The sequence below is a fragment of the Carlito syrichta genome, unplaced genomic scaffold, assembly GCF_000164805.1.
Source record: "Carlito syrichta isolate Samal-C Ts95f unplaced genomic scaffold, Tarsius_syrichta-2.0.1 Scaffold167470, whole genome shotgun sequence".
Classification (NCBI taxonomy): domain Eukaryota; kingdom Metazoa; phylum Chordata; class Mammalia; order Primates; family Tarsiidae; genus Carlito; species Carlito syrichta.
In genome coordinates, this window is record NW_007111566.1 from 433,082 (window position 1) to 484,348 (window position 51,267).

At 41.3% G+C, this 51,267-nt stretch overlaps 1 protein-coding gene across 3 annotated transcripts; it reads left to right on the forward strand.

The window, feature by feature from the left end:
* The first annotated feature begins 11,116 nt into the window (after nt 1-11,116).
* CASP7 (caspase 7) lies at nt 11,117-42,642 on the forward strand. Of its 3 annotated transcripts, none has more exons than XM_008051144.2 (6): nt 11,117-11,228; nt 35,628-35,764; nt 36,236-36,364; nt 38,225-38,400; nt 38,777-38,906; nt 41,717-42,642. In XM_008051144.2, exons 1-6 carry the CDS (start codon nt 11,119-11,121, stop codon nt 41,944-41,946), a joined length of 912 nt encoding a protein of 303 aa, XP_008049335.1. In that variant the 5' UTR covers nt 11,117-11,118; the 3' UTR covers nt 41,947-42,642. The 3 variants fall into 3 exon arrangements, with proteins under 3 accessions (XP_008049335.1, XP_008049338.1, XP_008049336.1); XM_008051147.2 differs by having other exon boundaries at nt 38,225-38,313; nt 38,700-38,906; nt 41,717-41,980; XM_008051145.2 differs by lacking the exon at nt 11,117-11,228 and adding an exon at nt 23,180-23,275 and having other exon boundaries at nt 41,717-42,238.
* Nucleotides 42,643-51,267: the final 8,625 nt, after the last annotated feature.

Consider the following 51,267-nt stretch of genomic DNA (forward strand, 5'->3'; position numbering starts at 1 on the left):
AGGCGCGCGCTACCACGCCCGGCTAATTTTTTGATTTTATTGTAGAGACGAGGTCTCACCCAGTTGCCCAGGCTGGTCTCAAACCCACGGACTCAGGCAATCCACTCACCGGAGCCTCCCAAAGTGCTGGGATTACAGGCTGAGCCACCGAGCCCGGCTATGTTTGACTTTCTTAGGAGCCATTTTACTTAGGGTCTTCCCTTAAAAAAAAAAAAAACCAACACTTTCTTGACATATAATTAACATGTGAAAAGATGTTCATATTTAATACATACATCTCAAGTTCGGGGATAAGTACATGACATCATCACCACCATCCATCACCTCCTAAAGTTTCTTCCTGCCTTTTTCTTGATTTTGTGTGTGGTAAGAGCAATCACCATGAGATCTATTCTTTCAGCAAATTTTAAATATGCCATACAGTATTGTTAGCTAAAGGCACTATGCTATATAGTAGATTTCCAGAACTTGCTCACCTTACATCACTGAAACTTTGTACCGTTTTACTATCACTTCCCCTTTTTTTTCTCCCCATTCTCTGGCAACTACCATTCTATTCTCTACTTCTATGAATTTGCCTACACATATAAGTGAGACCATGCAGTAATTGTTTTTCTGTTTCTGGCTTATCTCACATAACACAATACCCTCTAGGACCATCCATCTTGTTACAGATGGCAGTATTTTCTTCTTTTTTTATGGTAGAATAATATTTCATTGTACGTACATGCCACATTTTCTTTTCTTTTCTTTTTTAGTGTACATTTTCTTTATCTGTTAATGGACATTTAGATTGTTTCCATATTTTGGATGTTATGAATAATGCTACAAGTGAACAAGAGAGTGCAGATATCTCTTTGAGATTCTGATTTCAGGTCCTTTATTATATACCCAGAAGTGGGATTACTGGATCACATGGTAATTCTGTTTTTAGTTTTTTGAGAAACCTCCATACTGTTATCTATAATGACTGTACCGGTTTATATTCCACCAACAGTGTACAAAGGTCCTCTTGTCTCCACATCCTTGCTGTCTTTATTTTTCTGATAATAGTTATCCTATCCATTGTGAGATGATATCTTATTGTGGTTTGATTTGCATTTCCTTGATAATTAGTGATACTGAGCATTTTTTCATTAACCTGTTGGTCATTTGTATGTCTTTATATAAGTATCTACTCAGGTCCTGTGCCCATTTTTAAAAACTGGGTCATTTGTTTTTTCCTATTCCATTGTGCTAGTTCCTTGTGTATTTTGGATATTAACCACTTATCAGGTACATGGTTTGTAAATATTTTCTACCATTCCATAGGTTGCTTTATCATGTTGCTGATTGTTTCCTTTGCTGTGCAGAGCCTTTTGGCTTGTGACCCTGCATGTTTATTTTTGCTTTTGTTGCCTGCATATTTAGTGTCATGTCCAAAAACTCAGAGCCATGACCAAAATCAAGGAGCTTTTTCACTATGTTTTCTTCTAGGAGTTTTAAAGTTTGAGGTCTTACCTTTAGGTCTTTAATTCATTTTGAGTTGATTTTTGTGTATTGTGGAAGAGTCCACATTATCTAGCACAATGGAATAGCAAAAAACAAATAACCTAGTTAAAAAAAAAAAGAGCAAAGGACCTGAGTAGATTATTTATATCCAGTTTTCCCAGTGCCATTTATTGAAGAGACTGTCCTTTTCATATATATATATATATATATGTATATATATATATGTATATGTATATATATGTATACATATATATATGTATATTTGGCACCCTTGTCAAAAATGAGTTTCCTGTAAATGTGTGAGTTTATTTCTAGGCTCTCTATTCTGTTCCATTGGCCAGTATGTCTTTTTTTATGCCTGTATTTGATTACTGTACTTTGTAATATAATTTGAAATTAGAAAGTGTGATCCCTCCAGCTTTGTTTTTGCTCAAAATTGCTTTGGTTATTTGGGGTCTTTTGTAGTTACATATGAACTTTAGGATTTTTTTTCAATTTCTGTGAAAAATGACATTGGAATTTAAATAGGGATTACATTAAACCTGTAGGTCACTTTGGGTAGTATGAAAATTTTAACAATATTCTTCCAGTTCATGAAATATCTTTCTATTTATTTTGATACTTTAATTTCATTGATGTTTTCTAGCTTTTAATGTATAGATCTTTTACCTCCTTGGTTAAATTCATAAATAAGTATTTTATTCTTTTTGATGCTATTGAAAATAAGATTGTTTTCTTGATTTCTTTTTCAGATAGTTTGCTGTTAGTGTATAGAAATGCAACTGAATTTTTGTTGTTTGTCAATTTTTGTATACTACAAATTTGCTGAATTCATCTATTAGTTCTAAAGGCTTTTTTGGTGGATTCTTTAAAGTTTTCTGAATATAAGAACATGTTATCTGCAAACAGATAATTTTACTTCTTCCTTTCTGATATGGATGCCCTTTATTTCTTTGTCTTGTCTAATTGCTCTGGCTAGAATTTTCAGAACTATATTGAGTAGATGTGGTGAATGTGGGCATCTTTGTCTTGTTCCTGATTTTAGAGGTACAATTTCAACTTTTCACCTCTGAATATATTTAGCTACGGGCCTGTCATATATGGCCTTCATTATGTTGAGGTACATTTCTTCTCTACCTAATTTGATGAAAGTTTTTTTTTTAAATCATAAAAGGCTGTTGAATTTTGTTGAATGCTTTTTCTGAATTTATTGAGATGATACGATATTTATTCCTCACTCTGTAAGTGTGATGTACCCCATTTACTGAGTTTCATATGTTGAACCTGCCTTGTATCCCAGGGATAAATCCCACTCAATCATGGTGTAAGGTTCATGTGCTATTGAATTCGATTTGCTATATTTTGTGGAGAATTTTTACATGTATGTTCCTCAGAAATATAGGCCTGTAGTTTTCTTTTCTTGTAGTGTCCTTGTCTAGCTTTGGTATCAGGGTAATGCTGGCCTTGTGAGTTTGGAAGTAGTGCCACCTCTTCAATGTTTTGGAAGAGTCTGAGGATTCAATGTTTTGGAAGAGTCTGAGGATTGACACTGATTGGTTTTTAAATGTTTGATAGGATTCACCAGTGAAGCCATCTGGTCTTGGACTTCATAGGGAGGTTTTTGGTTACTGATTCAGTCTCCTTACTCATTATTGGTCTGTTCATATTTCTTATTTTTTTCTGGTTTGTTATTGATAGGTTGTATGTTCCTAGGAATGTATCCATTTCTTCTAGGTTTTCCAGTTTGTTGGCATATAATTGTTCATAACAGTCTCTTATAATCTTTTGTACTTCTCTGGTATCAGTTATAATGTTCCCTCTTTAATCTAGAATTTTATTTCTTAAAGTCTTCTCCCTGTTTTCTTTGTCTAGCTAAAGAGTTGTCTATTTTATTTATCTTTTCAAAACACTAACTCTTAATTTCACCAACCTTTTCTATTAGTCTTTCTTTTATTTATTTCTCTTCTATTCTTTATTGTTTTCTTACTTCTACTAAATTTGGGCTTGTCTGTTCTCCTTTTTAAATTCCTTGATGTGTAAATTTAGGTTATTAATTTAAGATCTTTCTGTTTTATTAGTGTAGGTATTTAATCACTAAATTTTCCTCTTAGGACTTCTTTTGCTGCATCCCATGTTTTGATATTTTGTGTTTCCATTTTCATTTTTCCTAAACATATTTTGATTTCCCTTTTGAGCTCTTCTTTGACCCACTGGTTTTTCTGGGGTGTTTCTTAACTTTCACTTATTTGTGAATTCTCTAATTTCCCTCTTGTTATGGATTTCTAGTTTCATACCATTGTGGTCAAAAAACATCTTTGATATGTTTCCGTTCTTTTTAAATTTTTTTAAGACTTATTTTGTGGCCTAACATATGATCTATCCTGGAGAATGTTCCATGTGTACTTGAGAAGAATGTATACATATTCTGCTGCTTTTAGATGGAATACTCTGTATATGTATGTTAGGTTCATTTGGACTGTAGTGTTGTTCAAGTCTGCTATTTCCTACTTGGTTTTCTGTATGGTTGATATAGCCATTGTTGAACGTGGTGTGTTGAAGTTTCCTGCTGTTATTTATAGCTGTCTATTTCTTTCAGTCCTGCTTTGTTTTATACACTAAGATGCTCTAATGTTGGTGCAGATATATTTATAATTGTTGTATCTTCTTGATGAATGACCCTCTTATCATTATATAATGACTTTCTTTGTCTCTTGAGACAGGTTTTGACTTAAAATCTATTTTGTCTGATATAAGTGTAGACACCTCTTTCCTCTTTTAGTTACCATTTGAATGAATTACCTTTTTCTATATCTTTACTTTCAGCTTATGTGTGTCCTTAAATTTAGGGAACATTCAGTTAGATCTTATATTTTAATTCCTTCACGGTATGTATTTTTATTGGAGAATTTAATCCATTTGCATTTAAAGTAATTATTGATAGGTAAAGACTTTCTATTGCCATTTTGTAATTATTTTCTGTCTTATACTTTCCCTGTTTCGTTCTTCTTTTCTTGCTGCCTTCCTTTGTGCTTTAATTATTTTTGTAGTGGTATGATTTGTTTCTTTTCTCTATATTTTTTATATATCTACTACAGTTTTTTATTTGTGATTGTCAAGGCTTACATAAAATGTTTGATAGTTATAACAGTTTATTTTAAGTGGCTAATAACTGTCTAGTCCATACCACAAACTGGGTAGCTTATAAACAAAATAAATATATTGATCACAGTTTTGGAGTTAGGAAAGTCCAAGACCAGGGTGCCGACAGACTCGTATCTGGTGAAAGTTTGTTTCCTGGTTCATAGATGACATCTTTCCATTGTGTCCTCACATGAGGGATGGGGCAAGTTAGCTCTCTGGGTTATCTTTTGTTTTTTTTTTTTTGAGTTGGAGTCTCACTCTGTTGCCCAGACTGGAGTGCAGTGGCCGCTCCCGGCCACCGCAGCCTCGACTTGCCGGGCTCTGGCGATCCTTCCGCCTCAGCTTTCCGAGTAGCTGGAATTACAGGCACGCGCTACCACGCTCGGCTGATTTTTGATTTGTTGTAGAGATGAGGTCTCGCTGCCTAGGCGGGTCTCGAACCCACGGGCTCAGGCAATCCATTCACCTCAGCCTCCCAAAGGCGCGGGATTACAGGCTGAGCCACCTAGCCCGGCTTGGGTTATCTTTTATAAGGGCACTATTTTCATTTATGAGGGCTTTGTCCTTGTGACCTAGTCATATCCTAAAGGCTCCACCTCCTACTACCGTCACATTTGTGGTTAGGTTTTAACATATGAATTTTGATAGGATACAAACATTCAGACCATAGCAACAACTTAACTTCTATCACATACAAAAACTCTGCATTTTTATTCCCTCCTTTTATATTGCATATTATTGATGTCAGTTCACATCTTTTTTATCTATGTATCCATTAGCAACTATTATGGCTATAGTTATTGAAGCTATAGTTATTTTTAATGCCTTTATCCTTTAACTTTAGTAGTTAAAAAATGATTTATGCACCATCAATACAGATGATCTTCAACCTATGATGAGGTTATATCCTGATGAACCCACTGTAAGTTGAAAATATCTTAAGTCAAAAATTCATTTAATATACCTAATCTACCAAACATCACAACTTAGCCTAGCCTACCTTAAACACGTTCAGAATACTTATACATTATCCTACAGTTGGACAAAATCTTCTAACACAAAGCCTATTTTATAATAGACTGTCAATTGTAACACGTAATTTGTTGAATACTATACTGAAAGTGAAAAACAGAATGATTATACAGGTACTTGCAATACAGCTTCTACTTAATATATATTGCTTTTACATAATCATAAAGTTGAAAAAATAAATCAATCCATTGTAAGCCATTCTCTATAAAGTATTCAAGTATTCTGAATTTGACTATATATACTTACCATTACCATGAGTTTTATACCTTCATATGTTTTCATGTTGCCAATTATCATCCTTTCATTTCAATATTTCTTGTAAGGCTGGCCTAGTAGTGACGAACCCTCTTAGCTTTTGTGTATCTGGGGATGTGTTTATCTTGTATTCATTGCTGAAGGACACATTTGATGGGTATAATGTTTTTGACTGGCAGTTTCTTTCATCACTTTCAATATATTAACCCACTCTCCAGGCCTGCAAGTTTTCTGGTAAGACATCCACAGATTGTCTTTTTTTTTTTTTGAGTTGGAGTCTCACTCCATCACCCAGGCTGGAGTGTAGTGGCATGCTTATGGCCACTACAGCCTTGACCTGCTGGGCTCAGGCAGTCCTTCCACTTCAGCCTTCCAAGTAGACATGTGCCACAACACCCAGCTAATTTTTTAATTTATTGTAGAGACGAGGTCTCGCCAAGTTGCCCAGGCTTGTCTCGAATCCCTGGGCTCAGGCAATCCTCTCGGCTCCACCTCCCAAAGTGCTGGGATTACAGTCATGAGCACCATACCCAGCCCCACAGATAGTCTTATGGACAATTTTTTGTATGTGATGAGTTACTTTTCTTTTGCTGCTTTCAAAATTTTCTCCTTGTCTTTTGCTTGTAACAGTTTGATTATGTGTCTCAGTGAAGACCTTTTTTTTTGAGTCGGAGTCTCACTCTGTTGCCCAGACTGGAGTGCAGCGGCCGCTCCCGGCCACCGCAGCCTCGACCTGCTGGGCTCTGGCGATCCTTCCATCTCAGCCTTCCAAGTAGCTGGAACTACAGGCGCGCGCTACCATGCTCGGCTGATTTTTTTATTTATTGTGGAGATGCAGTCTCGCCAAGTTGCCCAGGTGGGTCTCGAACCCGCAGGCTCAGGCAATCCACTCACCTCAGCCTCCTAAAGGCACAGGATTACAGGCTGAGCCACCGAGCCCGGCTATGATTTCTTTAAATAAGTTTTCTACTCCTTTCTTTTTCTCTGTTCCTTCTAGAACCCACATACTACCTATATGAGTTTGTTTGATTATAAGTCTTACAGGCTTTTTTCATTCTTTTTTCTTTTTGTTCCTCTGACTGGGTAATTTCAAATGATATGTTTTCAAGTTCACTGATTCTTTTACTTGATGAAGTCTGCTGCTGGAACTTTTTTTTTGAATTTTTCAGATCAGACATTGTATTCTTCAGCTCCAAAATTCCTGTTTGGTTTTTTTTTTATGGTTTTGGTCTCTTTGTTAAGTTTCTCATTTGGTTTATGTATTATTTTCCTGATTCCTTTAGTTGTCTACCTGTTCTTTTTTGCTGACTGAGCTTCAAGACAATTATTTTGAATTCTTTGTCAAGTAATTCATAGATCTCCATTTCTTTGGAGTTAGCCACTGGAGATTTATTTTGTCCCTTTGGTAGTGTCATATTTCCTTGATTGTTTAAGGTCCTTAAAACCTTGCATTGTGTCTTCATATTTGAGGAAGCAGCCACCTGTTCCAGTCTTTATTGACTGGCTTCAGGAGAGAAAGAGCTTCTCCAGTGTGCCTAGCTAGAGATTCTGAGGATCTCTCAGACCTTTTTTTTATGAATACACCCTCTCTGTACTTCTTGTTTTTTCTCTGGGGAGAAGTCTTAAGAATTGTGTTCCTTCTTTCAATCCAGTAAAGCCAGGCCTGGTGATAAGAGCCTCTTGCTTATTTTCCCTAGGGCAGTGCTCTGAAGTGTTCAAGGTTATCTGCCTTCTCTCAATCCAAGAGTCAAGCCAACTGCTAAGATCTGCACATGCTAACCATCTGTGAGTGTGTGCATGTTGTCAAGCACTAAAGTGCACGTTGGCTGGTTGGAGGGGTCCACAGGCCAGTTGTCCTGTGGATTATGGGAGTGACTCATAATGAAGACTGTGAGTTAGCAGGATCTGCAGTCAACTTTTGAGAACTACAAACTGGTTGCTATGCACGCTTGCTATAAGATGATTCACCCATGCTGGTCTCTTCAGTGTTCTCAAGGAGAAGAGACAAAAGTCGGTCTCCTAGCCAGTATTGTATCAGGCTGGGGAAGCCAGGTGCTCACTTCACTCTCACTTTCCTTGTGGGAGAATTGCAAACTGTGGTGGCCCCTCTTAGCACCAAGCTGTGCCACCTTAGAAGAGGATAAGGTGAAACTGCTCTTCTTACACCCTTCAGTGCATTCAGTCTTGGATTTTTTTTTTTTTTTGCTCCTCTTGTGCACTGGAACCTCTCATTAGACTCCTTTGCTCCCACAAAGATATTCTTGTCCATGAATAGTTGCCAAAATCAGTGTTTCTACGGAAGGATGAGAACTGAAACCTCATATTCTGCTGTTCTGCTGATGTCTCTTTTGTCTCTCTTTTATAAAATAGTAGTTAAATTGTTTTATCATTGTACATCCTAAATTTAGCCTTGAAGATTACTTTAACAACTCCTGGTCTTCATGTAGACCAGCCCAGGCTGCTATGCCTATGGTGCAGCCTGTTCTCTGTCATTTCAATAAAACTTACTTTAAAAAAAAAAATTTGCTTTAGCAAATGGCCTGAGGCTTAACACAACATGTCAAAGTTAGTGTTTTTTTCAGGTGGATTTTGTAAAATGTTGACCTGTTAATTTTGAAAATAAGTTATGTGTGAATAACGATCTATATTGAAAGGTAAGTCTGTATAAAGGAGATAAAAACTATTGAGTATTTTCTGCATGCCTGGCCATTCGCTTATCTGCTCTGTGGTTTCTCCTTATTTTTTGAGAAATATTTTGGGTCCTAATCTGAAAAATCTGTCTCCCAACCAGAAACACATTAGTGGCAATGGTAGGGAGGCTTCTGATGTGTTGAGAAACAAGGTGGCCACCTGACTTCTCATGGTCATTGTAGAGGTCTAGTCATAGAACTGTCTCTCCCCCAGTTCCCTCCTTACTGTCCAGCTCACCCTCAGGTAGGCTGGAAGGTGACACTAATGCCACTTGGAGCTCAAAGCCACCAGGGCATTGCTTTACCTCTTTGGATATCTCCCTCTGAGCTGAATTCCTTCTCCTCCTCACCTCCAAAAATCATTACTTGTACTCTAGGGCACAACATGTTTTGTAAAATAGATACCTTCTTGTTTTTCAGCCAAGTGAAAACATCCTTGGATGAGTCCTAACAGGAATACAGAACAGTACTTGACAACTGTGTGCAGTGCAGTTGCTTGGTTGAAGCCTGGAGAGCTTTCCCTTTGTTGCTGAAAGCCCCCCCTTTGCAGGGAAGGAAATAGGACTTGATTTAGGAGAAATGATTCTACTACTGGCTCTGCCTAGGACAAGATACGTCACCTTTAGCTAACTATTTTCCCTTGGGGTGTTTGTTTCTTCCAACCTTTCATTCAATTAAATATTTATTTAGCACATTTTTTGTGTGCCAGCTGTCTCTTCCATGATGAATTTACATTATCCTATGAGAGCAAGTAATTAGCAAAGAGCAAATAAACCAGCCAAATACAAAGAACTCGGTGGCTCAGCCTGTAATCCTGCGCTTTTGGGAGGCTGAGGTGAGTGGATTGCCCGAGTCTGCGGGTTCGAGACCCACCTGGGCAGGCGAGACCTCATCTCTACAATAAATCAAAAAATTAGCCGGGTGTGGTAGCGGCGCCTGTAGTTCCAGCTACTTGGAAGGCTGAGGCGGAAGGATCGCCGGAGCCCAGCAGGTCGAGGCTGCGGTGGCCGGGGGCGGCCACTGCACTCCAGTCTGGGCGACAGAGTGAGACTCCAACTCAAAAAAAAATAAAATAAAAAAAAATCACCTGACTCTGCTTATACAGAGAAAACAGCGATGGACAATATATAAATCAGTGGACATGGCTGTGTTCCAATAAAATTTTATTTACAAAAACATGAGGTGGCAAATATAATATGTATATCCTCATACACACATTATCTATCTGTTCGCTTGTTTTTGGAAACTGTGTCATATAAAGATTGTAAGAAAACTTTCTTTTCCTTTGGCAGGGAGTAGAACACTGAAGCAGAGTGTTATGACATAACCAAGGATCGTTTGGTCATTCAGTGATAGAACCAGTAAAACAGAGAAATCTGTTCACGTTGCTTCCTCTAACCCATTTGCTTGAGGGAAATGAAAGCAGTGCCTTGTCTGAGGTACAAAAGTAATTGTTAGATGCAAATACATTTATAGTAAGGTAGCCACCAGAGTGAGGGTTTCATGTAATTTGCTTTTATATTATGTAATTTTATAACAGTTAAAGTAATATGATCAACCACTATCTTCATTGCATGAGGTTCATTTTTAATATCACTGTCTTACTAAATGAAGCAGATACTTTAAAAATGGAAACTAGGTAAGAAAGAGTTTTACAACCAGAATTGGTTTTAATCTGTGCTTTTTAATGCAATAATTTTTCATTGAAATTCTGCTTTTTATAGGGCTGTGACTTTTGCTATGTCACAGAAAGACAATGGCCTTTATAGCTTAACAATGGCCTTTATAGCTTAAATTTAAATAAGTTGGTATTTGAAATAGATAGCACTTTCACTTTGGAAAGTTAATAATATGGTAAAATAATTATGTTGCTTGTATGAATTACATAAAGTTTTTAAAGAAACAAAACAAAAACAGGTAGTGGGCCATAGTGTGTTGACTCTTATACTAAATCAGAAAGGACCTTAAAATCCAAGGAGATGGGTTTACATTTGAACTTTTAGTTAACAGGACTCTCTTGACAATGATTCTTGAGTAGGGACATAATTCGATAGAAGTCTATTTTGGGTTTAACCATGTACAGTTTTCTGAAACCGGAAGAGAGCCTAATCCTTCAGATTATTGCTGTTTTTGAATTGTTACGAGTATCTTGTGACCTGCCAGGGATTTAGCGGGAGTTTTTTGTTGTTACAAACCTTGGCAGACCTTCCACAGTTTCTTGCACACAGTGAACATTTAACAAAGTCATGCATGCTGGATTAGAAAGCAGCTCTCTAAAGGCAAGAATGCTGTTTTATTCGCAGCCATATATTCAGTCTCTGGAATGATGCCTGACATATAGTTGTCACTCAAGTTTCTGAATGCTTTGATGGTGCAATAACTCTGGAGTTTGCGTATACAACTGTTCACTCTTAGGCTTCATTAAAATCTATGTCATTTAATGAGTGTTATTTGAAAATAATACAAGGCCAGTGATGCCAATTTTCTGGTTTGTTTTTTCTCCTTTCAGATGGCAGACGATCAGAGCTGTGTTGGGGAACAGGGAGCTGGGGATTCAGCAAACAAAGATACAGTGGATGCTAAGCCAGACCGGTCTTCGTTTGTGCCATCACTCTTCAGGTCAGTTTCCTCCTTGCTGCATTCATCAGAGACCCCAGGCACTTTAGCTTGCTGGGCCTCTGCCGTCTCCACCAGTGGGGTGGCGTACACTCAGGGAAGGAGGTGCGTGCTGTGTGTGGGAGGTTTGCATAGGATCTTGCCAGCTGTATGTGACAACACTCGGGTCCTCTTGTGTGCCATCTTATCTCTGGGGCAAGCCCAGGAATGGGGAGAACCATGTGGGGCTCTCCTGCTCAGCGGCTGTGTGTTGGGTGGCAGCTCCCAGGAATGAGGGACTGGTTTCATCAGAGGTAATTTGCAGGCAACTTCAGAGCAGAGTCTGAGCTGCTGCCACCAGTGAGACCACACTTAACTAAAATGTAGAATCCAGGGACTGAGGGACAGGAGGTTTTAGGGTGACACCCTCCTACCCTTCCAGAGCACTCCATTAGTGGGAGTGGGATACATACTCTTCTCACCTTTTTCTTTCTTGAGTTCACTTTTAAAATTCTAAATTTTACATTTAATAATAATAGTAGCTTCATTGACAAAACTCTTATATGCCTGCTCGGTATTACTGCATTTAGTCCACATAATAGTGGGAATCAGTTTGAATTATTTATCACATCTAACAGGTAGGGAAACGGAGGCACTAAGAGGCTTAATAGCTTGTCTTTCTGCTGACAGTTAATAAATGGTAGGGCTGAGATGAGATGCCAGACAGGACCAGCACCACTCATTTAAATGTTGTGCTGTGTGCTTCCCTTTTAAAATTAGGCCTGTAGAGACGTGGAGGAACCCAGTACCTCCCTTAACCTTGACCGTAGATGGGCAGTGAGTGGAGCCTCCGGGAAAGAGGAAGGAGGCTGCATGGGTCAGAAGCATCAGACATCTTTGGATTATTCCTAAGGGAGAGACCGTGAGAGAGACAAAGGCTGAGGTTAGGGAGTGCTCCCAGGCAGTGCTCAGGAGGGGAAGAGCTGGTGAGGAGGGTCAGCCTGGCTCCCTGCAATACTGCAGAAAGATCCTTGGATCATACGTCCCAGACAGAACTCAGGAAAGTGGGAGAACCCCAACACCAAGGACCTGAATTCTATTGTTAGCCATTTAGGGTCAAGAATATTCAGTGAAGTGACCAGAATACATAGCTCCAAACTCCTGGAAACTTCCCAAAGTCATTATAAATTTGTCCAGGGTTGAGCCACTCCCCAGGGAAAGCTCCTTCCAGCAATAGCCTTCAAAAATTTTTGCATACTTATCTTCAAAATAATGTTATGAAACTATGCATTCCCTTGTATATTTTAAGGTGACATATACATTTTTTTGTGTCGAGGTAGTTGCAAAGGATACAATAATATTTTACTTGTATCAACTTTTTTTGAGTGTTTGAGTTAAATAAGTTGCCTCTAAATGAAAGAGAAACAGGAATTACTTAATACTCATTTCATGAGTCTTAGTAAAGCCTTTTGGTGTATTTCCCAGAAATTAAGAAAATGAATGGTATGTTGTAAATGTTGACATTTAAAAATAATTTCTTTAAATTTATCCATTGGAATCTAAATCCATAGTGATTTTATAACCACCTTTATTCCTTAAAAAAAATATGAATAACTCTCCTTTAACAGCTAGAATTTTTATGTCTTTTTTCCCCTGAAAACTTTTTTTTTTGAGTTGGAGTCTCACTCTGTCACCCAGACTGGAGTGCAGTGGCTGCTCCTGGCCACCGCAGCCTCGACCTGCTGGGCTCCGGCGATCCTTCCGCCTCAGCCTTCCCCCCTGAAAACTTTTAAACATTTTCTTTACCCTTGCATTTTATTCTGAGGTAATAGATTTTGTTGCTTGAAAATTTTAAATTAACCACACCATCATTTATCTCTGTAACATATACATGTATGCAGATGTTTATCTGTATAAATTTTAAGACATTTTTCAGGTATCATGAGTATTAAAATAAATTTCTCCTAGACTAAGTTACTGTTTCAGCTATTATTAATTCTCAGTTGATCTTAAAGTGTTAATGAGCATTAGTATTAAATTATTACTCATCAAAATAGTGTTAAATAAAAATTGCATTGAAATTGCAAGTTATGACAGTTAAAATTGTTGCAGTTGCTTTAAGAAAGTTTCTAAATAAATGGACAAATAATACTTATTATTGGAATAAGAGTTTAGTATCACCTATTTTTCCTATTTTTCATTTTTAGAGGTATAAACACTGAAAAATTATGAATAAATGGGATGGTAGGAATTTTATTACAGTGATATCTTTTAGTTCTTTGAATTCCTTCTGAGTTCTGTGCCAAAAAATAGCAACTTGAGTAAGTACTTCTTTAATAGTGTTGAAAGTAAACAATTGGAGATTATCTAACTTACAAAAGGAATTGTTTTTTAGCCCTTAGAGATATCTATTTTTTTGGTTTCTGGAGTGTACACCAAAAAGCTTGTACCAAAACTTATCAAACAACTGTTAATTAAGGTTGTGCCTCTGTTATTTAGAGGAAACCTTTTTAACTCAAAATATCCCCCAAAAGATACTTAAAGTACCAATAGTAAATTTTTGTGGATACCCTTTTTTTGATAAAACACTTTAAAACTATGTGCTTTAAAAAAATTTTAAAGATGTGGGATACAATTCAGGGTTAAGTATACAAATGCTCATTATGCAGGTACCCTTGTTGATGAGGTGTGCCCCCCTCCCCTGGCAGAATTCCACTACTGCCAGTTCCACGCTCCCTTCCTGGCAATTTCCCACTACTGACTATTCCTTTGTTATAGTATTACGATAATTGTTCAAGGTCCACTTATGAGTGAGGACATAAAACTATATGCTTTTAAAAATGTATTTCTGTCAAAACCCTGCAGCTGCTAATTCAGCTTATTCATTTATGGAAACTGCTGTATCTTGTAGTAGGCAAAACCAGTCCTTCTTGTCAAATCAGTTAGCCACGCTAACTTGTTTCCCATCAGTAAAGATCTGATACCATTTTTCAGTTTAATAAATATGTTATTAGGCATCCCTGAGATAATCATCTTGTTTCTGAATTCTGAGTTCTAATTTTTGGATAGATGGATGGATGGATGGATGGATGGAAAGAGAGGGATGAAATGAGAAAGGGAAGAGAACCAAACCCAGCCCTATGTTTACCTCCTGGAATTGGTGTTCATTTTGTTCTCACAGACTCTAGCTCAACAATGAAAAATCTTTGGGAATAATCAGGGGATGAAAAAGGCAAGGACATTAAATGAGAGTCATCACCACTTCCATTCCACATATATATGTTTATATGTATTATTGTGCTTCACTTTAGTGAGCTTTGCAAATTTTGCATTTTTTTTTTTTTTTTTGAGTCAGAGTCTCACTCTGTAGTCCGGGCTGGAGTACTGTGGCATGCTCACGGCCACCCCAGTGTAGTCGACCTGCTGGGCTCCAGCGATCCTTCTGCCTCAGCCTTCCAAGTCACCAGATCTACAGACATGCACTACCATGCCCAGCTAATTTTTTATTTATTGTAGCAACGAGGTCTCGCCAAGTTGCCCAGGCTGGTCTCGAACCCTCAGATTCAGGCAATCCACTCACCTCGGCCTTCCAAAGTGCTGGGATTACAGTCTTGAACCACTGAGTCCAACCAGATTTTGCATTTTTAACAAATTGAAGGTTTGTGGCAACCCTGTGTCAAGCAAGTCTATTGACTCTATTTTTCCAATAGTATATGCTTACTTCATTTCTTTGTGTCACATTTAGATAATTCTTGTAATATTACAAACTTTTTCATTATTATTGTGTTTATTATTGTGATCAGTGATCTTTAATGTTACTTTTGTAATTGTTTTAGGGTGCCGTGAACTGCACCCATATAAGATGGTGAACTTAAACAAAAAACGTTGTGTGTGTTCTGACTGCTCCATCCACTGGCCATTCCTATCTCTCTCCTTCTCCTTGGGCCTCCCTATTCCCTGCGACAATATTCGCTAATTTCAACAATATTGAAATTAGGCCAATTAATAACACTGCAACAGCCTTTAAGTGTCAAGTGAAAGGAATATCATACGTCTCTCACCTTAAATCAAAAGCTAGAAATGATTAAGCTTAGAGAGGAAGGCATATCCAAAGCTGAGATGGGCCAAAAGCTAGGCCTCTTGTGCCAAACAGTTAGTCAAGTAATAATGAATGCTAAGGAAAGGTCCTTAGAGGAAATGAAAAGTGCTACTCCAGTGATCACACAAATGATAAGAAAATGAAACAAACTTATTGCTGATATGGAGAAAGCTTCAATGATCTGGATAGAAGATCAAACCTGTATAGCTGGGTGTGGTAGAATTCGTCTGTAGTTCTAGCTACTTGGAAGGCTGAGGTAGAAGGATCGCCTAAACCCAGCAGGTCAACACTGGGGTGGTCATGAGTGTGCGTGCCACTGCACTCCAGCCTGGGCAATAGAGTGAGACTCCAACTCCAAAAAAAAAAAAAAAAAAAACCAGATCAAACCTGCTATAACTTTCTCTTAAAGCCTAATCCAGAGCAAGGCCCTAACTTTCTTCAATTCTCTGAAGGCTGAAAATAAATTGAAGCCAGCAGAGATTGGTTCATATGGTCTTAAAAAAAGAAGTCAGCTCTATAACATAAAAGTGCAGAATGAAGCAGCAAGTGCTAATAGAGAAGCTGCCGAAAATTATCCAGAAAAATCTAGCTAAGATCATTGATGAAGGTGGCTATTCTCAATGGATTTCCAGTGTAGATGAAGCAGGCTTCATTTGGAAGAAGATGCCATCTAGGACTTTCCTAACTGGAGAGGAGAAATCAATGCCTGGCTTCAAAGCTTTAAAGGACAGCCTGACTCTCTTGTTAGAGGCAAATGTGACTGGTGACTTTAAGTTGAAACCAGTGCTCATTGACCACCCTGAAATCCTAGGGCCCTTAAGAATTATGCTAAATCTACTTTGTGCTCTGTAAATGGAACAAAAAAAACTGTATGACAGCACATCTGTTTATAGCATGATTTACTGAATATTTCAAGCCCACTGTTGAGGCCTACTACTCAGAAAACAAGATTCCTTTCAAAACAATTACTGTTCATTGATAATGGACCTGGTCACTCAAGATCTCTGATGGAGATGTTCAAGGAGATTAATGTTGTTTTCATGCTTGCTAGTACAGCATCCATTCTGCAGTTGCTGGATCAAGGCATAGTTCTGACTTTCAAGTTTTATTATTTAAGAAAAGGATTGTAAAGCTACAGTTGCCATAGGTAGTGATTCTTCTCATGGATCTGGGCAAAATACACTGAAAAATCTCTGGAAAGGATTTATCATCCTAGATGCCATTAAGAACACTTGTGATTTATAGGAGAAAGTAAAAAAAATATGGCAATATGAACCAGAAGAAGTTGATTCCAACCCCCATGAATGGCTTTGAAGGGTTCAAGATTTCCTTCAGTGGAGGAGGTAACTTCAGATGTGGTGGAAACAGCAAGAAAAGTAGAATCAGAAGTGGAGCCTAAAGATGTGATTGAATTGCTGTAATCTCATGATAAAACTAGAATGGATGAGGAGTGGCTTCTTATGGATAAGAAAAAAAGTGTTTTCTTGAGGTAGAATCTACTCCTGGTGAAGATGCTGTGAGCGTTTTTGAGATGACAACAAAGAATTTAGAATATTACATAGACTTGGTTGATAAGGCAGCAGCAGGGTTTGAAAGTATTGACTTCAAATTTGAAAGAAATTCTCCTGCAAGTAAAATACTAGCAAACAGCTTTGCATGCCCAATAAATCTTTAGTGAAAGAGTCAGTTGATGAAGTCAACTTCATTGTTGTCTTATTTTAAGAAATTGCCACAGCCACCCCAGCCTTCAGCAGCCACCTCCCTGATAATTCAGCAGCCATCCACATCGAGGCCAACCTTACCAGCAAAAACGTTATGACTCGCTTAAAGTCTCAGATGGTTGTTAGCTTTTGGGGGGCAATAAAATACTCAAAGAACAGACTGACTCTCTTGTTGGGGACAATATTTTAATGTAACTTTTTTTTTTTTTTTTTTTTTGAGTTGGAGTCTCACTCTGTCACCCAAACTGGAGTGCAGTGGCTGCTCCCGGCCACCGCAGCCTCGATCGGCTGGGCTCCGGCGATCCTTCCGCCTCAGCCTTCCAAGTAGCCGGAACTACAGGCACGTGCTACCACGCCCGGCTCATTTTGATTTTACTGTAGAGATGAGGTCTCACCAAATTGCCCAGGCGGGTCTCGAACCCACGGGTTCAGGCAATCCACTCACCTCAGCCTCCCAAAGGCACAGGATTATAGGCTAAGCCATCGAGCCCAGCTTAATGTAATTTTTTGAGTCGAGGTCTAGCTCAGTCGCCCAAGCTGGAGTGCAGTGGCATGATCATGGCTCACCACAGCTTTGACCTTCTGAGTTCAGGTGATCCTTTTGCCTCCACCTTCGCCTCCTGAGTTGCTGGGACTACAGGCATGCACAACCACACCTGGCAAATTTTATGTATTTATTTAGAACCAATGTCTCCTGTGCTGCCCGAACTGGTCTCAACTCCTCTCCCCCCCACCTTTTTTTTGGTCTCAAACTCTTAAGCTCAAGCTATCCTTCCACCTCTGCCTCCCAAAGTACTAGGATTACTAGCATGAGCCATCATGCCTGGCTAAAGTGTTTTGAAATTAAAATATGTATGTTGTCTTTTTTACACATAATGCTGTTGCACACTTAATAGGCTATAGTATAGAGTAGACATAATTTTTTTTTAGGTTAGAAAATATAGTTTATTTAAAAGTAAGTTAGAGAGAGAGAGAAGTTTCACCTCCCCAAGGTGGGGTAGGGGGCCAAAGCCAGGAAGAATGTGATAGCCATAGCTCAAAGAGCACATGGCTACACCAGAGTCTAGCAAGGCAGTGGCCGACATAACTTTCATATGCACTGAGAGTCCCCAAAATTTGAGTGACTCACTTTATCATTATAGTTGCTTGATTGCAGTGATCTATAACTGAACCCACAGTATCTCTGAAGCATGCCTAGAATTGAGTTTGGAACAGCCCAATGTGGTCCGAATTACCCCCAATTCTCATGCCATACTTCATTCACCTGTATCAGACTCATGTAGAAGCATGAAGCCTGACACAGTACCTGATTCAGGGAGACTCACAGATACTGATATTTTACATGTCCCTTTGTTGGATAACCTGGAGGTTTCAACACCATGTGAATAAGGTTCAGGGTGGGTAAGAAAGTCATCTTTTTTTATACAGTGGGAGAATGGGAAAGGGGAAGTGGTGTCTTGGACAGACCAGTTTTAGAAAGGAATACAAAGGGAAGTTGAGGATCTGGTCATTTACTCCCTTAACTTTGGCTGTGTCTGCACCCCTTGGAAAGTCTTTGAGTACCCTGCTGGAAATCCATTATTTCCTGCCTGAGAGTACCCTGAGTACCCTGCCTGAGAGATTCATTATTTTGCAAAAATAGATGTGGTCTATGGTATGGTTACTGCCACCCTCCTCCCCAGCCCTTTAAGTCCTTTGGAAAGGTAAATAAGCCTGAATGGTCTGCATTTCGGTCCACTGTACCTTTTTTGTAATGTGACTGATGTTGACCTCAACCTTCATATTATCAAAATACGCAATAAAGATCCTGAGGCCCTCTTTGCAATTATAGGGGTGCAGTGTTTCCTACCATCAGAGTGTGGGGTGCAACGTGTGGGAGCATCGCTGGCTCCTCTGAAGGCTCCTTGTGGCTGAGTTCTCCCTTCTTCCCTCCCATCCCATTCCATCCCATCCCCGGCTCCCTTCTCTAAGGTGCTTAGAATCACTGTCAGGTAAGGCAGTGGAGGCAGTGGTACCCCCCACCTCTCTCTAATCGAGAACCAGACGGCCCACCTGCCCTCCCCTGGAGACCTCAAAACTCTGGGAAGTAGGAAAAACCCCTAGTCCTCCTGAAGCCCGGGTAGGACTGACTTACCAGCACCAGTTCCAAGCTCTGATTTGTCTTGGCTTTTTTGCCTCACTGCCACTAGATGGCAGGACAGCATTGTTTTATTTTCTTTCCATCGACCCCCCCCCCAAAACATCCAGTCTGTTCTTTAATTTACTTTTCTTAAAGATATAGATATTAAAATGTTTTTCTAATTTTCTGATCATTGAAGAATATTTGGAAAACACAGAAAAGCATAAAGGAGAAAGTATTCAATATAATTTAAAGTTTGTAACGTACACAGATTTGTAAATAATTATTTAAAGGAAATCAGTATGGGGACAGTCTACATTCATTATGAACCATACATTGTTGATAGAACAAGCCTAGGGTCATTTGTGCACTCAAAGTAGGATCACTTTTGATGTAAAAGTAACCCTCAAGCACCTAGTACAGGTTACCTGCCATCTGAGTTAACCTTGTAATTCTTGCTCTTGGATACAAAGTCATGTTTTTGTCAAATGCCTAGACATAGCTACAGAAAATAGTAACTAATTGCTAAATTGTAGGACACAGCCTAGGAGCTGTGAGAGGTTGTGGAGGGGCGGATAAAGATTGGAGGAGGAGTATCAGGGGACTAGCAGCCACAGGCCCAGGGTGGAAACAATGGTCAGGCCAGGCCTCTACGCAGATTCTGCCAAGATAGGTGGAAGCCCTGGATGGGATGAGTTTAGTCTTGATGGCCTAGGTCACCTGCAGCCATTGTGGGTCCAAGACCAAGCCCTGGGCTGTAGCCTGGAAGATGCTTTCTCCTAGAAACCTGAGAAATCAGAGGCTCCTTTCTGAGCTCTGCTCAAGGTCAGAATTCAAGAAAATAAAAAACGAAGTAGCAGATTTCACGTCTCAGATTTCCCCAGGGCCTCCATGGAGTCTTGTGTGTCCCTGCTGAGGAGTTTGTTTATCCTTCCTGTTCCCCAGTGGATAATGGGTGAGGGCAGGAGAAAAGCCTCATTCTCAACTTTGGACAGACTCCCTACTTTTGAGGCACTGGCCCAGATCCCATGGGCTTTATCCTTGGCATCATCTTTGTTTTCCACCCTTTGTGCCCCCCGGAGGGTGGTAAATAAATGCCACTGGTTATATTTCTCGGTCCTGGCTGTACCTTGGGCTTCTCCAACAGTAAGTGTTATATGTGAATGGATCCCTATTTTAAAATGTGTTATTTGTATAGTTATAAGGAAGATCCAGGTGGCGTGCCTCTTCATTTGGAGAAGGGGCTCTAGAATTAGAGACGAGGACAAAGAAGGCGGATCCCAGCTTGTTTGGAATAATATATTCCCAATTATACAAAAGGTGTTCAGTGACCTATTGATCAAAAGAGGCCAGGCCTAGGTCCCCTAAAAAAAATGAACATTAAAATGTTTTCAGGGCATTTACTTTTCTACCAAGGAATCCTTCAAATTCAGCTGCCAGAATACTGGGTCCCATATTTGCATAGGGAGAACAGTAAAGGTTTAGTGCTCTATTTGAAGCAGTGATGACACCATGTAAAATAATAGAAGCTGTTGAGTCAAGTTGGACAACTTGAGTTCAGATCCTGGTCCTGCCTCCCACTCATTACTTGAGGGACTGTCACAAGTCACGTGGACTTTCTGAGCCTCAGTTTCCTCACCTGCATAATAGAGATATGAATCCCTGTCTACAGGATTGTTGTGAGAATTAAAGTAACCTTCAGCTTCCTGAATTACCTGGGTGTGCCTGATGAGGAAGAAATCGTAGAATCCTGTTGTTAAAACTAGAAGAATAGTTTGTCTAACTCCCTTCATTATGATCAAGGAAAGACCAGAGAGGCAATGTGTAGCCACCCCGCAACAGCAGGACCAGGCTTGAGACACAGGCCTGACTTGGAGTCCAGTGCTTTTTCCCTTAAATCAGGTGCTGCCCACAACTGCAGTGATATTGGGCTGCTCAGCCACGTTAATCCACCAACAGAGCAGTTTTTTTTCCTTCTACCCAAGTGGGTCAGCAAATTTCATGTGAAATGCCCCCTTTCGGCTTCACTTCAACTGAGGGATGGTATATGAACAGCTGCTCCAGCAGAGCTGGTGATGGACTTTCCGATGACAAAGATGAGAGCACGTTTCAGGAGCAGCGAGCACATACTACGCGGAAAGACACGGTCACAGGGTCTGGGTACCGCCAAGCCCTTACTTTCACGTGTGTAGGATATCTCCAGTTAGTTTCGGTTGTTGTTCTTCTAGAGTGGGGGAAAAAGAACTCTCAGGTGAAAAGAAAGAAGGAAGAGAGGTAAATCATCAGGTTTTCATAGTAACCGAAATTTAAAATAATAGTAGTGTAGAAAAGTTAAGTCTCAGAAAAGAAAACTACTGTGAAAATGTAACTGGTTGCTTCTCATATGAACATGTGATCACAAGTAAGGACTGTATAGCATGTTTAATCCTGAACTTGCTGGTTTTCTGTCCAGCAAGAACCTGTGATGGTGAGTTTGTTAATGAAAAAGATGGATGGTGTGATTGTGTAAGGACTGATATATGTTAGCTGTTTTAAATCCTGGACCCGGCAACCATGAGACAGGCATATTATCCTAACTTCCACTCAATCTCTTGGGCTATTTAAAGACAGTTCAGTTCTTTATTCCTCCTGGATGATTTTTTTTTAACAGTCCTTTGTCAACTTTTATTGTCAGAGGCCTTGCTGTTCCTTTTTATAGGGAGAGGAGGGGAATGGGGGGTTGATAAGTGTGGTGGAGGGAATCTGTTCTTCTTCACCTGTTTTATTTTATTTTATTTTGAGTTGGAGTCTCACTCTGTCGCCCAGATTGGAGTGCAGTGGCCGCTCCCGGCCACCGCAGCCCGACCTGCTGGGCTCCGGTGATCCTTCCACCTCAGCCTTCCAAGGAGCTGGAACTACAGGCGCGCGCTACCACGCCGAGCTAATTTTTTGATTTATCATAGAGATGAGGTCTTGCCAAGTTGCCCAGGCAGGTCTCGAACCTGCGGGCTCAGGCAATCCACTCACCTCGGTCTCCCAAAGGCGCGGGATTACAGGCTGAGCCACCGAGCCCAGGTCTTCCCCTGTTTTAAAGTTTGTTTCTCCATGTCCATGTATTTTTGCAAACTGAGTTTCAGTAAAAAAATGTATAGAGCCCATTTTCTCTCTTGTTCACAGACCTGAGACTGGCAGACAGTCAGGAGACTTGCCCAAGGTAGCAGGTGTTATAACCTCAAGCCATCAGCTTCACACCTTTCCTGGACTGTGACCTTGAACCAGGAAATTGAGAAAAATGATGCTGAACGGTTTGCTCATAAATAAGCACTTTGGTTTTATGGTTCTTATTTTCCTTACTGCATTTGGAGGCCTGAGATAGGAAAGTGCAGCGCCTCCTGGGGCATTCACTGTATACAAGACCAGTGGAGAATGTTTCTGTACCTTATTTGGAAAGTAGGGGATGTGGTATGCCTCCATAGTCCTCTGCTATTTGTATGATTAGTTTGAGCACCTTTGTAACGAACTCGAACTCTTCAATTCACCACAGACTCGCTTCCTGTTTTGCTCATTTACTTCCATATGGTTTGACATATTTTGCCGTTCCTGTGTGTGCTGTTTCACAGCCTTTTGTAGATTTGGCACTTTGGTGGGTTGACCGTGTGTGCATGCTCATCAACTTTAAATAGCTTTGTGATATTTTATTCTATTGATACTCTCTCTTACTTAGCCATTCCCCTGCTATTTTGTTTTTCTCTCTTGAAGATTGTGCTCCTGGCTGCACGTTTTTTTCTTTTCTTTCCTTTGGCCCCCATGCTTGTAGAAAGTTGCTTGTTCCATAGGGAGCCGTCCCAGGGTACCGTGGTGCCACAATGGGGAGCCGGGGCATTTCTGCCGGTCAGCAAAGAAGGGGGAGGCCAGTGTGACCTCCCCAGCCCGAGTTTGAATGGTCCTATGGAAAACTCCAGCGTGCAGTTCACTGCTGATTCAGTCACAGGCCCTCAGGGTCAGGCGGCCTGTGCCAGTCTTCTGTCCCCTGCTGAGCTCCGAGCATGTTGAGTTTTTATTATTACAGAGAAGAAGGAAACTCACTGCCTGTCGTCGCAGGGCACGGCCTAGTTCTGATGCAAAGGGGGCTGCTTTCGGATGGAGACACTAGGTACTGCCTGCACTCTTTCTTTTCCTCTCTGTCTTGCTCTGTGCCTTGGTATGTTAGGACTGTGGGGATGCCCTCTGCTGAAATGTTGAAACCATGAATGAATCACCCCAAAAATATTTAGACAAAGCAGCTACAAAAACCAGAACTCTAGTTCCGAATGAAGCAGCCCTGGGGAGATGTGAGCCTGGTGGTGTGTTTACTTTCGTGCTGATGAATATCTGCAAGCATTCAGAGCTACTGGAAATCCTATTCATGGAGACGCTTTAGAAAATAAATGGGATAGGGTTTGATGCTCATATTCCCTTCCAAATATAGAAAGGCATAATTCACTTTTTTGAGCAGCCCAGGGGATCTGTCAGAGATTAAAACCTGTATTTATCCACTCCAGTGATGGGGAAAATTATACTTGGACCCAGAGTGGATTGTGAAATCCATCATACCCTTCCTAAGGTTTTCCACTTCTTTGTAAAGTAGGCAGAATATTTTTATCCTGTAATGTTTTCAGGTACGAGTTACTGTAGTCTCTTCAAGGAGGTCTTTTTATATAAATAACCAGCAGAACTCAGCTATAAATTTTTGACTCTTGACTTTGTTGTAGTGCAAATGACTGAGTTGGCCTCACACTGTGAAATTTGAGGGGGCAAAAAATGGCACTCTACTTCAAAAGTTAGGATAGTCTGGTTCCCTCCTGATAGTCAATGCTACTATTATCTGTGTTCCCAGCCGAGATTTGTGCTTATCTGAACACATCTGTAAAGTGAAGATAATGATATTTGCCCACATTGGCAAAGAAGTACAATATCGAGAAACCGTAAGGATGGTTACGTATTCTATCATCTCAGTAAATTAACTTCCCATTGCATTTTAGTGCATACTTACGTGCACTTAGTAAGTCATTCGACCAAGATATCATAGTTCGTTGCGTCCTTGTTTGTCTGGCCCTAAGCACAGTGATTTAGTGACCAGATTTATTTTTTTAATTTTCAATTAACTGTGAAACACACGAGCTTTTAAGAGGATTTAGAACTTTCAATTCACTGGTCTGGTTTATCATTGACTTTGCACTCAGTGACAGGTTCCAAAACAAGAATCCTATGTTTCATCTCAGCAAAATAATCTTGGCAAAAGTCTTCAGAATATAAAAAGGGCCAGGATAGAGCTAGGTATATCTGCAGAGAATTAGCAAAGGGAGGGGAAAGGGGGCATGGATAGAATGGGAAGTAATAGAATCTTGCTTTAAAAATAACTGGCTTGTTTGATTGGCTTTGTCTTTCTTTGCCTTGCATCTGTACTTTGCAGAATCATTGGGATAATGACTGTCATGAATTCACTTTGTAAAGCACAAGTCTATAAAAATATTCATACTTGTTCATGATGACTTAAGAAATATCTGAAGTGGTTCCTCCACCATTTGCACCATTCGTCAGCTTCAGGAGAAAGACTCATGCCCATAAATCTGGACTTGAGAGAATCTCAGCGGGCTCTTTCTGCCCCCCGTTGGGGTCTGTGTAACAGCAGTGTTCACATGGTTCAGCATCTTCTGCAGAAAAGTGGTGGGAACCTGAGCAACAAGAACAGCCAGCCACTTTTAGAAAATCTTGTCTTTGGGGATGATTGCCCGCTGAAGAAGTTTCTAATCTGGATCTTTGAAAGCTTCTTATTTTTCTTCTCATTCTCTCCGCAGTCCCTACTCCTGGGAGGACCCACTGGGCTGAGCTGTGGATTGCTGCCTTCTTTCTGCTGTTGACTAAATAATTAGCACAATCTCCCTGGAGCCCTTGCGGCCCTTTCTTCTGTCCAATAGCAGTTGTTTACCTGATGATCTGCTTGGCTCCAGTATCTGCTTTCCAAACAGACAATAACTCTTTATTCGCTACTAGAACTGGAATCATGGACCAACTTTCTCTGACTGTTGCCAGAGTGAATTAGGTCCCATACCAAGGCTACTCTGGGGACTCCAAATGGTTTGTAACAAACAAGGGAGACTCTAAGGATGACTTGGCTATAGTAACATTTCCTGGAAGCATTTTGGTGGTAGTGTTAAAGGAATTTCAGTTTAATGTTCGTCTCAGCTGTCACCGCTGAAACACCCTGCAGGTGTCTTGGAGAGTTGTGAATCTCACCCATGACCTTATATATACTCTCTCTGCTGTGGAGGGGCACCTTCCAGAGGCCTGATTTCCTGAGGCACTTCAGGTCCCACCTTCTGACCAAGAGGCAGGGGGCCAGTAGGTTGCCCCCAGGCCACATGGAGAGGTGTTTGATACAGTAGAGAGAGCTGGTGCTGTCTTCCTGACACTGGAGGGTGCCAAGCAGCAATGGAGGGCCAACACCTCTGCTTCCTGGCAGTGAAATAACCAAGGGACTTGAAGTGACAGCAATGGAAAGCCAGAGCCAAGAGAGCCCATGCAATGGGCAGACAGGCTCACACTAGGGCCCTCAGACCTCAGAGAGTCTAAGCATCTCCAGGTAAACACCCCGGCAAGACCCAGGAGTCTGAATATTATTAACAGAGGTGAGAAACACTAGAATAGGAGACTTGGTGTTTGACCTCAGAACAAACCTGTGCTCTCCCCTTTTCTAGCTTTGTGATTCTGGTCATGCGGATTCAATCTCGCTCTGTATGAAATGGGGACAATGCTTCACAGAATTGCTTTAAAGACTAAGTAGAATAATATATGTAAAGTAGCAGTGAACAAAAAACAGTGTTTATTGTTGTTGTAGTTCTTGACATAGAGGAGTAAGAAGTTTAAAAGGCTAAGGAGTAGGGTAAAATCACATGGAAAAAGAAAAATGGGGTGTCTAGGAATCCCTTTCAACAGTTAGTACAACAGTGTGAATCTAGTACTCTTCAAAATAGGCCAGATCTTGAAATCCATTTGTAAGCAGGTGACCTTTAACTGTTCATTGTAATTTTTAGTTTAACATTTTGAATCACTAACTTATTAGCTTATAATAAAAAAGACATTCAGTCAAAATTCTTCCTCCTGCTCTTGCCTGCTGTGCTGCACCCAGCTCTTCATGACATAGGTAACCCCTCTTTCTTTGTCATTAAAAAAAATTATTTAATTTTTTATTTTTATTTTTTTGAGTCAGAGTTTCACTCTGTCACCCAGGCTAGAGTACCGTGGCATGCTCACGGCCACTGCAGCCATGACCTGGTGGGCTTGGGCAATCCTTCTGCCTCAGTCTTCTAAGTAACTGGAACTACAGGCATGCGCCACTATGCCTGGCTAATTGTTGTTGTTTTTTTTTCTTGAGTTGGAGTCTCATTCTATTGCCCAGGCTAGAGTGCAGTGGCTTGCATGCTCACAGCCACTCCAGCGTCGACCTGCTGGGCTCCAGTGATCCTTCCACCTCAGCCTTTCAAGTGGCCAGAACTACAGGCGCACGCTACTATGCCTGGCTAATTTTTGATTTTTGATTGTAGAGATGTGAGGGTGTCACCACGTTGCCTGGGCTGGTCTCAAACTCCTGGCTCAGACAATCCACTCACCTCAGCCTTCCAAAGTGCTGGGATTATAGGTGGAGCCACCGAGCCTGGACCTAATTTTTTTTTTTAATTGTAGAGATGAGGTCTCACCAAGTTGCCCAGGCTGGTCTTGAACCCCTGGACTCAGGCAGTCCTCTCACCTTGGTGTCCCAAAATGCTGGGATTACAGACTTGAACCACTGTACCTGGCCCTAATTTTTTATTTTAAAGATGTGGGGTACTCAGCCGGGCATGGTAGCACGTGCCTGTAATTCCGGCTACTTGGAAGGCTGAGGCGGAAGGATCGCCGGAGCCCAGCAGGTCGAGGCTGCGGTGGCCGGGAGTGGCCACTGCACTCCAGTCTGGGCGACAGAGTGAGACTCCAACTCAAATTAAAAAAAAAAAAAGATGTGGGGTACAATTCAGGGGGTAACCCTCTTAATGATTTACAATCACAGCATCAGTAATAATCATAGCATTTATTTACCACTTCCTACATGAAACAAATATTCCAAGTATTTGTTAATATTAACTCGCTTTGTGAATATTAACTCGTTTACAAGGTCTGGGGTAGATGCTGCTGTTTTGTCCTTTTTATAAATGAGGAATCTGAAGCACAGAGAGGTTAAGTAGCTTGCCTTTAATCACACAGCTATGTGGTGGAACAGGGATTCAAACCTAGGAAGTCTAGCCTGAGAATCTATGAATTTATCTACTACATAATCCTTCTAGTGTCTCTTTATGCAAATCTAAAAAATATTTTATTTTTTTCTATTTTGCTCAAAGGTCAGCATACTGCTCCCATTGTCCTGTACTTTTGTGTTGTTTCATACTTATACTGCTTATTGGAGATGATCCCACATCAGCACATAGAGAGCTTCCTCATTCTTGTTCACAATACTGTATGATTTTGATTAAAGACCCTCCCTTGATGGTTCAGCCAGGGAATGGAGACTTTATACTTGTCCTGCTGGTTATGAAGGGAGTGAGTGACTAATTGAGTAAACTTATGTCTGCCAGACAGCTCTCTTAATTGAGCCATGCTGTTAGCGTTCAAAATTGGAAATGAGAGAGTCAGGGCAAATAAGACAAGAAAATTCATCAGTCCAAAATGTTTCCAAGTGGTATTCAGTCTCCCATATGAAAGAAATACTCAAGCCAAACAATTGTCCTGTGTTCCTGCAGAATCAGCAGATAGGAGCTGTCCTGAATTAGTTTCCTCTCAGAAACCAATTCCCTTCCTACATGTGAGCTTTGAGCCTGAGACTGTACCTAGTTAATGTCTCTGCGGCAGCCTTGCAACAAGAATTGGCAAAATGGAAGTGTGGGCACCAGTGTGCCCTTCCCTTACCCACCTCTGAAATGCCTTGCCGGTCCCAGGTTGGGCTGTAGTTCTGTTTAGGCTGATCTGTGTCTGGTTAAATTGGTGCTTACCCAGGGCCTTTGACTATGATAGTCCTTCAGCATGAAATGCTATTCACTTAGTCACGGAATATTATTGAACACCTACTATGTACCGGGCACTGTTTTAGAAGCTGGAGGCATAGTAGTGAACTAGTGCAGGCCCTGCCTTCATGCAGTTTACATTCTAATGGGAGATGACTTTGCTCTGTAAGTTAAGGTCTAATGAGGAGGTGTGGCTTAAAAATTAAAGCAGGGGCAGGACAGGGAATGACTGGCAGGTGTGGGGTATGTGCAGGAAATAGAGATGTGAGCAGAGATCTGAGTGAAGTGAAAGAGGGGATATGGGACTCTGGGAGCTGTGAGAAGTCCAGGCAGAGGAAGAGCCAGAGCAAAATCCCTGGCAGGCACAAGCTGGACAAGTTCGAGATTTTCTGGAGTGGAATGTGGCCGGGAAAGAAGAGTGGAAAGCGATGAGACTTGTGGACTGTAGTCAGGACCCTGGAGTTTGTTCTCAGCACCTGGGGAAACCACTGAATGACTCAAAGCAAGGACATAATGTGATTGGGTTTATCATTTTTATTTACCTAAAAGCTCACTTTGGAGAGAGGCCACCTGGGGGAAATGGTAGACATCAGGTCAGGAAAGGATATGGCTTGGACCTTCCAGGGTCCTAGCCTGAGCCAGCAGCGAGATGCTCAGTGAACTAGGATTGTTGTGTGCAGAGACATAAGACCTGTGGACAGCTACCAGCTCAGCAGGGCAGGAGCCCATCATGGATGTCCTGGGTCCTGCTATGCCTGTGGGACCACAAGCTGTAGCGGGTCTGACCCTGTGCAGGGGAGTGCTGCACCAGGAACAGAGACAGACAGGCTGGCAGGGGAGCTCCTGAGGTCCTCAAATCCTGGAATGGAGTTTCAAAGGGAGCCCTGGAGGACTGTATGTGGTGGTGTTGGAATCTTTTTTTTTTGAGTTGGAGTCTCACTCTGTCTCTCAGGCTGGAGTACAATAGCACGTTCACAGCCACTGGGATCTATTCTTATTTTTATTTTTTTATTTTAAAAATGTGGGGTACAATTCAGGGTTAGGTATACAAACGTTGATTATGTAGGTGCCCTTGTTGATGAGGTGTGCCCCTCCCTCCCCCAGCAGTTTCCCTCAACTGCCAATCCTAGCCCTCTCCCCTGGTAGTTTCCCACGACTGCCAATCCCTTTCTTATAGTATTATGATAATTGTTCAAGGCCCGCTTATGAGTGAGAACATATGGTACTCACTGAGTGATAGATCACTGGGTATGATCGACTCTAAATCCATCCAAGTTGCTGCAAAGTCCATATGTTTGTCCTTCTTTATGGCTGCATAATATTCCATTGTGTATATGTACCACGTTTTTTAATCCAGTCCAGCTTTGATGGGCAGCATGGTTGGTTCCAGGTTTTTGCTATTGTGAATAGAGCTGCAACAAACATTCATGTGCAGGTATCTTTTTTGTAGAATGATTTGAGTTACTCTGGGTATATTCCCAATAGGGAAATTGCTGGGTCATATGGAAGGTCAATTTCTAGTTCTTGGGATCTATTTTTATTTTTATTTTTATTTTTTTGAGTTGGAGTATCACTTCGTCACCCAGACTGGAGTGCTTCCAGCCACCGCAGCCTCGACCTGCTGGGCTCCGGCGATCCTTCCGCCTCAGCCTTCCAAGTAGCTGGAACTACAGGTGCGCACTACCACGCCCGGCTAAATTTTTGATTTATTGTAGAGGTGAGGTCTCGCCAAGTTGCCCAGGCAGGTCTTGAACCCGCGGGCTCAGGCAATCCACTCACTTCAGCCTCCCAAAGGCTCGGATTACAGGCTGAGCCACCCAGCCCGGCTGGAATCTACTTTTTAAAGAGCACTCAGGCTATAGGAATCTTAGGTTTGAACATTACCCGCTCTCCTCCTTCATACCCTCCCTTTTCTTATCCATTGGCTTTGTTCTGTCCCCTCTTAACCAACCTGTCATCTAGGCTCCTCAGGCCACATGGTGAAACATAGCCACCAACAGCCCTTATTTTAGCCACCTTGACAGAGGCTGATCCTTTTTCTCAATTTCAGGTCTCAGATTCCCAGGGAAGAGAGCTGATTGGTCCAGCAGTGATGGCCAGAGTGCTGATGGGAAATCACTTTCTACCAATGTGGTGTCTCCTAACATTAGTCTTGAAGGAAGAATGGGGATAAAAGAGAAATAATTCCCAGGAGAAAGAAGGTGTCCTGGAACGTCACAGCTCTTATGTGGCAGGCTAATCTCCTGGACACTCATTCTTGCAGAATGTATCTATATGCAGTGGACTTTAGTCCCTCTCCCCAATATTTTTTCTGGTGCTTTCTTCCTAATGCCTTCTCAGCATTCATTTCCACCTTCCCTTTCTCTCTATCTAGTCACATGTTTTAATCATCAGGGTTTGCTTCCTCAAATTTTAGCTATGAATGGGGTTTTCTCAAAGACAACTCTTCTTAGGAAGATGAATTCAATGGGATTGAATTGATAATCATTCTCTAATGCACATCTGTGGTCTGTGAAGACCTAGGTTTATCAAAAATCTATTTTGGTTAGAAGGAAATAGTTAATATTGACTTAAGTCCAGAAAGAGGAAGCAGATATTAAGCTCATTTTGAAAAATAAGAGTTCAATTTAGGGGCAGGCTAGGTAAGCTATTTTGGCTAGAAGGAAAAATTAATATTGACTGACGCAAATCCAGAAGAAGAAAGCAGATATAAAGTTTATTTTGAAAAACAGGAATTCAGTTTGGGGCAGGCTAGGTACCACCCTTTTTGAGATATTTACCAGCAGTGAGAATCACATTTTGCATTCAATTTTAAGGTACTTTTTCATAACCATGGACAGTATTTTATTTAAAGTATGTGTATCTTTATTTCCCTGTTGTGGTTATTTTTTAAAACCAGTTAATTTTCCAAATTCTATTCTGATAGAAGCAGAGTCCTTTTATTTTTTATACAACTTATATTTAACCCTGCTTTTCTTTCTTTCTTTTTTTTTTTTCTTTTTGAGTTGGAGTCTCACTCTGTCGCCCAGACTGGAGTGCAGTGGCTGCTCCCGGCCACCACAGCCTCGACCTGCTGGGCTCCGGCGATCCTTCCGCCTCAGCCTTCCAAGTAGCCGGAATTACAGGCATGCACTACCACGTAACCCTGTCTTTCTTATAAAAGATGCTGCTTTTGTTTTGTTCATCACCGAGGATAAGCTAATGATAACTTAAAAAAAAAATCATTGCTTGTTTAATATTTGGATATTGTCATAGAGATCCATATTGTGGAAGATAAAAGTAAAAGATAAAAACTCCTTAAAAGGTTTTAGTGTATAAACGGTGACCTTCAGCCTGCCAGCCTTAATGGTACTCTTAGGGTCTTTAAATAGCCTTAACTAGCTACATAACTCAAGAATCTTGCTCTGAAATCTGTTGATGTGTTAAGAATCCTACTTTACCTCTTAAGTGTTCTCTCCTTTTATCTCATTTTGCTATTTTCTGAAGGGTTGCCAGGAACGCTGGATGAAGCCTATCCTGTAGCTACCTTTGTTGAGGGGTTAACTGGGTCAGGGTTCCTGGTTTAAGAAAAATCACACAGATTAGACTTCAATTTACCCAAATGTAACCTGGAAGATAAGTAAGGCCTGTCCTGAATTTTAATCTCAAAGACAGTGTTCGTTCAAAGAACATTCAGTATTGTGGAAAAAGCACACACCGTGAGGCCAGATCACCAGGAATCACATTCCAGCTCTGAACTTGAACTTTCTTATCTGCACAAATGCAGCATGGCTGTGAGAAAGGGCAGGGATTTGATGAAGCCCCTGACCCGTGGGTGGCAGGTCTAATAAGGAATAGCTACAAACACACACACTTTTTGTACTTACGTACCATTTTTGCATGGGTTGCCAGTGTTTTTGAGGTGTTACTCAAGGAAACTTTGTGTAGACCAGGTCCTGGAGTGTTTCCCCAATATTTTCTTCTCATAGTTTCATAGTTTCAGGTCTCAGATTTAAGTATTTAACCCATTTATACTTGATTTTTATGCACAATGAGAGATAGGAGTCTACTTTCATTCTTCCGCATGTAGATATCCAGTTTTCTCATTTATTGAAGAGATTGTCCTTTCCCCAGTGCATTTTCTTGGCACCTTTGTCAAAAATGAGTTCACTGTAGAGGCAAGGATTCATTTCTGGGTTCTCTCTTCTGTTCCATTGGTTTGTTTGTCTGTTTTTAGGCTAGTACCATGCTGTTTTGGTTACTATAGCTTTGTAGTGTAATGTATGCCTACAGTTATGTTCTTTTTGCTCAGGATTGCTTTGGTTATTCAGGGTCTTTTGCGGTTCCATATACATTTTAGGATTATTTTTTCTATTTCTGTGAAGATTGTCACTGGTATTTTGATAGGGACTGCACTGAATCTGTAGGTTACTTTGGGTTGTGTGGACATTTTCACAATGTCGATTCTTGCCATCTGTGACTGACTGCCTGCATTTGGACCTGCTGTGCCTGCTCATGGGTCACTTTCCTGCCCCAGACCTCCACCGTTCTTCCTGAAGGGGGGTTACCGGGCACATGAATTGCTCAGTAAATACTTGTTATATGAATGAATGCATAGTATTGTAATCCTGCCATCTTATGGATAAGGAAACTAAGGTCCACAGGGAGGCAGGGGGTTGTCCCAGATCCCCCAGGTCTGAGTCTGCAACCTGGAGTATTTGTTAGAGTGACTGACCCACCCGCCTCCCACAACTCCCAGCCAGAGTTGGAAGAAGCGAAGTAAATGTGAAAACCCAGCTTGTTGCTTAACGAACATGGGGTCAAGGCATCTCTCTCCCTCTTGGAGTGGCTATCAGGATTCAGTGAGAAAATGCAGATAAGAGTTTCAACAAGATCTGCCCATAGTAAAGACTGACAAATGTTCACTGTTATTATTATTACTTGTAAAATGGGCAGGGTAATACTCCCGCACCCCCACCTCTGAGGCTTTGGTCTATTAAAGACCAAAGATTTTGTGTGTATATGAAAAACTGGGCACATATGTTTTAACATGCCGATGGAATGCTATCAATAAAGGTCGTTAACAGGGTGGCAGTGAGGAAATAAATTCTACGCTTTCCTGCGTGGTGTGTCCTTGAACAGCAGTGCAGAAACTCCCTTTACTGATACTCATAGACTCCAAGGGGTAGGAAACATCCCAGGGAGTACCCGCTGCCACCACATTTTTCATCTAATTCTGTGACTGTCACAAAAGGCTTCATTTACCTACTACATGCAACTGGCTCCGTGTAACGGGAGAGGAAGATGGCATTCTGCAAAGCACAGCTACTCACTGGCTCAGGTCACATGGGCGGATGGACACAGAACTCTGGCCAACCCCAAGTGCAGTACTGTTTTCTGTTGCTACTCTGGGGGAGGAAGCGTTAGGAAAAAACCAGCATCACCTGTAAGCCAGACTACAAAATGGTGGAGAAGCCCAGAGAAGGCAGGAGAAGACATTCAGGATTATTTCTCTTTTAAAAATAAAATGGCATCATGGGAGAAATGTGACCTTATAAAAGTGGAGGATAGGCTAGGCGCAGTGGCTCAAGTCTGTAATCCCAGCACTTTGGGAGGCTGAGGTGAGAGGATTGCCTGAGTTCAGGGGTTCAAGACCAACCTGGGCAACTTGATGAGACCTCATCTCTACAATAAATAAAAAAATAAGCTGGGCATGGTAGCATGCGCGTATAGTTCCAGCTACTTAGAAGGCTGAGGTGGAAGGATCCCCTGAGCCCAGCAGGTCGAGGCTGCGGTAGCTGTGTGCATGCCAATGAACTCCAGCCTGGACGACAGAATGAAACTCCAACTCAAAAAAAAATTAAAAAATAAATAAAAGTGGAGGATAAAGTCATACTGACATGGGAAAACAGCAAGAAGGTATCTGAGGGTTAGATATACAGAGCTCATCTGTAATCTGGAGCAAGGTAGGAGGGGGAAGGGAAGAGGCCACACCCTTTCAGAGATTCTGAGAAACCAACAGATAAGAATCCAGGAAAACTCAAGTGCTGTACCCTTGACCCCATGTTTGTTAGGCAGCAAGCTGGGTTTTGACTTTTACTTCACTCCTTCCAACTCTGACTAGGAGCTATGGGAGAAAGGTGGCCCAATCACTAACAAATACTCCAGGTTGTAGACTCAGACCTGCCTGTTACTAGCTGGGTGATCTGGGACAACCCCCTGACTCCCTGTGGACCTTAGTTTCCTTATTCATAAGATGGAGGGATTATAATGCTATTCATTCATTCATATAACAAGTATTTATTGAGCAACTTCTGTGCCAGGTATTATTCTCAGTGTTGGGGATTTGGCAATTTTCAGAACAGATAAAAGTCTCTTTTTTCTCGGAGCTCACATTGGTACGGATGACTAGCAAGGTGGCTTCCCACCCTCCTTGGGCATGTGTTCCTCTGCCCGCTCAATGGTGCCTGTTGCCACAGTGCCTATATGCCAGACTTTTGGCCTGATGTCTGGAGATTGGAAGGGGCCTACCTTCTTGTTTTAATTGTTCTGTTTGCTTTTCCCCCTTTTAGTATAAATGTTATTAAATTGTAACGTCCACATAGGAAAGTGTACACACTGATGCACTTTGTCTGATGGACACACGTGTATAACCAGCATCCATCCCGAGTAATAAAACATGACCCACACTCAAGAAAGTCTTTATGTCCCTTCTGGTCCCTGACCTTCCCGCCACAGGGAAAACCATCTCCAGACTTCTGGTACCAGGTGTTAGTTTTTTTAGCTTTGTATATACCTTTTTGTAGGTTGGTTATTTCACTCAATGTTAGATTTCTAAGATTCCTTTATGTTGTTTCATGTTGTCATGGTTTATTCATTCTTGTTATTAGATAGTATTTCATTATGCAAACACGCAACAATTTATCTACTCGAGTGGGCATACGGAATATTCCTTGTTTGGGTTTATTACTAAAGAGTACTGCTGTGAACATGTGGGGATCTGTCTTTTGGCATCTGTCTTTTGATTCACTGTGAATATGTTGGCATTTCCCAGGGGAGTTGCATATACATTCAGTTATGTATATGTCATAGGATGCATATACATTCAGTTTTAGTAGATTCTGCTTGTTTTCCATGATGGTTATACAAAGTAGTTTCCCATTAGCGAGGTAGGATAATCCCAGGTGCTAAACACTCAATTTCTTACATTGTAGCCATTCTGGTAATTGTGTAATGGCATCACAGTGTCATTTTAATTTGCATTTCTCTGGCATCTAACAAAATTTACCAAGAGACCCTGTTGACAGTTAAACAGAGTCATTTGTCCACTCCGGGTCTTTTCCTCAAAGATATTGCTGCTTTCTTGGGCACCCCCTTTTTTTGCTAGTAGTAAAATCAAGAGGCATTACATCCAAACTTCTGCCACAGTCACCAACTAATTGTGTATTTCCCCAGTAAGAAGAAGAAAAATATCTCAGGACGATCTGTCAAGACCACCCGGGATCGAGCGCCTACGTATCAGTACAACATGAATTTTGAGAAGGTGGGCAAATGCATCATAATAAACAACAAGAACTTTGATAAAGTGACAGGTAGGTTGTGTGGGTGTGGATTAACCTTTCCTGTTCCGCTCTGTTTTCTCCAATGTGTATCAGGCATTCATCGGAGAAATGCTTTGTCCACCTACTGCAACAGACAGCCCTCTGAAGGTGCTACTTGTGGATCCGGGGGAAGGGATGCGGGTAAATGGAGAACTTTCAATCTAAGGTCCCACCATGTATATTGGCTGATGTGGACCAAGAATCAAGGGAGCTTTGGTTTTGCCTGGAGCTGAGAGTTAATATGAGGAGGCTCGACTGTAGTGGGTGGGCTGAGTTGATAGCCCCTCCTTGGAGTTTGCTGCTTATTTTATTGTGTCCTTGGAAGGCATTTTATATACTGATACTCAGAGCATTTCTGCTGGAGCTGACACCTGGCACATTTCATACCTGGCCTGCTGGTACCCACATGTGGTATTCAGCCCGGGATTGCTTATCCATAAACCTGTTGCATGATTCCCATAGGTATGGGCGTTCGAAATGGAACGGACAAAGATGCTGAGGCCCTTTTCAAATGCTTTCAAAGACTGGGTTTTGAGGTGGTTGTCCACAATGACTGCTCTTGTGCCAAGATGCAATCTCTGCTTAAAAAAGGTGAGCGCTTAACATTCCCCCACCGGTCTTCTTCCTGTACCCGAGAGGAGCAGGACCCAGGCTAGTCTCAAGAGGATACCTTTGCAGGACAGGAATTAGAGCGTGAGAAGCCTGTCTTCCTCCTGGCCAGTACACACCTGTCGTTGAATAGGCAGGTGTCTTTCAGGAAACTTCAATCTCTCCGTAAAAAGATGAAACCAACTAAATTCCAGCAAGATAAGTGGGTTCTGTATATACAGAATGCTCACAGTTTTAAAAGGCTCATTCCTGGGGAAGTAACAGGTCTATATATTACCCTGCCAGATCAGATTATAAGTGTAATCTTAGTGGCAGATAGAGAATAATAATCCCCACATGCTTTTGCACTGCTTTATTTTTTAGATAGCATGTCCGCAAAATTATCTTATTAGCTCATTAACACAACCCCACAATGTTGGCCAACAGAATATTGTCATGCTCATATTATAAATGTGGGGACAGAGTTTTAGGGAGGTAAGAGACATATTGAAGAGTACAGTTAGTAGGGACAGAACTGAAACCTGAGCTTTGGTCTTCTGACTCCAGGACAAATGTATTTCCTATTACGTCATATTACCTAACAGATACCACGTAGGGTACTCTGGTATTTAGGTCAAGTGTTTAAAAGTAATAGCCTACAAATGCATTAAACATGAACCCACAGGCAGAAGATGGGTATACAGTTCAAATCACTGCTGCTTTTCTTAGCTATGCAGCTAAAAAAGAAAAAGATCCCACCTTCTCTCTCTCTTTTTTTTTTAACTAGGCATCTTTTCCTAATTTCTTCAAATTTAACATTTATAAGCTAACTTTTTGTACCCAAGTAGGCCACATGGTAGACTAGACTAGAAATCAGGAGTCTGAGTTCTTGATCTGGCCAAAGTTCTAGAAGCTGGACAACTTGGGCAAGGCAACCATACTGTCCTTCTTCTTTTTTTTTTTTGCTTTTCTGAAATGTATAGCATGATACCAGCTCCTCCTATTTTGGGGAGATGGAGTAGGGATATTTGTCCTTGGAAGACATTTTATATACTGATACTCAGAGCATTTCTGCTGAAGCTAACACCTGGCACATTTCATACCTGGCCTGCTGGTACCCACATGTGGTATTCAGCCAGGGATTGCTTATCCATAAACCTGTTGCATGATTACCATAGGTATGGGCATTCGAAATGGAACGGACAAAGATGCCGAGGCCCTTTTCAAATGCTTTCAAAGACTGGGTTTGAAAGCATTTGAACTTAGCCAAGAGAAAGTTCGTAAGCATGCTTTGAGAAGTATAACAGCCTATGTAGGCATATGGACTTGTCCCAGTTGTAGTTTCTGTTCTTGTGAAAGGTGAATCATTCCACCCAAGCCCAGAGCATGTCTTATTCAGAGAATTCTTGTTTATTGTCCCATCAAAACAGTAAAGCAGTTATTTTTCTTGACCCGTATATGTAACCGATTCCAGTGAGGACAAAACTCCCATTTTCCACTTCTGTCCTAATTCATCTGATTTTAAAATAAGCTAGGAATCTCAACTCTGTCACCATCACCTTGTACCTCTATTATAAAAATTAATACAAAAATCACTTTGAGTACAGATGCACAGGTTTCTCAACAATTAGAATGAGAGAAGCCATACTTGCTCTGTCTGAAGCCAACCAGGCTTGACAGCAGCCTGGGCTTGAAACACAGCACCAAAGCCCGAACCAGTTGTGTCACCTTTCAGCAAGATTATTAAACCTCTTCCACATCCTCTCCCTTGTGCAGCTGTCAGGCTACCTCTGGGAATACTACATCTAAGGTCCCACAGGACTCGTGCTTTAAATGTTCAGTGTTCCAATTGTATACTTGCAGCTTCTGAAGAGGACCATACAAATTCAGCCTGCTTCGCCTGTATTCTATTAAGCCATGGAGAAGAAAATTTAATTTATGGGAAAGATGGTGTGACACCGATAAAGGAATTGACAGCCCATTTCAGGGGGGATAGATGCAAAACCCTTTTAGAGAAGCCCAAACTCTTCTTCATTCAGGTAATCACTTTTCAAAGCTAATACAGTTGCAAATGGGAAGCGACTACAGAGTGACTGGGATGGCATCATTTTTACAAATTTACATGCTGTTTCCGTTGGGGCATGCAAATCAGGGTTTTGTTTTTCTATCTCTGAATGGTTGGCATATGTGTTTGCATTGGATCACAAACTATGAAAGTTTCTGTAAGACATTGCACTACTTTTATTTGCATCGCTTAGTAATTCAACCCAACATTTATTCATTGGTTCATTCATCAAATTACCGTTGAGATTTTAGTATATGCCAGGTGGAGTTCTAGGCACAGGGACTCAGCAGAGAACAGCATGTATGTTTCTGTTCCCAACTCCACGGAGTGATCTCTGCTTTGCCCATTAGGCTTGCCGAGGGACAGAGCTCGATGATGGCATCCAGGCTGACTCAGGACCCATCAATGACACAGATGCTAATCCCCGGTACAAGATCCCAGTTGAAGCTGACTTTCTCTTTGCTTACTCTACGGTTCCAGGTATCAATAACATTGTCCACTTACCACACCATTCTATTCCACCGTCGAAATGCAGACTTGAGAACTTGATTCATTTTCTATGGCTCCAGCAATAAATGACTACCAGCACGATGGCTTAAAACACACAAATGTATTCTACAGTTCTGGAGGTCAGAATTCCAAAATGGGTTGGCAGGGCTAGGTTCCTTCTGGAGGTTCAGGGGGAATCCAATTCCTCACATTTGTCATGCATCTTAGAACCTCCCGCATTCCTTGGTTTGTGGAAAGCCAGCAACCTCACATCTCTCTGACCCTTCTTCCCTCCTCACAGCATTCCCTTTCTGACCACACTGGGAAAGAACTCCTATGATTAGACTGGCCCCACCTGGATAATCCAGGATCATCTTCCTATCTCAATCCTATAACCTTAAAGTCCTTTTTGCCATGTAAGGTTAAATTTTCACAGGTTCCAGGGTTAGGGCATGGACATCTCCGTGGACCATTATTCTAACAACCATAGAGCTGTATTCACTTTCCTCTCCAGGAAAGCTGAATTATCTTACATATTATTACTATTATTATTGATAATTATAAGAACAAACAGTTCTATAGCACTTTACAATCTAGAATGTTTTTCAGCTGGGCACGGTAGCTCATGCCTGTAATTCCAGCATTTTGGAAGGCAGAGGTGAGAGGATTGCCTGAGCTCCGGAGTTCCTGAGGCCAGCCTGGGCAACTTGGAGAGACCACATCTCTAATTTAAAAAAAAATTAGCCAGATGTGGTGGCGCATGCCTGTAGCTCCAACTACTTGAAAGGACAGGGCAGAAGGATTGCCTGAGCCTATCATGTTGAGGCTGCAATGGTCATGAGCATTCCACTGCACTCCAGCCTAGGTGACAGAGTAAAAAAAGTTAAAAAAAAAGAATGTTTTTCATGTGTAGGTAGTTAGAAAAGGTGTTGTTGCTGTCCTGGTTTTATAGATGTAAAAAAAAAAAAAAAATGAGTTTGAGTGAACTTAAGTGATATGCCCAAGGTCAGGTAGAGATTTCAGTCCACAGTAGAGCTGGGTCTCAGGATTTCTTTACACTGCAACCTGTATGCAGGCACTGGAAAACGCCAGTAATGAGCACACCATCTATTTATCAAGCAACATGTCTAACTGAGTCTGTTCAGTGAAAGTCCTTCCTTTGTTTTGGCTACAAACATCTCTAAGTTAGAATTTTCCCAACTATAATAGTAGTTTTGTCAAGTGCTTGGTGCAGAGGTATTGATTACAGTAAATAGGTCTGTGTGGTTGGAAAACCAGCTCTGGCAGGATCTATAGATGGGATTTGTGAGAGCGATAATTTCACAAGTTTTAAGGATGGTGTAAGATAAAAAAATAATTTGGTCTTCCTGTTCTAGAGAGGAGGCGGTGTAATGGGGGCATATGTCTTTGTAAACAAACCGGTGGCAGAGTTGTAGGTGCTCCAAGCAAGTTCTGGAAGAGCTCAAGGAGGAAGGGTGAACTCTTCAAGGAAGGCAGGTGATAGCAGCTACTCTAAAAAGCAGCCTCTGTAACTGAGTCCTAAAAATTCAAACAGACAGGGGTAAGACAGAAGCCTGAGAGATCAAATTACCCGAAGCATTTGGTAAAACTCAAGACCAGACCACAGGGAATATCAATCTACTTGGGTTGCTATAGCAAAATGCCCTATTCTGAGTGGCTTAAGCAACAGAAATTTATTTATCTAAGTTATGGAAGCTGGGAAGTACAAGATCAAGGTGCTGGCGGATTTGGTTTCTGGTGAGGGCTCCCTTCCTACCTTGTAAATGGCTACCTTCCTGCTGTGTCCTCATATGGCAGAGAGAAAGAACAAGAATAAGTGTGCTCTCTGGTATTTCTTCTTATAAGGACACCAATCCTTTTGGATTTGAGCCCCACCCCTGTCACCTCATTTAACCTTAATTACCTCCATAAAGGCCTTATCTCTGAACACAGTCACATTGTGGGGTAAGTCTTCAACAAATGAATTTTGAGAGGACACAGTTCAGTTTGAGCCATAGCACAGGGCTTGGCCCAGGCCAATCCTGGACAGGTAGGCAAGGGTCCCTATCATGGTGGGCCCTGTGTACTATGCGAAGCAACCTGAAACTTTCCCCTGATAAAGAGGTGTAAAGGAACTGTTTTGGGTCATGGAGTCTTGGGCCGAGATTCACACCCCCTCCCCCTTAAGCAGCAGGTCTCCTGGCTCAGCCCAGCAGGCAGTTGGGCATCCAGCCACCTTTCACCTCTGGATTTCTTTAGCAGGATCCAGCTCTAATTCACAGCAGGAACACAGCTCAAAATTCTTCAAGATTCCCGGTAAATTCCTTCCCTAGTCTTGTATTAGAAAGTAGCACTGACCCCAAAAGGATGACAAGGAGTTCCAGAGTTATGGAGTTATTCTCCCACATTTGTTTTGAAAGTCTTAATGTGCAGATTTGTTTCATACTCACTGGCATACCAGATATGTATCATGTGGCACTTCATCAAAACTAATGCCAGAGAGTTCCCTGGCAACATACTCTAATGCTGGCCCTAAGTGATGTTGGCTACCATTGGATTTTTGTGCTGGAACACCCAGTGCATTTTTGAGCAACTTTGTGCAACCTTCTAAACCTAAGATGTTTTCTCTCTGAGCACATCAGCATAATTCTCATTAGTGATGTATGTGCAGAGTAGAATGAAATAATTTCCAAAAAGCAGGTTTCATGAAAGCTCCAAACATGGAAAGCTCATTCTCATTGGTGAGTGGAGCAGCTACCGAAATTCGCTGATTTGATCTTCTCCTTTCTCTCCTATTAAAGGCTATTACTCATGGAGGAGCCCAGGAAGAGGCTCCTGGTTTGTGCAAGCTCTCTGTTCCATTCTGGAGGAGCACGGGAAAGACCTGGAGATCATGCAGATCCTCACCAGGGTGAACTACAGGGTAGCCAGGCACTTTGAGTCTCAGTCTGACGACCCGCTCTTCCACGAGAAGAAGCAGATCCCGTGTGTAGTTTCCATGCTCACCAAAGAACTCTACTTCAGTCAATAACTATAACTATTCCAGGGGGCATTCTAACTGAGAAACTCCGGATCACTTGTTGATGAATCCGCTTTTTTCTTTTTACACTTTTGAAATATCTGGAAATTCTACAGATTTTAATTTCAGGAAAATTCATTGATTCAACAGGGAAGAAACTTTCTGGTGCTGTCTTATATTCTCTGACTTTTCAGAGACTTTTTTTTTTACAATATTATTCATTTGATGACTGTGTAATTTTCTCTTAAAATTAGCTTTCTCTTTGTATGTTTTTCCCTTGTTGTCACACTCACTACATGCAACAAAAGTGACCTCTGGAAAAGGCTCTTAGCTGTGTCTACTGTAGTTGGTGATGACACTGGTACAGTCAGACATGTATTTGCACTTGGCAAAGAGAATCCCAGTGTTTGACCAAAGATCAGCCAAAGAGATATTTTTTGGCCTGTATTGCAGAAAGTGAATATTAAGTGTGATTTGTGTGATTTCCATGGGCTTAGGGCATATTCTCATGCAAAAATTTCCAGATAAGTTAGAGAAGATAGAATTTAATGACTCTACTATGTATCAGTCAGGATCCAGTCTGGGAAATAGAAACCACTTGTGTTTCGATAGAGGGAACTGAATACAGGAAGTTGATATACCTAGATGATGAAAGAGAAGCTAAATAGCAAGAAGCTGTTACCATACTCAGGGCTACAAGGATAATGGAAAGAGGTGTGGGTGAGTTCAGAAGCTGGGATCATCCGGAGGAGTAGCTACCATGGTGGGGGCTGCCTGGTGGGGCAAGGGCCACCAAGGGATTGTGGGAAATGGAGCCATGGCAAGGACGGAGCCACTGCCTGTTACGGAGGCAAGGCCAGAGCTGAGTCAGATACGGAGCACACCCTGGCCTTACCACTCCTGCCCTTGAGTCTTCCACCCGTACCTCACCATTCCAACCCTACTCGGAAGCCACCTGGCGAGAGCCCATGGAAGTGTGTTTTGCTGTGATACAGAGCACAGAAGGGATAGCGAGGCAGGGAGGATAAAGAATGGATGTCAGCCTGGCCCATAATGTGAATATAAGTAATCATATTCCCTGATGTTCAACAATTCATCCACTCAGTCGTTTATTCACTGGGTTGTCAGGTAATCTATGTATGTGCAAAATAATCTGTTATAGCTTTATGTGCAAGATAATCTGTTTTAGCTTTAAAATATTTCAGAATTTAGTAGATTATTCTAAGCCTTATTCTGAATAAATATTTGTTACTTTTAATTCTATAAGTGGGGAAGAGTTTATTGCAAAGATTTTTGGTACCTTGTTTTCAAGGTGGTGTTATCTCTTGACAAATTACTATTTTTTTCTGCCTAATAATTGGTTAACACACGAATGTTCGTATTTATTGATTAAAATGTGGTTGCTCAATTTCTAACCAGTCCAGTTTGCTTTCCCTTCTGAAGTTATTTAAGGTGATGAGGAAATGTAGAAAACAGGATAAGAATTTACACTACTGTCTTGACCTCAACCAAAAATATAATACATAATTTTTTGAAACTTTTGCGCTAATAAAACAAGTAAATAATCTCTTGGGAAGCTGAGACTTTCTACATAAAGGGTTAATCAGTTTACAAAGATGTTGGCGGTGAACTGCCATTTATTAATTTGGCAACAAAATCAGATGGCATAAAAAGTTTCTTTTTTCAAATAAGGAACAAATTTAGGGCCAGTTCATAGACTTGTCCCTGGTTTCTTGCCATTTAAAATATTCCAAATGTTCAACACTTAAGTGGAGATCGTGAATCAAGAGTCACCAAGCATCAGCCTGACTCTTCCCAGAATTCACATGTTCTTCTTTGGAAAATAGGCTATCCTATTAAGGTTCCTATCGTAGACATAAACATGCCTAAGTGCATTGCAATTTTAAGTGAAAACTATAGCACCTTAGTGATTTGCCTTGTACACATCATTAGAGGGAAAGACATGATCCCAAGTATCAGAGTTCATTTTTTTCTTAATTCTCTGAGAAGTTATAGGTTATAAATAATGAATAGTATCTTATATCCCTTAGACCAGAGATTTCATTCACTGTTAAGATCTTCATCTTTAGCCGGGCTCGGTGGCTCAGTCTGTAATCCCGCGCCTTTGGGAGGCGAGGTGAGTGGATTGCCTGAGCCCGAGGGTTCGAGACCCACCTGAGCAGGGTTCGAGACCCCATCTCTACAATAAAATCAAAAAATTAGCCGGTTGTGGTAGCGCGCGCCTGTAATTCCGGCTACTCGAAAGGCTGAGGCGGAAGGATCGCCCGAGCCCAGCAGGTCAAGGCTGCGGTGGCTGGGAGCGGCCACTGCACTCCAGTCTGGGCAACAGTGAGACTTCGACTCAAAAAAAAAAAAAAAAAAAAGATCTTCATCTTTGAATACTTCTATGGGCAAACACTTGTTTATCAAGATCAGAAATTCTATTTCCAACTATATATGTGATTGTTCATACTTCCATTCTGAATCTTTACCATCTTTTCTTTTTATTATAATTTTTATTTAAAGATGTGGGGTACAACTCAGGATTAGGTACATAAGTGGTCATCATGCAGGTACAGTTTGGGTACCCTTAATGATTTTATGTGCCTCTCCCTCCCTCCCCTGGCTGTGTCCCACTACTGCCAATTGCTTTCTTATAGGATTATAAATGTTCAGCGTCCGCTTATGACTGAGTACATGTAGTACTCAGATCTTTGTTTCTGTGATAAATTACTGTGTATTATAGACTCTAAATCCATCCAAGTTGCTGCAAACTCCATAATTTTGTTTTTCTTTATGGCTGCATAATATTCCATCATGTATATGTATCACATTTTCTTTATCTAGTTCACTTTTGATGGGCAGCATGGTTGGTTCCATGTTTATGCTATTGTGAATAATCCTGCAGTAAAAATGCATTTACCATCTTTTCATACCTCCAAATTCTGATGACAAGTGATCCTAAAGGAGAACTCTGTCCTGGTGAACATACATTCCTAGTCCTGACTGTTGTTTAGAACCCAAATCCCCATGCAGGAATGTCAGACAGAGCACTCCTCTTGTCCTGTGAAGACAACACAGTCGGTGGCGTCCTCACTGGCATAACGGGTTCAGTTCTGGGATTCTGTCTACTTTTTAAAATTTTCCTCAAGGTGCCACTAGGCTATTTAAAGTTTTAGCTATTAATATAGTCACAGACAGTTTTAGGCTCTGCCCTGATCTTTTTCTGTGAGCAAATTTCCATAAGCCATCATAAGCCCATTATGCTTGTGAATTACTCAAAATAGGTCTCAAAATAAAGTGCTGGGGCTCATTGTATTCACACGATTTATAACCTAGAAGAAACCAAGGCCTCTGAGAAAGAATATGACATCCACCGAAAGGTTATAGACACTGGTTGACAAATCCTTTAATTTGTCTGGACTTGGAGTGCATCACCTGAGATCTTTTGTTGCCAGTTACTCTGGTGACCAAGGATTGCCTTTTGACTTCCCAGACACACACCCTTTCCTCCAGCTCTTCATCTTTCAGGTCCTCTTCCAGAAAACATCTGGCTAGGTAAGAAGCTGTGCTGGTCACCAGTTTATAGCAGCAATTCATCTGCTGGGGGACAAATAGCAGTAGCCCTGGTGTCACTCATTTCTGGAGGAATATGATCCCTAGGAGGTCTTCAAAGAGATGTAGAGCGAAACGTATTTTTACAGATTGCCTTGTACATGTCTTCATGTCCTGCGACAGAGTGAATACATGGACTGGCAGCGTCAGCATCCCCTGGGAGCTGGTCAGAAATGCAGATTCTCAAGCCCCGCCCCAAACCTACTCAACATAAATCTGCATTTTAACCAGATTCCCAAGTGACCCATGTGGACATGATAGTTAAGAAGTTCTGCTTTGAGGATGAGGGCCATGCATATATATGTTTTTCTCTCCCTTCTGCACTGAACATGGAGCTGATAGCATAGTATATGACTTAAAAAGATTTCGTTAAAAAAAAAAAACACATGTATTTTGGAGCTTTCATGGAAGACAGGTTTTCAAGCTTTCTTAAGCCTCAACAAAATTTTCTTTCAGAACTCCACAATATCCTTAAGTTACCTGATACACTGTTTACTTTCTATGCCCCTCTCCCTTTTAAATAAACCTTTACTGAGTGATATAATAGGATTGTTTATATGTTTTCAAAGTGTCTGCAAATGTGAATTGTGGCCTTTAAAATATCATAAACAGAATGGAATTAAGGGAGCTATTCCTTGTGTATTTTCATTGGTCTGTTGTGCATTAAAACTTAGGAGTTTGTCTCTTCTCATCTGTCCCGTCCTTAGAGCCCAGTGGACACCTGGAGAATGATGATCTCTCCTTGCCAGTGTGCCCTTGGGCCGTGAATTGCCTTTTTGATGCACCTCAGTCCTTTGTTTTGGATCAGATGGCAAATTATTCCTTTTGATTCATAAATCATTAACAGACACACCAAGGACATATTTGGAAAACCCAGTCACCACCACAGTACTGATGTGGACATGGAAACTCCATTAGCTTGTAGATTCACACATGAACAGCCTCTAAAAGTATGCGATGGACATTTGAAAATGCAAAAGCCAGATATGATGAACTGGTTTTGGCATGAACTTTGGTTTATATGGCACCATAAATATTTATGGCATTACGGTTTTCTAACAAATGTGTTTTAAGCATTCAAAACCAAACTATGTCAAAGGATATAAATTTGGAAGGCATGTGGAGTTATGGCTGCAGATATACAAGGCTGAGCATTTCTTGAGTTTTGATAGTCTGACCCAAACAAAGAGCATGAGATTCAGGGAAGATTTGGGAAAAAGAGGGAAGTGAAACAAGTAAGACAGTTTCGGTCTCTAATGCTAGTTCCCGCTTCAGTTGCTTAAAGCAGGGCTCAATTGACACAGCATTAAACTTTTCAGCAAAGGTGCTTTTAACCATTCGTGTTTAAAAATTAGGCTCTGAATCAAATCCATGTTCTAATCCCAGTTCTGCCATTTGACCATTTAACTCACGTAGCCGTAGGCAATCCTTCAGTTTTCTCATCTATATATGAGGACAGTAATGTCGTGAAGATTAAATGAGATTATGTAAAGCGCTTAGTGCAATGCCTGGCACAGAGTGATCAATAAGTTGTCAATATCAAAGACGATGATGATGACATGAGGCTGACGGAGAAGCAAGAAGGAAAGGCTCTCCGCTGGACCCTCCCTTCACTCCTTCTGCCCCAGAAACTGTTCCTTGATCATGTCTTCTGGTCTAGGCTTTCAAATGGAGGTCTTCCAGAAGTACCAGGATTATACGAAAGATTGATTTATTCAGCAAGTGTTGGAAGAGTTCTGCTAAATGTTAAATGTCATATCAGAGATGGGGCTAAAAAGACCAAGATAAGACGCTGAAGGAGGTGAAAAATCAGTGCAGTGAAATCCTGGTTACGGCAGAGTGTGTGCACATTACCCTGGAATACAGATGAGGAGTGTCCTTCTGTTCAGAGATTCAGAGAGGAGTTCGCAGAGGAAATATCCTCTTCCTTTCCAGTCTCCCAGGAAGGCTGTGGGGAAGGCAGTGGAGAGGAAATTAAGATGAACAGGTAGGAAATAATTTCTTCACTCTAGTGATTCTCAAGTTTTTAGGTTGCCTGAGAATTCCTGGAAGATCTTTTTATGAAGCAAATCGCTATGCTCCACCCACTCCTCGTTGCAATGCACTAGGTCTGGGGTGGAGAAATCTGCATGTTGAACAACCTGCCTGGACATTCTGATGTAGGTGGTCCTCAGACACTGTGCTAATTTATAATGACACCAGAAGGCTCCCTTGCAGATCTGCACGAGTGGCAGCAAAGCCCACATTAAACGACTGGAATAGACCCAGGGGCCAGGAGTTCATTGGTTGTTGGTGGACCTGGCTAGCCATCCTATCCCCTGATCAAATGGCAAAGGATTCAGGGCCCAAATGAACCCTGAACTGGAGCGCTCTTGCCCGGAACTTCCGGAGGCTGCTAGGAACTTCAAGCCCCAGGCAGCTTTTTAAGGAAGTCTGTGAAGTGTAAAGAAAGAGCCGACCAGCACACAGCATTGAATAAATGGATCCAGGTGCACTGACTTCTCCAGCTGGTATCAGCAAGCGCACCTCTTTCCTCTTCCTCTTGACTGAATCACTTAGGCAATTATTTCTAGACCAGATGGGCCACTCTTGTTTTTCCTCTCCTCCAGTGTCTCATGGGTGCCACAAGGCAAAATCCTCCTTTAATAATATTTTCAGGTTGACACTTTTTAAAGGAACGTTTCTCTACAACAACATTCATAATTAATATTAACTAGATTAATGTTAAGTAGTGAAGGGAACAAATAATTCTCAAGTGGATGTTTTTTGTATTAGGGTATAGGACCAACTCTTAAAAGCTTAGGAAAATCAGCTTTTGCAAATTATCTTTGCTGAAGCTTCCAGCTGTCTTAAGTGCTGACAGTTTTTAAGCACTGAGATGAAAGAGACAAATTCTTTTTCTTTTGTGTTGCTAATTACAATTTTGCTTGGCACAATGTAGCTTGCTTTCCTCTGGAGACATTTGCCAGCATACATTAATGCACAAATATTTACAGAGGGCTAAAGCACAGGAGAAGCTTATACCAAAAAAAAATATGGAACACTTGGAAAAAGGCCTCTTGGACACATATTTGCGGCCAGTTACCCAGAATCAGTATAAACTATTTGCCCCTTAGCCTCAGCAAATGTGTTTAAAGAACATTGTCCCTGGGTTGATTTAGTGTTTACTTTGCTGGCAATGGCTGCCGAAGTCTTTCTTCAAGAGCCTTGCGGTGACACTTCTTTTTTTTCAGGGTTAAAAATAAGGTTTCCAAGAATATGTATGCATCTTATGGATTGCTATATTGTCAACACTTTTAAGCTCGCAAGCCACCCACATGGAATGGAAAAGGTTTATCCAATGATTGTTCCAAATGCCAGGAGCTTCAGAAAGCCAGATTAAATGGAAAACTTAAGTTTTCCAGCTTGTTCAATTTGACTTTCTGAGGCAAATCCACAAGGCTCTCAGTACCATCTTCTTGTTTTTCGTAGCATGCTAGTTGAGAAAAAAAGCCCCTGGTGTCAGACTGCCTCAGGTTCAAATCCCAGCGTTGGCACTTCCAAGTTGTATGACCCTGAGGAGTCTCTTAACCTCTCCAAAGTTTTGTTTTCTTTATCTTAAAATAGAAAGCATCCTATGTAGGTACCTAGGAAATGATACCTACTTCCAAGGGTCTTGTGAATAGTAAATGAAATAATAAACACAAAGCACTTAGCACCTACCTAGTACACAGAAAGTACTTGCTAATGATGGATTGTGATTTTTTAGACCAGTCTGAACTTATCAGTAATTTAGGCCACAGAAAGGAGATGAGGATGGGGACAAAAAGAAGGTGCAAATGGATTCTAATATACAGAAGAGGTGCTTTCTGAAGATAAACTACCCCTGCAGAGGACAGGAAGAATATTGGCCAAGACCTGAAATTGTCAAGCTGCTGGGAGATCACAGGAAGGTGACAGAATGGCATAAGCTACTAGTCTGAGTTTCAGAAGAGGAGTGAGCACTGAGTGTAGAGTTGCTGGGTGAAATACGAGATGCCCAGTTAAATTGGAATTTCTAATAGAACAATTTCTACAAAATATATATACCAAATATTGCAGGGAACATAAACTTATACTAAAAAAAATGTGTTGTTTATCTGAAATTCCAATTTGACTGGATATTCTGTTATGGTAGGGTTATTTTTTGTTGTGTTTGTTTTGCTCAATCTGACAGTCCTAATCCTTCACACCTCTGTTCTAGCTTCATTGCCTCATCTTAGCCTTGAATGCCCACCTTACAGGGATGTTTGGGAGAAGCCAGAGAAATAACATGTAGAAATGGCTTTGCAAACTCCAGAGAACTCTAAAACCAAGTAAGGAGACATTTCCTCTGGTGGGTGTTGTTAGGAAAACTGAGTCATCAAGCAAAAGGCAAGTCTTTGTAAATTTAAGATGTATGGAAAATTTCAAGAAGTCTGGGGAGTTTATTCTTAAGGAGGGGGGCTGTAAAGATGATGAGAGGGAGTAGATGTGATGGTTCTCAATCATGGCAGCACTGTCGGCTCACCCAGAGAGCTTTTCCGATCTGAATGCTCAGGCAGCAGCCTAGAGCAACTAAGTCAGGATCTCTGAGCCCGGGCCCCAGGAATCAGTGTTGTAAAACCTCTCCAGGTGATTGTGACTTGTAGCCAAGCTAATAACCAGTGGTAGAATAGTTGGGAAAGGGTGAGTTGAGCAGTTTACAAACTTTGGAGCCTAAAGGAGGTCATAAGAGGTAGCTACACTTTTTAGTGAGATTGGTTGTAATAAGGAGAGGAGGAAAGAAAACAAGGGAGATGTAGTCAATCAGCTTTTCCTTTTTTAAAAAAAATGTATATTTTAAAACATTTTATAATAACTTAAGTACCAAGCAAAAGAGCTTGACCATTTTAAAAAACAGAAGATTTGGATATAAGCTAGAAATGGTTGGTTCGGTAAAAACACCAGGCAAGAATTTGCTATAATTAGTCAACCAGGATCTAACAGCCACATACCTAATAGGAACAATGGCCCCTCTCATTTAAGAGTGCAAAAAATTCCTTTGTGATCGAAAGGGGCTGTGTCGGAGGATTTGGACTTTCAGTGAAATCACAGTTGGTTTACAATTTATCTTCTAGGTTGATGGGGCTTGTGGGAGCTGAAGACCAATTTCTCTTTTAGGCATAAAGATATGAGGTATGGGTAGCTATGTAAAGATGCACTAACCCATGTTCTAACTAAACTGTAGCTACATGGGAAGTCGCCATTTATCCTTAACTATTCACAACACCTAAAAGAAAATGACTAGAACTGTATTTATATAGATAGGTGGGAGACAGGTAGGCCGCTTTGGGTGGAATGACTGGCCAAGGTCTCTCCGAGGCGACTGCATCTTAACAGAGACTTGAGTAGAGTGAGGGAGTGGGCTCTGTGGATATGTGAAAGAGGAGAGTTCTAGGCAGAGCAAGCAGCAAGTACAGAGGCCCTGAGGCAGCTACCACCTGGGCACGTTTGAGAACCATCAAGAAGGCCAGTGCTGCAGAGCAGGGTTTTGAAAACAAGGGTGAAAGGCAGAAGGGGCAAGATCACGCAGGGCTTTCAACCGTGGCCAGTTTGTTGGATTTTCTTCCAATAAAAAGAAAAACCGGCTGGGCTCGGTGGCTCAGCCTGTAATCCCAGCACTTTGGGAGGGCGAGGTGAGTGAATTGCCTGAGCCCGTGGGTTCGAGACCTGCCTGGG

What these genes read in the sequence shown, in the direction of transcription:
- CASP7 (XM_008051144.2), top strand. Translation starts at nt 11,119, where the DNA reads ATGGCAGACGATCAGAGCTGTGTTGGGGAACAGGGAGCTGGGGATTCA. An exon ending in GAACTTTGATAAAGTGACAG is followed by an intron (nt 35,765 to 36,235) that starts GTAGGTTGTGTG and finishes TGATTCCCATAG; the next exon opens with GTATGGGCGTTCGAAATGGA. An exon ending in GCAATCTCTGCTTAAAAAAG is followed by an intron (nt 36,365 to 38,224) that starts GTGAGCGCTTAA and finishes GTATACTTGCAG; the next exon opens with CTTCTGAAGAGGACCATACA.